The sequence below is a fragment of the Oncorhynchus keta genome, chromosome 33, assembly GCF_023373465.1.
Source record: "Oncorhynchus keta strain PuntledgeMale-10-30-2019 chromosome 33, Oket_V2, whole genome shotgun sequence".
Taxonomy (NCBI): Eukaryota; Metazoa; Chordata; class Actinopteri; order Salmoniformes; family Salmonidae; genus Oncorhynchus; species Oncorhynchus keta.
In genome coordinates, this window is record NC_068453.1 from 7,504,390 (window position 1) to 7,565,337 (window position 60,948).

General features: G+C 46.1%; 2 protein-coding genes across 10 annotated transcripts in view; one reads left to right on the forward strand and one right to left on the reverse strand.

Annotated features, from left to right (window-relative positions):
• tbc1d22a (TBC1 domain family, member 22a) overlaps positions 1-320 on the reverse strand; it is a 198,151-nt gene extending 197,831 nt beyond the window's left edge. For all 6 annotated transcript variants that reach the window (XM_035748532.2, XM_035748529.2, XM_035748530.2 and 3 more), the window contains exon 1: positions 121-320. In XM_035748532.2, the coding sequence (XP_035604425.1) occupies positions 121-182 (62 nt within the window). In that variant the 5' untranslated portion in view covers positions 183-320. The remainder of the gene's footprint in view (positions 1-120) is intronic.
• Positions 321-11,347: 11,027 nt separating this feature from the next.
• cerk (ceramide kinase) lies at positions 11,348-60,620 on the forward strand. Of its 4 annotated transcripts, none has more exons than XM_052491740.1 (12): positions 11,348-11,809; positions 31,787-31,909; positions 32,068-32,190; positions 32,574-32,699; positions 33,635-33,701; positions 36,254-36,399; positions 41,826-41,900; positions 42,380-42,532; positions 42,734-42,928; positions 44,171-44,382; positions 53,745-53,948; positions 59,203-60,620. In XM_052491740.1, the coding sequence occupies exons 1-12, from the start codon at positions 11,635-11,637 to the stop codon at positions 59,260-59,262; spliced, it is 1,659 nt and encodes a 552-aa protein (XP_052347700.1). In that variant the 5' UTR covers positions 11,348-11,634; the 3' UTR covers positions 59,263-60,620. The 4 variants fall into 4 exon arrangements, with proteins under 4 accessions (XP_052347700.1, XP_052347699.1, XP_052347698.1 ...); XM_052491739.1 differs by having other exon boundaries at positions 11,349-11,809; positions 41,859-41,900; positions 53,745-53,953; XM_052491738.1 differs by having other exon boundaries at positions 11,351-11,809; positions 53,745-53,953.
• The last annotated feature ends 328 nt before the right edge of the window (positions 60,621-60,948 follow it).

Below are 60,948 nucleotides of genomic sequence, written 5' to 3' on the forward strand. Positions count from 1 at the left end.
AACTAAATGTCTCAACGTTACAGTCAGTGTGACCTGTAATTTCGAATGTAATAGTGCAACGGAGCTAGCTAACAAGCAGTGAGCAAATGTAGCTACCAAGAAGGAACACGTCACTTATACCTGCCAGGGACCTTAGCTGTATTTCTTTTCCAGAATTGTTTCTTGTTTCCGTCAGTTGACATTTTCTTTCCCTGGTACAATATGTCACAAACACAAAAATGCGAGTGTTGTTACCGAAAGTTTTTTTTAAAGTCTAAAGCGTGTTTATTTACGCCCAGTTCCCTCCTCCAAAACTCAGAACGCCGCCATGTTGGAGCTGCGTTAGTCTGAGCAAGCGCTGTAGGGATTGGTCAGTTTCACAATGCCTAGCCATCGACCAATCACAAGTACAATTTACTGTATGTGAGTTGAGACGCGGTTGACGTCATCTTCAAATGTGTCAGTTGCTGCATTCATGTGCTCGTCGAAACTAGAAACTCTGAATTGACCGACTGGCTATAGTTATCTACGTGCCACGTTCAACGTACCAGGAAGACAGAAATGTCCAAGTTTCATTGTTCCGACTAGCTTTGTGAACGCAGTAAACGTCGCTGAGGTCCAATACCGCGTTCAAGTCCTAGTCGGAAATAGGAAACGCAGCACGTGATTAACAACAACCATTGAGCAAGTCGGACATTTCCAAGTTTCCTTGTGTAGACTAGTACTTGAACGAGGTATAATATAAACGGTCAGTGTGGATGGCAGATGAGCTGGCAGGTAGGATTTAGTTTCTCCCTGTCTCTGGCCCACACTCCAGTACAGAATGTGGAGGATATCAAATCAATCAAATTGGCTCCTGAGTGGCACAGCGGTCTAAGGCACTGCATCTCAGTGCTAGAGGCGTCACTTCAGACCCTGGTTTGATTATAGGCTGTATCACAACCGGCCGTGATTGGGAGTCCCATAGGCCGGAGCACAATTTGTCCAGGTTTGGCGGCGTTAAGCTGTCATTGTAAATAATAATTTGTTCTTAACTGACTTGTCTAGATAAAGGTTAAATAAAAAATAAATCAAACTGTAGACCTTACTGTGAAATGCTTACGTACCATACCTTAACCAACAGTGCAGTTCAAGAAGAGTTAAGAAAATATTTAGCGACTAAACCAAAAAAATATTAAGTAAAGAAATACTATGTACACACCCCTGAAGGGCCCCAGTGTTGAGGATCAGCGTGTCAGATGTGTTGTTACCTATCCTTACCACCTGGGGGCGGCCTGTCAGGAAGTGCAGGATCCAGTTGCAGAGGGAGATGTTTAGTCCCAGGGTTCTTTGCTTAGTGATGAGCTTTGAGGGCACTATGGTGTTAAATGCTGAACTGTACTCAATGAACAGCATTCTCACATAGGTGTTCCTTTTGTCCAGGTGGGAAAGTGCAGTGTGGAGTGCGATTGAGATTGCGTCATCTGTGGATCTGTTTGGACGGAGGCGAATTGGAGTGGGTCTAGAATATCCGGGGGGATGCTGTTGATGTTAGCCATGACCAGTCTTTCAAGCACTTCATGGCTACCGACGTGAGTGCTACGGGGCGGTAGTCATTTAGGCAGGACACCTTCGCTTCCTTGGGCACAGGGACTATGGTGGACTGCTTGAAACATGTAGGCATTACAGACTCCGTCAGGGAGATGTTGAAAATGTCAGTGAAGACACTTGCCAATTGGTCCGCAGATGCTTTGAGTAAATGTCCTAGTAATGATTCTGGCCCCGTGGCTTTGTGAATGTTGACCTGTTTAAAGGTGGTCACTGTGGGGACGACATCGTCAATGCACTTATTGATGAAGCCGATGACTAAGGTGGTATACTCCTCAATGCCATTGGATTAATCCCAGAACATATTCCAGTCTGTGTTACCAAAACAGTCCTGTAGCGTTGCATCCGCGTCATCTGACCACTTCCATATTGAGCGAGTCACTGGAACTTCCTGCTTTAGTTTTTGCTTGTAAACAGGAATCAGGAGGATAGAATTATGGTCAGATTTGCCAAATGGAGGGTGGGGGAGAACTTTGTATGCATCTGTGTGTGTGGAGTAAAGATGGTCTAGATTTTTTTCCCTCTGGTTGCACATGTGACATGCTGGTAGAAATGAGGTCAAACGGATTAAAGTTTGCCTGCATTAAAGTCCGCGACCACTAGGAGCGCCACTTCAGGATGAGCATTTTATTGTTTGCTAATGACCTTATATAGTTGGTTGTGTGCGGTCTTAGTGCCAGCATCGGTTTGTGGTGGTAAATAGACGGCTATGAATAATATAGATGAGAACTCTCTTGGTAGATATTGTGGTCTACAGTTACCTCAGGTGAGCAATAACTCGCACCAGCTGTTATTGAGAAATAGACATCTTACCAGACGTAGCTTCTCTGTTCTGCCGGTGCATGGAAAATCCTGCCAGCTCTATATTATCTGTGTCGTCGTTCAGCCACTACTCGGTAAAACATAAGATAGTAATGCACCATAACGTTGGATTCCAACCGCCAATAAACCCCACCGAAGAAGAAGATGACAGATGATGATTTCCTGTACATGGTGGCAGGTAGTCTAATGGTTAAGAGCATTGGGCAAGTAACTGAAAGTTTCCTGGTTTGAACCCCAGAGCCAACTAGAGTGAAAATGTATGATGTGTTCTTGAGCAAGGCACTTAACCCTGATTGCTCTGGATAAGAGTGTCTGCTAAAGATATACAGATAAAATGATCAAAAGCAGCAACAAACAGTTAAGATCAGTACTATGCTGGTTCCAGACATAAGTGGTCAAGGCTAGGGTCCCCTTACCCCAAAAAATAAAGATAAATATCAATATATATCCAAAATTCATTTTGGATTTTGGAAAGATTTCAAATAAGTGCTGTGTTTCGTGTAGGGTTACCCTGGTGTAACATTTTGTTAACTGTATGAATCTCCCTCTCAGAAAAGGAAAGCTACATTTTGTAATTAATAAATGGGCAATTCTGTGAACTGTCTTGGGCAAATTATCTGTCTAAATGCCTGTTATCTGCAGTAGCTACAGTGCCTAACAAAAGTATTCATTCCCCTTGGGGTTTTTCCTATTTTGTTGCATTACAACCTGTAAATTAAATTGATTTTTTATTTGGATTTCATGTAATGGACATAATAGTCCAAATTGTTGAAGTGAAATTAAAACATTTAAAGTTTCAGAAGATTCTAAAAAATAAAAACCTGGAAAGTGGTGAGTGTATATTCACCCCCTTTGCTATGAATCCCCTAAATACGATTTGGTGCAACCAATTACCTTCAGAGGTCATATAATTAGTTAAATAAAGTCCACCTGGGTGCAATATAAGTGTCGCATGATCTGTCACATGATCTCATTGTATATATACACCTGTTCTGAAAGGCCCTACCACTAAGCAAGGGGCACCACCAAGCAAGTGGCAGCATGACAACCAAGGAGCTCTCCAAACAGGTCAGGGACACAGTTTTGGAGAAGTACAGATCAGATCAGGGTTGGGTTACAAAAAAATATCAGAAACGTTGAACATCCCACAGAGCACCATTAAATCCAGTCTTACAAAAATATAAAGAATATGGCACCACAACAAACCTGCCAAGAGAGGGCCACCCACCAAAACGGACCAGGCTAGAAGGGCATTGATCAGAGAGGCAACAAAGAAACCAAAGATAACCCTGAAGGAGCTGCAAAGCTCCACAGCGGAGATTGGAGCATCTGTCCATAGGACCACTTTAAGCCATACACTCCACAGAGCTGGGCTTTACGGAACAGTGGCCATAAAAAAGCAATTAATTAAAGACAAAAACAAGCAAACACGTTTGGTGTTCGCCAAAAGGCATGTGGGAGACTCCCCAAACATATGGAAGAAGGTACTCTGGTCAGATGATACTAAAATTGAGCATTTTGGCCATCAAGGAAAATGCTATGTCTGACGCAACCCAACACCTCTCATCACCCCGAAAACACCAACCCCACAGTGAAGCATGATGGTGACAGCATCATGCTATGGGGATGTTTTTCCATCAGCAGGGACTGGGTAACGGGTCTGAATTGAAGGAATGATGGATGGCGCTAAATACAGGGAAATTCTTGAGGGAAACCTGTTTCAGTCTTCCAGAGATTTGAGACTGGGACGGAGGTTCACCTTCCAGCAGGACAATGACCCTCGGCATACTGCTAAAGCAACACTGAAGTGGTTTAAGGGGAAACATTTAAATGTCTTGGAATTGCCTAGTCAAAGCCTCAATCCAATTGAGTGTCTGTGGTACGACTTCAAGATTGCTGTACACCAGCGGAACCTATCTAACTTGAAGGAGCTGGATCCGTTTTGCCTTGAAGAACTGACAAAATCCCAGTGGCTAGATGTGCCAAGCTTATAGAGACATACCCCAAGAAACATACAGCTGTAATTGCCGCAAAAGGTGGATCTACAAATATTTACTTTGGGGGGGAGGGGGTGAATAGTTAGGCATGCTCAAGTTCTGTTTTTTTTTCCTAATAAAAAATATTTTGTATCTTCAAAGTGGCAGGCATGTTGTGTAAATCAAATGATACAACCCCCCAAAAAAAAACATTTTAATTCCAGGTTGTAATGCAACAAAATAGGAAAAATGCCAAGGGGGGTGAATATTTTTGAAGCCACTGGACCTAGCTCATGGTTAGCTAAACTCAGCAAAAAAAAGAAACGTCCTCTCACTGTCAATTGGATTTATATTAAGCAAACTTCACATGTGTAAATATTTGCATGAACACAACAAGATTCAACAACTGAGACATAAACTGAACAATTTTCACATACATGTGACTAACAGAAATGGAATAATGTGTCCCTGAACAAAGGGGGGGTCAAAATCAAAAGTAACAGTGAGTATCTGGTGTGGCCAACAGCTGCATTAAGTACTGCAGTGCATCTCCTCCTCATGGACTGCACCAGATTTGCCAGTTCTTGCTGTGAGATGTTACCCTTCCACCAAGGCATCTGTAAGTTCCCGGACATTTCTGGGGGGAATGGCCCTAGCCCTCACCCCCCGATCATACAGGTCCCAGACATGCTCAATGGGACTGAGATCCGGGCTCTTCGCTGGCTATGGCAGAACAGTGACATTTGCAGGAATTCATGCACAGAACGAGCAGTATGGCTGGTGGCATTGTCATGCTGGAGGGTCATGTCAGGATGAGCCTGCAGGAAGGGTAAAACATGAGGGAGGAGGATGTTTTCCCTGTAACGCACAGCATTGAGATTGCCTGCAATGTCAACAAGCTCAGTCCGATGATGCTGTGACACACCGCCCCAGACCATGATGGACCCTCCACCTCAAAATGTATCCTACTCCAAAGTACAGGCATCAATGTAAAGCTTAGTCCTTCGACAATAAATGCGAATCCGACCATCACCCCTGGTGTGACAAAACCGTGACTTTTCAGTGAAGAGCACTTTTTGCAAGTCATGTCTGGTCCTGCGACGGTGGGTTTGTGCCCATTGGCGACGTTGTTGCCGGTGATGTCTGGTGCGAACCTGCCTTACAACAGGCTTACAAGCCCTCAGTCCAGCCTCTCTCAGCCTATTATGGACAGGATAGAGGGATTCTGCATTCCTGGTGTAACTCGGGCAGTTGTTGTTGCCATCCTGTGCCTGTCCCGCAGGTGTGATGTTCTGATGTACTGATCCTGTGCTTGTCTTGTTACAAGTGGTCTGCCACTGCGAGGACGATCTGTCCTGTCTCCCTGTAGCGCTGTCTTAGGCTTCTCACAGTACGGACATTGCAATTTATTGCCCTGGCCACATCTGCAGTCCTCATGCCTCCTTGCAGCATGCCTAAGGCATGTTCACACTGATGAGCAGGGACCCTGGGCATCTTTCTTTTGGTGTTTTCAGTCAGTAGAAAGGCCTCTTTAGTGTCCTAAGTTTTAATAACTGTGACCTTAATCTGTAAGCTGTCAGTGTCTTAACGACCATTCCACAGGTGCATGTTCATTCATTGTTTATGGTTCATTGAACAAGCATTGGAAACAGTATTTAACCCTTTACAATGAAGACCTGTGACGTTATTTGGATTTTTTTACGAATTATCTTTGAAAGACATGGTCCTGAAAAAGGGACATTTCTTTTTTTGCTGAGTTTAGTTCGCAATATTAGCCTGGCTAGATGGCCGCTTATTTGTCTAGCCATTTAAATGCATATTCAACTCTCAAGTTGAAGTTGAATTTCTTGACAGATGCCATGGCTGTGCCTGCTAAGAAGGGAGCAGCAGCGAACCACAAGACTGCAGCCAAGGCAGCACTGGTCCACACCTGACCTGAGTGTTGGGTGAGTAGTATTTATTGGTACTGTATGGGGAAGTCCCCAAATACAGGTGTGCCAAGCTTGTAGCGTCATACCAAAGAAGACCCGAGGCTGTAATCACTGCCAAATGTGCTTCAACAAAGTACACAGTAAAGGGTCTGAAAGCTTATGTAAATGTAATAGACGTATATATTTGAATACATTTGCTCAAATTTCAAATATCATTATGGTGAATTGTGTGTAAATTGATTAGGACATTTTTTAAAATCCATTTTAGAATAAGGCTGTAACAAAATGTGGAAAAGTACAGGGGTCTGAAAACTAACCTCATGCACTGTATCTGCCCCCTTTATTTATCCTATGGTTCTGACTTTGGGTACAGGGAGAATACTGTAAGAACGGCCCATATTCTGTATTCTGTCGCTGTACGTTTCAAAAGTGCTGAAGAAAGAGTTATATTGACTACGTCTGTCCTAGCTCACTCATTGATGTCTTAATCGAGATCTGTACGCCATACAGAGCCACAGTCTATTTGAGGGATGGAAATCGTGGCTGATCTCCAAACCAAAACAAGGAGCTACATCTCAACCTCCCTATTTTGCAAGCCACTACCCTAGAGCATATAAGAGTCCTCTGCCCATCAAAAAAAAACAAGTACCAAGATCTGATGACCATGCTCAACTACATGCCAGCTGCTGCACGCTCTTTTTATAAATCACTGCAGAGTGAATAATTTGTTGTTAAACCAAGCTACATAATTTACCGTTTTTTTCTGTGAGTTTATGATCCCCTGAACCTGTATAGTGTGTTGAATCTGAATACATTTCAGAAGACAGGTCACCCATATTGTAGGAAATTAAATGTATAGTAGGTGTTTTCTATGTGAATCAATTAATTTGAAGATGTTGTTCCTAGTGTAGAAAATGTTATGTACAATGTGTTCTGTTGAGAATGATTTTGTGTGTGATCATTTGAACCTTTTTTAATCTGAATGAATTCAAAACAAATAAGTCGTCACACACAGTATGTGAGTATTCATTTGATCTTGATTCCCTTTTTTTAATGAATTACAATATACAGTACGTCTCTCTGTCACCACATTTAGCATGAACTCTAAGCAGTTAATACTTATTTACTGCTGTCACCTCAGTACAGAAGGACATGTCTTGCCTTTAGCATGGGTTTAACGCAATTCAAAACTTAATTGCTGATCATAGTGTTAAACGCAAAGAGAATGGTTTTCTGAACGTTTTGTAATATTGACCTTAGGGACCTGCATATTGGCACATCACATTGATCCATATTTGATATTTACAAGTTGTGCTTGTTTTGATTGAATTCATTTAATTGTATTCTAGTTTTGTAGTTCTATGGTATGTTCACATTGAGGGCTTCATTTTAAATGAGACTAAGATTTCATGACTCAACTTTTAAGAAAAGTCATCAGTGCTAAAGTTGATCGACCACCTTTAAATGACCATCCATACAAATGAATTAACTACATATTGCATTGAAGTTATTTACATGAAGGGCATCTGTACTTGAAAGTACTTAAACATCATATCAGGTGTTAAAAAAGGACATCTTACAAGAGTCATTCAAAATGTCACATATACTGTTCTTCCACAAACTGAAATCATCACTGGAGATATACTGTTCTTCCACAAACTGAGATCATCACTGGAGATATACTGTTCTTCCACAAACTGAGATCATCACTGGAGATATACTGTTCTTCCACAAACTGAGATCATCACTGGAGATATACTGTTCTTCCACAAACTGAGATCATCACTGGAGATATACTGTTCTTCCACAAACTGAGATCATCACTGGAGACATACTGTTCTTCCACAAACTGAGATCATCACTGGAGATATACTGTTCTTCCACAAACTGAAATCATCACTGGAGATATACTGTTCTTCCACAAACTGAGATCATCACTGGAGACATACTGTTCTTCCACAAACTGAGATCATCACTGGAGATATACTGTTCTTCCACAAACTGAAATCATCACTGGAGATATACTGTTCTTCCACAAACTGAGATCATCACTGGAGATATACTGTTCTTCCACAAACTGAGATCATCACTGGAGATATACTGTTCTTCCACAAACTGAGATCATCACTGGAGATATACTGTTCTTCCACAAACTGAGATCATCACTGGAGATATACTGTTCTTCCACAAACTGAAATCATCACTGGAGATATACTGTTCTTCCACAAACTGAGATCATCACTGGAGATATACTGTCTTCCATATACTGTTCTTCCACAAACTGAGATCATCACTGGAGATATACTGTTCTTCCACAAACTGAGATCATCACTGGAGATATACTGTTCTTCCACAAACTGAAATCATCACTGGAGATATACTGTTCTTCCACAAACTGAAATCATCACTGGAGATATACTGTTCTTCCATAAACTGAAATCATCACTGGAGATATACTGTTCTTCCACAAACTGAAATCATCACTGGAGACATACTGTTCTTCCACAAACTGAAATCAGCACTGGAGATATACTGTTCTTCCACAAACTGAGATCATCACTGGAGATATACTGTTCTTCCACAAACTGAAATCATCACTGGAGATATACTGTTCTTCCACAAACTGAAATCATCACTGGAGATATACTGTTCTTCCACAAACTGAAATCATCACTGGAGATATACTGTTCTTCCACAAACTGAAATCATCACTGGAGATATACTGTTCTTCCACAAACTGAGATCATCACTGGAGATATACTGTTCTTCCACAAACTGAAATCATCACTGGAGATATACTGTACTTCCACAAACTGAAATCATCACTGGAGATATACTGTACTTCCACATTCTAAAAATGTAAACGGCAATAAAAAAAAGTACTTTTTGAAATAACAAAAAAATATCAATTGTTGTTGGAAGATATGGGTATGGTGAATTATTTGTCAACCATAAAACACCTAATGTGGTACACACAATTAATTAATATCAAAATGACTGATTATCTTCAAATTGAAAAATTGTCACATATATGGTTCTTGGTCTGTAGGATTCAATTGTCAGCCATATCAGCTATGTTTTCTTTTAAAAATGCAGTAAATGAGACTGAATGAACTGTTTCGCTGCCAGACAAGGCTCCGCAGATAGCCAGGTGTAGCAGTGGTAAGGTGTCAATCCATGGTGCTGAAAAGAAAGCTCTGCTGTTGAGAAAGCTTTATGTAGGCCCAAACAGTTTGTGGTACCTTTAAAATCAAATTGTATTGGTCACATACACATATTTAGCAGATGCTATTGCGGGTGTAGGGAAATGCTTGTGTTCCTAGCTCCAACAGTGCAGTAATATCTAACAATTCACAACAATACACACAAATCTAAAAGTAAAAGAACGGAATTAAGAGATATATACATATTAGATTGAGCAATGTCGGAGTGGCATTGACTAAAATACAGTAGATTATAATACAGTCTATACATATGAGACGACTGAAGCAGTATGTAAACATTATTTAAACATTATTAAAGCGACTCGTGTTCCATTTTGAAAGTGGCAAGTGATTCCAAGTATATGTATATAGGGAGGCATTTCACCTTTGTCGCTGTTATAATGTAATGAATGAAAAGTAGTGTGGTGTCGTGGCTTTGCTGGCATGCATCTGAACAAAAATATGTTACAAACAGTGGACTAAGTTTTGTAGATTTTACCCTTCACAAAGGTAAAAAAAAAAAAAAAAAAAAAAAAAAATAAGAGTTGTTTTGGGGGCAAAGGTGAATTTTGTTATTGCACACCAGCACTTCACAGTAGGCGTTTCCTAACGGATATATGCAAATACATGGTAGAACGCACCCAATAGGATCTCGCAAGCTCTGCCCAGCTCCTTGTTCTGCCCACTTTTACTTATTTGCAGTGGTGTAAAGTACTTAATTAAAAACACTGTAAAATACTACTTAAGTTGTTTTTTGGGGGTATATGTACTTTACTGTTTATATTTTTTTGACAAGTTTTACTTAATGACATTCCTAAAAAAAGAAAGATACATTTTACTCCATACATTTTCCCTGACACCCAAAAGTACTGGTTACATTTTGAATGCTTAGCCTTAGCAGGACAGGAAAAGGTTCCATTTATGCATTTATCAAGAAAAACAATCCCAGGTCATCACTACTGCCTCTGACCTGGCGGACTCACTAAACACACATGCTTCATTTGTAAATTACGTCTGAGTGTTGGCTATCCGTAAATTAAAAAAAAAAAAAAAGAACATAGTGCTGTCTAGTTAATTTAAGGAAATTTGAATTATTTGTACTTTCACTTTTGACACATAAGTATATTTAAAACCAAATACGTTTTTTTAAACTTTTACTCAAGTACTATTTTACTTAATGTCTCACTTTTACTTGAGTGATTAAGGTATCTTTACTTTTACTCAAATATGACAATAAGGTACTTTTTCCAACACTACAAATGTGTTCCCAATGAAAACGACAGGCTCGGGACTATCTTGGGTTAATTTTAGTTGTAGAAATCTTTGGCTATAGTATTTGACATTGGGCGCGTTCGACTGGATCACTTTTGTCAAGTCTTCCAAAAGGAGGGTTGCATTATGGGGATTAAACATTTCTGACTTGTGCCTACATGTCAAATGCATGGGGGCTTGAGCAATAAGGTGAAAGCAACCGATTCAAGATGAAAGTAAAGTAGTGATATCAGGGGAGGTGTATCTGCCACAGCCAAAAGTCAGACACTGTGGTGGTTTTCCAACAGTAAGGCTCAGATCAACATAGCATTGTCAACATAATATAAATACGTTTGTCTGTAAAATGTCAAAATAAACTTTACTATTCACTCATGTCACATACTCAACCTGGAAACATAACGTGTGTATAATTAATTGGTTCGAGAGAGGTTTCAAATCACTTTTCATGTGTATCCCCTGTAGCGTTGAAATGTTGCTTCCTGTTTCAGTCATGTATTTTCCCACACTCACATGGGCCACACAAAAACACCCAAATTATTGATAAATAGTGCCTCCCACAATGGAGGTGGTGGCTGCATGGTGCAGTTGGTGAAAAGCAACTATATAAAAAAACTGCATGACCTTAATCACAATTTTTATCATTTACGCAGTCGACATGTAATTGCAAGTCAAACAATTTGTACAACCATAACACAACACACTTTGAACGAAGGTATCCAACAGTGCTCAATGGCTAGACAAAAAAAATGATCTGCTCGAACGCGCCCGCTCTCTCATTTTGCCTGTCAGCAAAACATTGTTGAGCGATTGAGTTTATGCAACGTGTTTACCTCGGCGTGCTGTGAAACACTACACATTGTAACAATGCTCATAAGTGAATTCTTCATTATGGTAAATCAACCAACATTAATGTCAACGCAACTTTTTTACAAGAACAGGGTTGTAGAAGTGACTCTGAACCGCGTTATGTTGGGATTTTGGAAGGAGATTGAGACGAGGAGAAAACGCTCTGCGAGCTTCAATTGTATTTCTAAAGATGGTAAGCACATGAAATGCTATTATTATAAGGTCTAGTTTTTAGACAGACCATCCGTTTCATTGACCAGTGCTAATTTGGATAGCCGTAGTAACAGCCAAGTTGTTATTTTTGCTATTACAAATTCAGTTTCGGAAAAAGTACCCAATTGTCATACTTGAGTTAAAGTAAAGATCCCTTAATACAGGGGTGTCAACCTCATTCACTTGGAGGGTCTAGTGTCTGCAGGTTTTTCTTTTCAATTAAGCCTTAGACAAGCAGTGTGGGGAGTTCCTTATTAATTAGTGACTACAATGAAATAAGCGAAAACCCGCAAACACTTGTCGCTCGATGGAATGAGTTTGACAGCTGTGCCTTAATAGAAAATAGTAGAGGTCAGTCATTAAAATACTTTTTGAGTAAAAGTAAAAAAGTATGTGGTTTTAAATAAACTTAAGTATCTAAAGTATATGTAATCGCTCAAATATACCAAAAGTAAAAAATAATTTCAAATTCCTTATATTAAGCAAACCAGATGGCACCATTTTCTTGTTATAATTTACTGATAGCCAGCAGTGCACTCCAATACTCAGACATCATTTGCCAATGAAGCATTTCTCTTTCGTGAGTCTGCCAGGTCAGCGGCAGTAGGGATGACCTGGGATGTTCTGTTGATAAGTGCCTGAATTGGGCAATTTTCCTGTCCTGATAAGCATTCAAAATTAATGGAGTACTTTTAGGTGTCAGGGAATATACATGGTGTAAAAAGTACATGATTTTCTTTAGGAATGTAGTGAAGTGAAAGTTGTCAATATAAATAATGAAGTACATATACACCAAAAAACGACATAAGTTGTAGTGTTACTTAAGTACTTTATGCCACTGTACAAGTTAAATTGTGGGGTATTTACAATAAACAGGAACATATCTGAAATACTGAACAAAAATTACACATGTAAAGTGTTGGTTCCATGTTTCATGAGCCGAAATAAAAGATCCCATAAATGTTCCATACGCACACAAGAAGCTTATTTCTCTCAGATTTTGTGCACAAATTTGTTTACATCCCTGTTATAATGAGTATTTCTCATTTGCCATGATAATCCATCCATCTGAGAGGTGTGCCAAATCAAGAAGATGATTAAACAGCATGATCATTACAAAGGTGCACCTTGTGCTGGGGACAAAAGGCCACTCAAATGTGCAGTTTTGTCATGCAACACAATGCTAAGTTTTGAGGGAGCTAGCAATGTGCATGCTGACTGCAGGAATGTCCACCAGAGATGTTGCCAGATAGTTAAATGTTAATTTCTCTACCATAAGCTGCCTCCAACGTTGTTTTAGAGAATTTGGCAGTACGTCCAACCGGTCTCACAACCGCAGACCACATCAGTCCAGGACCTCCACATCCAGTTTCTTCGCCTGCGAGATCGTCTAAGACAAGCCACCCGGAGAGCTGATGAATGTGGGTTTGCACAACCAAAGAATTTCTGCACAAACTGTCTCAGGGAAGCTCATCTGCTTGCTTGTCGTCCTCACCAGGGTCTTGACCTGACTGCAGTTTGGTGTCGTAACTGACTTCATTGGGCAGATTCACACCTTCGATGGTCACTGGAATGCTGGAGAAGTGTCCTCTTCACAGATTATCCCAGTTTCAACTGTACCGGGCATAAGCTACAGACAACGAAGAAAAACACATTTTATTGATAGTAATTTGAATGCACAGAGATACTGTGACAAGATCCTGAGGCCCATTGTCTTGCCATTCATCAGCTGCCATCACCTCATGTTTCAGCATGCTAATGCACAGCCCCATGTTGCAAAGATCTGTATACAATTCCCGGAAGCAGAAAATGTCCCAATTCTTCCATGGCCTGCATACTCACCAGACGTCCCCCGTCGAGTATGTTTAGTATGCTCTGGATCGATGTGTACAACAGCGTGTTCCAGTTCCCGCCAATATCCAGCAGCGTTGTACAGCCATTGAAGAGGAGTGGGACAACATTCCACAGGCCACAATCAACAGCCTGATCAACTCTATGCGAAGGAGAAGTCGCGCTCCATGAGGCAAATGGTGGTCACACCAGATACTGACTGGTTTTCTGATCCACGTCCCTAACTTTTTTAAAGGTATCTGTGAACAACAGATGCATATCTATATTCCCAGACATGTGAAATGCATAGATTAGGTCCTACTGTATTCATTTCAATTGACTGATATGCTTATATGAACTTTAACCTAGTAAAAATAAAAATAAATGTAAAAAAAACATTTTTCAGTGTATTTACTCTATGATATCCATGGTTTTACACCAACCTGTGGCAGTGAATGAAAAAGTATGACTTTAAAGAATATATATTGAATAGTTACCTTCACCATATATGGCCTTTTATCAAAACCATGCAGGGGAGGGGGTATCTGAAGTGTTTGTTTGTATGTCAGTCTCGTGTAGCAAGGGTCTGGCTGCATTCAACAACATGTAAAAATTCTTCCTACCAAATGCAACTGCAACAGTTGAAGTCGGAGGTTTACATACAACTTAGCCAAATATATTTAAACTCAGTTTTTCACAGTTCCTGACATTTAATCCTAGTATAAATTCCCCGTTTTACATCCGTTAGGATCACCTCTTTATTTCAATAATGTGAAATGTCAGACTAATAGTAGAGGGATTTATTTCAGCTTTTATTTCTTCCATCACATTCCTAGTGGGTCAGACGTTTACATACACTCAATTAGTATTTGGCAGTATTGCCTTTAAATTGTTTTACTTGCGTCAAATGTTCCGGGAAGCCTTCCACAATCTTCCCACAATAAGTTGGGTGAATTTTGGCCCATTGCTCCTGACAGAGCTGGTGTAACTGAGTCAGGTGTGTAGGCCTCCTTGCTCGTATATGCTTTTTCAGTTCTGCCCACAAATGTTCTATGGGATTGAGGTTAGGGCTTTGTGATGGCCACTCCAATACCTTGACTTTGTTGTCCTTAAGCCATTTTGCCACAACTTTTGAAGTATGCTTGGGTTCATTGTCCATTTGGAAGACCCAGTAGCGACCAAGCTTCGTGACTGATGTCTTGAGATGTTGCTTCAATATATCCACATTTTCATTCCTATTTTGTGAAGTGCACCAGTCCCTCCTGCAGCAAAGCACCCCCACAACATGATGCTGCCAGCCCCGTGCTTCAAGGTTGGGATGGTGTTCTTCGGCTTGCAAGCCTCCCCCTTTGTCCTCCAAACATAACAATGGTCATTGTGACATTTAATCCTAGTAAAAATGCCCTCTATTTATGAAATGTCATATCTAAAGAAAAACTTAAAGCACTAATATCTAACATGTAAATAGGTGTTATTCAATCTGCCAATGTTTTCTGCCTCCCTGGCTTTGTTTTTCAAGTGAATGAGGTCCTTACCATTGTCATGACGTTGGCCTCTTTGGGTATAGCAAGCCCATCCACCTCTCCCTGCCTCCCCCTTTCCTCCTTCAACTAGGTTGCTGTGGTCAGAGAGACGTCATAAATTCCTGAGAATCTCCTCATGGACACACAGTATAGAGAGAGTAGATTTTCATGGAGAACAAAGGAAATCCTTCCACCTCACAGAACTTGAGGTACGAACAAATTTCATGTTCCTGAGAAAGTATAAAAGATCGGTGAAGAATCTAGCTATGAACTGGTCCATTTGTCACAACTTGGGGAAGCTCATGGGAGACGGTGTGACCACATTACCATAACGCTGTTTATATAATAGCCTCCGATATGAGGTTTACATCTAATTGTTGTATAAGATGAATGAGTGAGTATGATACTGTTTGTATAATTATGTAATATGGTTTTGGACTGTTTAATTAAGAAAATACAATTCCCTTTTGATTTGAACTAAATCAGAGGACCGCCCCTGAGCCCAGTTAGGGTCAGGCCTCCTAGGACAGTCCCTTTTCTGCCATTCTGAATAAAACCCAACTTTGAGGAATGATCAGCAGACCAAGCTTACCTCAATTCCGAGATGGCTAAAGGTTGCAGACCATGGTTTCCTCCATTAGGAGGACAAAGGTTGTAGACCATTGCTGAATCTTTTAACCATACCACGTGGTTAAACTCTTAGACTATCGATACAGACAGAATAAGAACAAGTCTTTGATATTAATTACTAGTCTGCAGCTAGGAATTCGGGAATATTGAACGCGAAGAATGACAACCGCCGAAACAACCATTCTATAACGAATGTCACTCTGAACAATCCTCTCTAACCACAACCCGAGAGAGGGAAAGAGACGCACAATTCTACAAAAGAAATGAACTTTTCAACTCACATCAAGACGACACACTGGGCATAAATATATATATGTTGATTGCAATTGTTCCTGAATGAGTGAGCGTTCATGTGCAAAGGATTAGCATTTCAATTGTTATAATTATCACTCTGTAGTGACTTCTTAGTCGACCCCCACCTCCCCTTTTGTCTAACAAGCCGACATGCCGGTTTAGTGGGCACATTCTCCTATCATTTCATGTAACCACATTTACCTTGTTTGTTTATGCATTTCTGTGAATTACTTAGTTAGTAATAAATAAATGATTTAAGACAATTGATGTATGGATGACTCATAGTGAAGACTGGGTTCGTGGAGATAACCAACAATTTACGACGTTTGGAATGAGACTAACATGAGGTCAAGTAAATAATTAATTAATTTGAAGACTAATTGATCAGATAAAATATCTGAAAAGTTATTTTAGGAAATGATAACTTTAATCTGAATATTTTTCCTTGGTGCCCCGACCTCCTAGTTAATTAGTTACGTGATTAATCAGTTGATCACGTAATAACTAATTACAGGGAGTCTTTGATAAGAACTATCAGTCTTCAGTTAATGATAGTAAAGACACGACACCATCCTATTACACCAGTAAATACAGTGATTATCATCACTTAACATTGCGCACTGCCATTGGCCTTTCTCTAAGTCGAAAGCTCTCAGGTCAATGTTCACCCATGGCAGCAATATCAAACGTACACACACACACCCTCGACGAGCACACTGACAACAAGGGTCACTGTCCTTATCTGTAAACTAAAAAAGGGGCGGGGGAGTCAGGGTGTTAACCTGGCTAATAACTCATTAGGGCATTTCCTTCGAAAAGGACCCATGAGCACCAACATGTGAGCACCAAAAGGGGCTTATAAAATTGTGTGTCATATGAATGCTAAGAGTCTGTATTTTTACTGTATTTGTTGGTTTTAGGTATAATACTTTCAAATAGCTCTTTGTTGACTGTTGCTGGGTGCTATGGTCCTCCATTAACACCGGCCTGTACCCTACCTGCCCTAAGCTCTCTCCTGGCCCCTTACACCAACTCTGAATTAGTCCTGCTAGGTGACCTAAAGTGGGACATGCTTAAACCACCTGACCAAGCAATGGGACTCCCTAAATCTTTCTCAGATTATTACCAACACCACAAGGTATGACTCCCAAACACCCAGAAAAGGCTACTCTCCTCTGTTATCCTCACAAATAATCCTGATCGGTATCAGTCTGGTGTTTCCTTTAATGACCTTAGTGATCACAGTTTTACAGCCTGTGTTTGTAATGGCTGCTCAGTGATATGACCTGTCCTGATTTGTCATAGAGACTTGCTAAAAAACTTCAACTTCCTTAATGAACTGGCCTCCTGTAAAATAGTATAGAATCAGCTTGATCCCCTCTGTCGAAGACGCTTGGACCTTCTTTTTGATATTTTCAGTGGTATTGTTAACAAACACGCCCCCATAAAGAAAATGAGAATTAAAAACAGGTTCAGCCCCTGGTTCGACAGTGATCTTGCAGAGTTACTCCACCTCAAGAATTGCATTTGGCTAAAGGCTCGGCACACGTATACTCAGGCTGACTGGCTTTCGTTGAGGCAAATTAGAAATAAGTGTACTCAGGCTGTCCGGAAGGCCAAAGTTAGTTACTTTAAGGAGCAGTTCTCTCTCTGTGGGCCGAACCCCAAGAAGTTCTGGAAAACGGGTAAAGACCTGGAGAATAAACCCTTCTCCTCACAGCTGACCATGTCCCTTAAAGTTTATGTGGTTGTTACTGGCAAGATACACATGGCTGAGTTCTTTAATCACCACTTCATTAAGTCAGGATCCCTATTTGATTTAGCCATGCCTCCTTGGCTGTCCAACATTTTCTCATCTCCCACCCCTTCTAATGCGACTATCCCTAATGCTTCTCCCTCTTTTCCCCCTGTTCCTCTACAAAGTCTCTCCCTGCAGGCAGTCACTAAGTCTGAGGTGCGAAAGGAGTTCCTTAAACTTGACCCCTCTTTAAGTTCGCTGCCCCTATCATTGCCAAGCCTCTATCTCTGACCTTTTTAACCCGTCTCTCCTTTCTGTGGAGGTTCCCATTGCTTGAAAGTCAGCCACGGTTCGTCCTTTATTTAAAGGGGAGATCAAGCTGATCCTAACTGTTACAGGCCTATTTCTATTTTGGCCTGTTTATCAAAAGTGTTGGGAAACTTGTCAATAATCAACTGACTGGCTTTCTTAATGTCTATAGTATTCTCTCGGGTTTGCAATCTGGTTTCTGCTCAGGTTATGGATGTGTCACTGCAACCTTAAAGGTCATCAATGATGTCACCACTGTCCTTGAGTCTAAGCAATATTGTGCTGCTATTTTGATCGACTTTGCCAAAGCTTTTGATAGGGTAGACCATTCCTTTCTTGTGGGCCGGTTAAGGAGTATTGGTGTCTCTGAGGGGTCTTTGGGCTGGTCTGCTAAATACCTCTCTCAAAGAGTGCAGTGTATAAAGTCATAAAATCTGCTGTCTCAGCCACTGCCTGTCTCCAAGGGAGGTACTCCAAGGCCTCAATCCTAGGCCTCACGCTCCTATCAATTTACCTCAACAACATCGCTCAGGCAGTAGGAAGCTCTCATCCATTTATATGCAGATGAAAGTCTTCTAATCAGCTGGCCCATCCCCAGATTTTGTGTTAAATGCTCTACAACACAGCTTTCTTAGTGTCCATCAAGCTTTCTCTACCCCTGACCTTGTTCTGAACACCTCCAAAACAAAGCTCATGTTGTTTGGTAAGAAGAATGCCCCTCTTCCCACAGGTGTGATTACTACCTCTGAGGGTGTAGTGCTTGAGGTAGTTACCCCATACAAGTACTTGGGTGTATGGCTAAACAGTACACTGTCCTCTCAGCACATATCAAAGCTGCAGGCTAGGCTTTGTTTCCTCTATCATAATCGCTCCTCTTTTACCCCAGCTGCCAAACTAACCCTAATTCAATGACCATCCTACCCATGCTAGATTACGGAGACATAATTTATAGATCGCAGGTGAGGGGGCTCTTGAGCAGCTTGATGTTCTTTACCATTCGGCCATCACCAATGTTCCTTATAGGACACATTACATTTACATTTAAGTCATTTAGCAGACGCTCTTATCCAGAGCGACTTACAAATTGGTGCATTCACCTTATGACATCCAGTGGAACAGCCACTTTACAATAGTGCATCTAAATCTTTTAGGGGGGGTGAGAAGGATTACTTATCCTATCCTAGGTATTCCTTAAAGAGGTGGGGTTTCAGGTGTCTCCGGAAGGTGGTGATTGACTCCGCTGTCCTGGCGTCGTGAGGAGTTTGTTCCACCATTGGGGGCCAGAGCAGCGAACAGTTTTGACTGGGCTGAGCGGGAACTGTACTTCCTCAGTGGTAGGGAGGCGAGCAGGCCAGAGGTGGATGAACGCAGTGCCCTTGTTTGGGTGTAGGGCCTGATCAGAGCCTGGAGGTACTGAGGTGCCGTTCCCCTCACAGCTCCGTAGGCAAGCACCATGGTCTTGTAGCGGATGCGAGCTTCAACTGGAAGCCAGTGGAGAGAGCGGAGGAGCGGGGTGACGTGAGAGAACTTGGGAAGGTTGAACACCAGACGGGCTGCGGCGTTCTGGATGAGTTGTAGGGGTTTAATGGCACAGGTAGGGAGCCCAGCCAACAGCGAGTTGCAGTAATCCAGACGGGAGATGACAAGTGCCTGGATTAGGACCTGCGCCGCTTCCTGTGTGAGGCAGGGTCGATGTTGTAGAGCATGAACCTACAGGAACGGGCCACCGCCTTGATGTTAGTTGAGAACGACAGGGTGTTGTCCAGGATCACGCCAAGGTTCTTAGCGCTCTGGGAGGAGGACACAATGGAGTTGTCAATCGTGATGGCGAGATCATGGAACGGGCAGTCCTTCCCCGGGAGGAAGAGCAGCTCCGTCTTGCCGAGGTTCAGCTTGAGGTGGTGATCCGTCATCCACACTGATGACAGAGAAGAATGCAGAGATGCGATTCGCCACTTGGTCATCAGAAGGGGGAAAGGAGAAGATTAATTGTGTGTCGTCTGCATAGCAATGATAGGAGAGACCATGTGAGGTTATGACAGAGCCAAGTGACTTGGTGTATAGCGAGAATAGGAGAGGGCCTAGAACAGAGCCCTGGGGGACACCAGTGGTGAGAGCGCGTGGTGAGGAGACAGATTCTCGCCACGCCACCTGGTAGGAGCGACCTGTCAGGTAGGACGCAATCCAAGCGTGGGCCGCGCCGGAGATGCCCAACTCTGAGAGGGTGGAGAGGAGGATCTGATGGTTCACAGTATCGAAGGCAGCCGATAGGTCTAGAAGGATGAGAGCAGAGGAGAGAGAGTTAGCTTTAGCAGTGCGGAGCGCCTCCGTGACACAAAGAAGAGCAGTCTCAGTTGAATGACTAGTCTTGAAACCTGACTGATTTGGATCAAGAAGGTCATTCTGAGAGAGATAGCGGGAGAGCTGGCCAAGGATGGCACGTTCAAGAGTTTTGGAGAAAAAAGAAAGAAGGGATACTGGTCTGTAGTTGTTGACATCGGAGGGATGGCGTGTAGGTTTTTTCAGAAGGGGTGCAACTCTCGCTCTCTTGAAGACGGAAGGGACGTAGGGACACATCACTGCACTCTATCCTCTTCTGTAAACTGGTCATCTCTGTATACCCGTCGCAAGACCCACGGGTTGATGCTTATTTATAAAACCCTCTTAGGCTTCAGTCCCCCCTATCTGAGATATCTACACGCATCCCTGGGTCACTCGTCTTTTCAGTTCACTGCAGCTAGCGACTGGAACGAGCTGCAAAAAACACTCAAACTGGACAGTTTTATCTCAGTCTCTTCATTCAAAGACTCAATCATGGACACTCTTAAGGACAGTTGTGGATGCTTTGCGTGATGTATTGTTGTCTCTACCTTCTTGCACTTTGCTGTTGTCTGTGCCCAGGATTATTTTTGTACCATGTTGTGTTGCTTCCATGTTGTGTTGCTGCCTTGCTATTATGTTGTTTTAGGTCTCTCTTTATGTAGTGTTCTCTCTTGTCGTGATGTGTGTTTTGTCCATTTTAGTTTTTATATATATATATATATATGAGACAGGTGCATGATAATGCTCCATTCTAAATTAAAACTAATTTCACACACACATTATTTAGTATATGTAAAGACAATATTAAATTAAGAATAGTCTGATGGGTGGTAATATTAGAAATAGCACATGCCTTTTTTTTTTTGCAACTTTTTTTCTAATCATAGTCACACACCTCATGTAGCCTAGCCCATAGGCCTATATGTTTTAATAAGGTTAGTATCACACCTCATGTAGCCTAGCCCATAGGCCTATATGTTTTAATAAGGTTAGTATCACACCTCATGTAGCCTAGCCCATAGGCCTATATGTTTTAATAAGGTTAGTATCACACCTCATGTAGCCTAGCCCATAGGCCTATATGTTTTAATAAGGTTAGTATCACACCTCATGTAGCCTAGCCCATAGGTTAGTATCACACCTCATGTAGCCTAGCCCATAGGCCTATATGTTTTAATAAGGTTTGTATCACACCTCATGCAGCCTAGCCCATAGGCCTATATGTTTTAATAAGGTTAGTATCACACCTCATGTAGCCTAGCCCATAGGCCTATATGTTTTAATAAGGTTCGTATCACACCTCATGCAGCCTAGCCCATAGGCCTATATGTTTTAATAAGGTTAGTGTCACACCTCATGTATCCTAGCCCATAGTCCTATATGTTTTAATAAGGTTAGTATCACACCTCATGTAGCCTAGCCCATAGGCCTATATGTTTTAATAAGGTTAGTATCACACCTCATGTAGCCTAGCCCATAGGCCTATATGTTTTAATAAGGTTAGTATCACACCTCATGTAGCCTAGCCCATAGGCCTATATGTTTTAATAAGGTTAGTATCACACCTCATGTAGCCTAGCCCATAGGCCTATATGTTTTAATAAGGTTAGTATCACACCTCATGTAGCCTAGCCCATAGGCCTATATGTTTTAATAAGGTTAGTATCACACCTCATGTAGCCTAGCCCATAGGCCTATATGTTTTAATAAGGTTAGTATCACACCTCATGTAGCCTAGCCCATAGGCCTATATGTTTTAATAAGGTTAGTATCACACCTCATGTTGCCTAGCCCATAGGCCTATATGTTTTAATAAGGTTAGTGTCACACCTCATGTATCCTAGCCCATAGTCCTATATGTTTTAATAAGGTTAGTATCACACCTCATGTAGCCTAGCCCATAGTCCTATATGTTTTAATAAGGTTAGTATCACACCTCATGTAGCCTAGCCCATAGGCCTATATGTTTTAATAAGGTTAGTATCACACCTCATGTAGCCTAGCCCATAGGCCTATATGTTTTAATAAGGTTAGTATCACACCTCATGTAGCCTAGCCCATAGGCCTATATGTTTTAATAAGGTTAGTATCACACCTCATGTAGCCTAGCCCATAGGCCTATATGTTTTAATAAGGTTAGTATCACACCTCATGTATCCTAGCCCATAGGCCTATATGTTTTAATAAGGTTAGTATCACACCTCATGTAGCCTAGCCCATAGGCCTATATGTTTTGATAGGGTTTGTATCACACCTCATGTAGCCTAGCCCATAGGCCTATATGTTTTAATAAGGTTAGTATCACACCTCATGTAGCCTAGCCCATAGGCCTATATGTTTTGATAGGGTTTGTATCACACCTCATGTAGCCTAGCCCATAGGCCTATATGTTTTGATAGGGTTTGTATCACACCTCATGTAGCCTAGCCCATAGGCCTATATGTTTTAATAAGGTTAGTATCACACCTCATGTAGCCTAGCCCATAGGCCTATATGTTTTAATAAGGTTAGTATCACACCTCATGTAGCCTAGCCCATAGGCCTGTATGTTTTAATAAGGTTAGTATCACACCTCATGTAGCCTAGCCCATAGGCCTATATGTTTTAATAAGGTTAGTATCACACCTCATGTAGCCTAGCCCATAGGCCTATATGTTTTAATAAGGTTAGTATCACACCTCATGTAGCCTAGCCCATAGGCCTATATGTTTTAATAAGGTTAGTATCACACCTCATGTTGCCTAGCCCATAGGCCTATATGTTTTAATAAGGTTAGTGTCACACCTCATGTATCCTAGCCCATAGTCCTATATGTTTTAATAAGGTTAGTATCACACCTCATGTAGCCTAGCCCATAGGCCTATATGTTTTAATAAGGTTAGTATCACACCTCATGTAGCCTAGCCCATAGGCCTATATGTTTTAATAAGGTTAGTATCACACCTCATGTAGCCTAGCCCATAGGCCTATATGTTTTAATAAGGTTAGTATCACACCTCATGTAGCCTAGCCCATAGGCCTATATGTTTTAATAAGGTTAGTATCACACCTCATGTAGCCTAGCCCATAGGCCTATATGTTTTAATAAGGTTAGTATCACACCTCATGTAGCCTAGCCCATAGGCCTATATGTTTTAATAAGGTTAGTATCACACCTCATGTAGCCTAGCCCATAGGCCTATATGTTTTAATAAGGTTAGTATCACACCTCATGTTGCCTAGCCCATAGGCCTATATGTTTTAATAAGGTTAGTGTCACACCTCATGTATCCTAGCCCATAGTCCTATATGTTTTAATAAGGTTAGTATCACACCTCATGTAGCCTAGCCCATAGTCCTATATGTTTTAATAAGGTTAGTATCACACCTCATGTAGCCTAGCCCATAGGCCTATATGTTTTAATAAGGTTAGTATCACACCTCATGTAGCCTAGCCCATAGGCCTATATGTTTTAATAAGGTTAGTATCACACCTCATGTAGCCTAGCCCATAGGCCTATATGTTTTAATAAGGTTAGTATCACACCTCATGTAGCCTAGCCCATAGGCCTATATGTTTTAATAAGGTTAGTATCACACCTCATGTATCCTAGCCCATAGGCCTATATGTTTTAATAAGGTTAGTATCACACCTCATGTAGCCTAGCCCATAGGCCTATATGTTTTGATAGGGTTTGTATCACACCTCATGTAGCCTAGCCCATAGGCCTATATGTTTTAATAAGGTTAGTATCACACCTCATGTAGCCTAGCCCATAGGCCTATATGTTTTGATAGGGTTTGTATCACACCTCATGTAGCCTAGCCCATAGGCCTATATGTTTTGATAGGGTTTGTATCACACCTCATGTAGCCTAGCCCATAGGCCTATATGTTTTAATAAGGTTAGTATCACACCTCATGTAGCCTAGCCCATAGGCCTATATGTTTTAATAAGGTTAGTATCACACCTCATGTAGCCTAGCCCATAGGCCTATATGTTTTAATAAGGTTAGTATCACACCTCATGTAGCCTAGCCCATAGGCCTATATGTTTTGATAGGGTTTGTATCACACCTCATGTAGCCTAGCCCATAGGCCTATATGTTTTGATAGGGTTTGTATCACACCTCATGTAGCCTAGCCCATAGGCCTATATGTTTTGATAGGGTTTGTATCACACCTCATGTAGCCTAGCCCATAGGCCTATATGTTTTGATAGGGTTTGTATCACACCTCATGTAGCCTAGCCCATAGGCCTATATGTTTTGATAGGGTTAGTATCACACCTCATGTAGCCTAGCCCATAGGCCTATATGTTTTGATAGGGTTTGTATCACACCTCATGTAGCCTAGCCCATAGGCCTATATGTTTTGATAGGGTTTGTATCACACCTCATGTAGCCTAGCCCATAGGCCTATATGTTTTGATAGGGTTTGTATCACACCTCACACCTAAAAATTCACCTCTATAATAAACCATTACATGCGTAACTGTGGTCACTTTTGAGAACAGTGTTTTCCCGCTAATTTATTTCATTTTGAAGCATTTGCCCTTTAACCTGTGTTTATTGTTGCACTTAAAAATGTGAAGAAATAGTTTGTCAAATGGTTTATCAACATTTTAAGCGAAATTATCTGTTCCATCAGCGTTATTGCTTTTAATCATTTTATTTATTTATTTGTTTTTGGTGGGGGGGGGAATCTATCGCATCCCACAACTGTCCCAGAGTATGCTAGGAATAATTTATTTCTTGCACAGAAGGACATGTTGACCAATATAATAGGTAAACTTTTTTGCTATGGAGGATAGTAGATTGACATAGGCTAGTGCTTTTGCTGTTCGTTAGGCCTACTCATCTTGTTGGCTGACAAGAAAGTAGGCTAAATGTGGACAGTTTTTATGTCATCTTCAATATGCACCTTGGAATTCGATAAGAGGGATATGCGCAATTGCGTCCCCGATGTGTCTGTCCGATGTGCCTACTTCTTACCTGAGATGCTTGTGAGAAGGACCCGATCAAGTAATGGCATTGGCTAATAAGAATTGAGATCTGAGAGAGCCGTGTGAGTGAGAGGTGCTTTGGAGCACGGGAGAAGGGAATTATAAATATTATATTCAGCTCAAGGGCACAGATTTTTTTTAGGAGGCATTACAGCCACACATACCGATACCGCCGGGAAATTCGATGCCTGGTGAGAATATTATCTTGTGAGAGAATGTGCGCAGCCTGCACAAGAAACAAATTAGATCTCATGCCTTTCATGACACTTTTTTCAAATCATCATTAGTCAAATCATGTTGCCTTTGAATGGTATTCAAAATCAAATTTAGCTGACTTTAACTCTATATTAAGGATATAGGAAGAGCTGTTTTTTTGTTAACTGCTCAACACAGAATATGGGCATTTGCACACTTCCTTAGAAATCGTTAGGAGAAAATATAATTTAATTTATCTATGTTCAGTTGTATTCTTTATACTTTAAAAAATGGTTTTCCAAAACCTTTTTATAGTCCCGAACCCCTTCAAACATTCAACCTCCAGCTGCGTACCCCCTCTAGCACCAGGGTCAGCGCACTCTCAAATGTTGTTTTTTGCCATCATTGTAATCCTGCCACACACGCACTATACGATACATTTATTAAATATAAGAATCAGTGTTGAGTTTTTGTCACAACCCGGCTTGTGGGAAGGGACAAAGAGCTCTTATAGGACCAGGGCACAAATAATAATATAATCAATCATTTTGTTCTTTATTTAGCCATCTTGCATAGGTATGTGGTTGCCAAAGGCATCAGTGTCTTAACAGAGCGATTTGCCAAGGCAGGATAATCTGAGAGCGGCCCTATCCAGAAATCTGGCAGTGGCTTCTGATTTGGTGCATTTTCGATGAGTCTCGTTCAGATATCGGTAAGTGGACTGTAGGCAGGGCATGAAAGGGATAATGAATCCAGTTGGTTGTGTCGTCCGTTTTGGGAAAGTACCTGTGTAATTGCGCACCCAACTCACTCAGGTGCTTCGCTATATCACATTTGACATTGTCCGTTAAGCTTGTTTAAGCTCTCAATTAAAAAAAAAAAAAACGTGTCAATACTTTGCCCCTTGATAACCAGCGCACTTCTGTATGTTGTAAAAGCTTTACATGGTCGCTGCCCATATCATTGCATAGTGCAGAAAATACACGAGAGTTCAGGGGCCTTGCTTTAACAAAGTTAACCATTTTCACTGTTGTGTCCAAAACATGTTTCAAGCTGTCAGGCGTTCCCTTGGCAGCAAGAGCCTCTCGGTGGAGGTTGCAGTGAACCCAAGTAGCTTCAGGAGCAACTGCTTGCACATGCGTTAGCACTCCACTATGTCTCCCTGTCATGGCTTTTGCACCATCAGTACAGATACCAACACATCTTGACCACCAAAGTCCATTTAATGTCACAAAGCTGTCCAGTACTTTCAAAATATCCTTTCCTGTTGTCCTGGTTTCCAGTGGTTTGCAGAAGAGGATGTCTTCCTTAATTGACCCCCGATAAACGTATCAGACACATACCAGCAGCTGTGCCAGGCCTGCCACCTCTGTTAACTCATCCATCCTCATTTTAAACATCTCCTGCCATGTCACTGATGCGTCGTGAAAGTGTTTTATGAAGTCATTGTCTCTATAGTTTTTTGGGGCCTTTTCCCCCAGCATTGGTCCGAGCCATATCCGCTGTAGCAGGAAGAATTAAGTCCTCCACAATAGTATGGGGCTTGCCTGTACTAGCCACTCGGTAGCTCACCATTTAAGACGCTTCTAGCCCCTTCTTATTAATGGTATCTGTTGCTTTTATACATGTTGTACTACTCGAAAGTCATATTAATTTTCGCTCTAACTCCCGTGTCTTATTTTTCAAGTTGGCATGCTTCTAAATGTCTGAACAAGAGTGAAGGTTTCATCGAGTTGTGAGATAGTACTTTTGCACATATAAACACAATGTGGCTGAGGAAAGGCACTACTCCCAATATAAGTGAACCCCAAATCAATGTAGTTCTCATCATATTTGCGCCTCTTTGATGGTCCAACGTCCCTGTCTGTTGTTCGGCGCTTTCCCGTGTGAGGGGGCAGTAGCTGTTCGGCTGCATCAGATTCACAACTGTCAGTGTCCATGCTAGCTGGGCTAACAACAAATGTAGAATTACTGATGCTAGCATTGGATGTGATCGTGGAAGCAGAACAACTTGTCATTGACAAGTGCAGGTAAAGTACTACCAGTAGAGCTGGTATGTGTCTCTAAGGACGCGGACCTTACTTTTTGTAACAATTCATCCATTTTCGAGCAAACGGAATGAGCAGCAGCTACTTTTGGCTACATACGGACCATTAGTGGAATTCCAGCTTAGAGAGTAATGGTTAATGTGATTGGATGTTAATTATTTGACTAGGCTACCTGTATTTTACATTGTGTTGTTAAATTCCCTGAACACTAGATGGTTACATTTTATTTGGGGCAGTGAAACGAGTCTACTCCAGCGAGGAAAAAAACATCACCCAAATGTATAGCACCGTTGGCAAATCTAAATGGACTATTTGAAAATGTGGCGTATCCCCTGCGACATTACGCATACCCCTGGGGCTAGGTGCCCCAGTTTGGGAATAGCCGGCTATATTAAATTAATTTGATCAACTTTTTAAAAATGTAGATGTTCCAAAGGTTTGCATCAGTGGCTTGAAGGCTACGAGTGGAAGCCAAGAGATGAATTCATCTTAATGGTCATTAACGGTCAATTACCGTGAGAAAGGCAGTTATTTGCGTAATTTCATGACCACCACAACCATAATTTACATGACATTTCATTCATTTAGCAGACACTCTTCTCCAGAGCGACTTACAGTCAGTGCATTCATCTTAAAATAGCTAGGTGAGACAACAACACATCCCAATTGTATCGTGCATTTCCACTCAACAAGGTGTTTATCAGCAAAGTCAATGCAAGTGGGAAAAAAGAAGTGCATTTTTTTGGGAGGGGTGGCTGGGGGCACCGTGAAGGTTGTTTTAAAGATTCTTTATTTAACTAGGCAGGTCAGTTAAGAACAAGTTCTTAGTTTCAATGACGGCCTAGGAACAGTGGGTTAACTGCCTTTGAAGACTCTTCAAAGATGTAGGCTTTCAGGCTTTAAGTTTTAGGCTTTAAGTTTTCAAAAGATGGGCAGGGACCCCGCTGTCCTGACTTTAGGAGGAAGCTTGCCTTATTCCACTATTGGGGTGCCAGGACAGAGGGCCAAGGGACCAAAGGTGGAGTTCTCGAATTGGAATGTCGGGTTTGAGCATAGCCTGAAGGTAAGGAGGTGTAGTTCCCGTTGCTGCTCTGTAGGCAAGCACCAGGGTCTTGAAGATGATTCATGGTTTGACTGGGAGTGTGTGGAGGAGCGAGGTGACATGGGGGAACTTGAGGAATGTTATCATTTAGAAATTGTACTATTCCGTTATCAGGCCAAGTAGCAATGGGTTTGAGGTTTAAAAACCGCTGAGTAAGTACTTTATAAAAATCCCATGCTTTGCTTTACGCAGCTCACCTGCTAATTCCCCATTTTGGGGCGTTTTGTATTAGCCAGACATTATGAGATCATATGCACACTTCTTCCCTTGGTTATATCTGACTGTACACATTAGGACTGAGTTGTTTTTCCTGACCATATGACCTGACTATAAAAACTCTTGGGTCACAGTTAGGTCATGTTGTCAATACAATCTCAAAGCACTGTGCATTCTACACACAGTAGTTGTTAGATACCTTTTCTTGGTTATAGCTGTGCCAGACCAGTGAACAGTGTGTGGCAAAAGCGCCTGTGTTTTTCTAACCTGCGTCACACAGCCAGGTCAGGTCACATACTGTCCAGCAACAGTAATTGGTTTGTGTTTTCAGCGTGGTAGGGGAGTCCGCTGTGCAAGCCAGTGATTCAAGGCAGTGCTTCGAGAGCCACCGGCTTAAGAGGCTTTACGCAAATTGGGTCTGCTCTATAATCATCAGCTCCTTATACTGGCGTTTCTTGAAGAGGAAGACCCAGTCACAGATGACTGAGGCCCAGCAATGTACACATGACACTGTAGTTCACTTGTTCTCACGTTGACAGTTTCTTGCTGACCAGTTTTCTTTTTCCTCCACAATTTGTTTGTTCTTAGGCGTTATGCTCTGAAATAAAGGCAGAGCATCTTTGGAATGTCAGTCGTTGTGCCAGTGAACTTCCACTTACCCAGTGTTTCATCAATGTATTTCATATTTTTATTGGACTGTTTGGTTTATTCCATCATGTCATACGCCCATAGCGTCACAGTGATAAAACCGATTTAAGCCCTTATGATTATGACGGGTGTAAACCTGGAGTCGCCCGTCCCCCATCGCTCTGCTATCACTAATCAGACAGAGTCCACATGTGACTAAAGAATAACCCCTCCTGTGGATATACTGTCGCTAATATACTGGGGAATGTACAAGGAATACCGCCTTTGTCATTGTTTAGCATTTCCAGTCCTGGAATGTTTCCAAAGCTCCATTATGTTGACAATAATATGTGATAATATGACTAAATATAGAACCAATGGTTATGCTTGACCGAGTGGGTGTAAGTTGGCTGACTGTCCATGTCACAACACTAAAAGCTACAACACACACACACATGCCTATTGGGCAGGGCTCATCAACTAGAATCTTGAGAGGATGGTCAGGGGGCCGGAACATATTTCCAAATAATTTGAAACTGCAAATTGAATCCCAAACAGATATAACATTTGACTAAAACAATTATTTCAAAACTTGCTTACATTTCTACAGTATATGATCACATATATCACTCTGTTATGCATGGGATTTCTTTGAATAAATTAAACACTGGGGGATTTTTTTTGTGTGTGTGGGGGGTCAGAACTTGGGGGGCCAAATAAAATCACATGCGAGCCAAATTCGGCCCGAGGGCCACCAGTTGGGGTACCCTGCTGCAGTGTGTATGAGCAGCAGCTCATATTATGAGTGATAATTCTTCAAGTGTTGTTCTTGCTGCCCTCTATCATTTTCATTATCAAAAAGTGGCTTTCATCATGACGCAGGTTAGGCTGTAGACCTAGATGTTTATGACAGTACCAGTCAAAAGTTTGGACACCCACTCATTCAAGGGTTCTTCTTTATTTTTACTTTGTTCTACAATGTAGAATAATATTGAAGACATAAAAACTATGAAATATCACAAATCAAAATATATTTTATTTTAGATTCTTCAAAGTAGCCACCTTTTACCTTGATGACATCTTTGCACACTCTTGGCATTCTCTCAACCAGCTTCACCTGGAATGCTTTTCCAACAGTCTTGAAGGAGTTCCCACATATGCTGAGCACTTGTTGGCTGCTTTTTCTTCACTCTGTGGTCAAACTCATCCCAAACCATCTCAATTGGGTTGAGGTGGGGTGATTGTAGAGGCCAGGTCATCTGATGCAGCACTCTCCTTCTTGGTCAAACAGCCCTTACACAGCCTGGAGGTGTATTGTGTCCTTGTCCTGTTAAAAAACAAATGATAGTCCCACTAAGCGCAAACCAGATGGGATGGCGTATCGCTGCAGAATGCTGTGGTAGCCATGCTGGTTAAGTGTGCCTTGAATTCTAAATAAATCACTGAGTGTCACCAGCAAAGCACCATCACACCACCACCTCCATGCTTCACGTTGGGAACCACACATGCAGAAATCATCCGCTCACCTGCTCTGCGTCTCACAAAGACACAGCGGTTGGAACTAAAAATCTCAAATTTGGACTCATCAGACCAAAGGACAGATTTTCACCGGTCGAATGTCCATTGCTCGTGTTTCTCGGCCCAAGCAACTCGCTTCTTCTTGTTGTTGTCTTTGAGTAGTGGTTTCTTTGCAGAAATTTGACCATGGAGGCCTGATTCACACGGTCTGCTGAACACTCCACTTCCTTGAACAAAGCCATAATGACTCTGATACTGTCACCCTAATCCCAGTGTGGCATGGTCAAATGAGATGTTTACTGGCATATGTTGATGCAAGATGTAGTGCCCACAGCCTGTTAATAGGAAAGTCAACTAAACGGGAAGGCTCATTCCAAGCATTCACATGATCCCAGGACAAATAATGTTCCTTGATTTCATTCATGCAAGCACTGGGGAATATGACCCTAAAAAGACATCCATTCAAGTAAATGGAACCCTAGGTTATCTTTGGCTTTTTGATATCGAATCTCTATTGTTGAATTCTAAATCCTGACCGCATGTCAATTTGTCCTTTGTGTAATTGCTGTGTTATTATGGGGTACTTAACTTTTTTTCTGTGTTGTTTCTTAATGTTTACAGCAGACCACCATTTTCTCCTGGTGTCTGAGATAGTTGGTGCCAGAGAGACCAAAGAAGAAGACCAAACAAACAAAGATGGTGGAAGGAAGCATAGAGTTCTGTTGTATCCGTATGCATTTACAGGTAGGGGAGGGATACATAATCTGGCATGGGATGGTTTGTGGAGGCAGACATCTTTGTTTTGTTTAATCGACCCGAACAAGCCATGAATTTGTTGGAATGATAGTATCCCTCTTGACTTTTCAGTTTTCCATTCTGTCTTTCTCTCTTTTTCGAAATAGTGTCCTACACGGAGAGGACCAAACATCACTGCTGGCGGTGTAAAGACATCATCTTCCATTGCTCAGACGAGGCACAGCGTCAACAGTGGGTCCAGACAATCAACTACCAGCTCTCACTACTCAGTATGTCCTTTTCAATGCAGACTGTTTTACGTTAAACACACACCAACTTTAAAGGCTGTCGATTTGTGAAACATCTATGTTGTGTTGTCTGTGTAAAGTGGGACCATTTTTACCAACCATTAATACACCATTTAGCATCTTACCAAGAAGTACCTTTCCAATGCTTTTTGCTCATCTAGCCTTCAATATCCCAACAATTTATTCTGGAGAACATTAAGAGAATCAGTCCGAGGATGTCAGTTTGATAACGGAGCATTTCTGTAAAGTTTTGTTGGTTAATGAAACTTCATGAAGTTGTCAGAGAGTCACACTCTACCGTCCGTTAAACTAAATGTTGAGTCCTCCATTTTTAATGACCAAACAGGCTCTCCTTCACTTTGCAGGCATCCGACCGAAACGCTTGCTAGTGTACATCAATCCCTACAGTGGGAAACAACGCGGGAAGTGGATTTACGAGCAGAGAGTAGCCCCACTCTTCTCTCGAGCCTCCATCTCCACCGACGTGATCGGTGAGTTCCTGTCAGAGGGCCTCCATTAACATTTAAATAAAAAATGAGCTTTTATGGCCCGGCAAATATTTATTTGTTGACTTGGCAAACAGCCTATACCCGCCAACCACTCCCAAGAATATGGTTTTATTTATAGCACCATCCATCAATGGAACACTGTAATGGAAGCTGTGATAGTCGATAAACATGAGAATCCATTCCAACACACATCTATGATTCATGGGATGCTTTGGGAAGACCATGGATCGTCTGGGGCAGGGGTACTCGACTCTTACCCTACGAGGTCCAGAGCCTGTTGGTTTTCTGTTCTACCTGATAGTTAATTGCACCCACTTGGGGTGCCAGGTCTAAATTGGAACCCTGATTAGAGGGGACAAATGAAAACGAGCACTGGAGTTGGCTTCAAGGTCCAGAGTTGAGTTTGAGGGGTCTAGGGTATTGGCAGGGGGAGGCATCACATAGCTTGGGAAGTTCATGAATTGTCTAGGGCAGGGATGGGCAACTCCAGTCCTCGGGGGCCGGGAATGCTGTTTCCCTTTTTCCCCCTCGCTAGCAAACGCAGCTGATTTAAAACTTATTGCATTCTAAACTGAAGGTCCTGATTAGTCGATTATTGGAGTCAGGTGTGTTAGCTGGTGCTGGAGCAAAGGTGTGAGACCAACCATGTCCCCGAGGACTGGAGTTGCCGATCCCTAGTCTAGGGATTAAGGCTGAACCCAGACCCATAGCTTGAGGTGTTTTTAATTGGTGTTGGCCTTTCACCATTTATGGTCAAAAACATATATTTTCTTTCCTTTTTCGACGATGGGAAGCCAATACTGGATGCAGGATTCTTGGCTTAACCATTTTTTTGTAATGTGTGTGCAACGTCTTGACAAGCTTGTGAGATGTTCATCATGGGTTTTTAATAGTGACGATGTAACTTGTTTCCATAGTTACGGAGAGTGCCAATCATGCCAGGGATCACTTGAAGACGGAGGTAGATCTGAAGCAATGTGACGGGTGCGTTTTAGACACAGCAGGAAAACACTTCAATCACCTGGCATAAACTTTATTATCTCAGTCAGAAATGACTTTGTTGGTGCAAAAGACTAAGTGAAGATTTCAGTACAAAACAGTTCATGTTCAACCACAATGCATTCATGTCTGAGGGGGAAAAGACTGCTGAGAGCAAAATGGACATTAATAGCAGTATCAATACAACAACTGGAGGATGCATTGTAAACATGGCGCCCCAAGGATGCATTTGCCAGGTCAAAATGACCCGATAATGTAATATCTGTTTTATTTATATGGGTCACAAATATGATCCTTTTTGTGGAATATAATTATTTTGAGTGATGATTGGGACATTTTCAATAATTATTTTATTATTAGAAATGTTTTTTTTTTGTCGCTTTTCAACAGCTCCATTTCAATGATGACAATTTATGAAATTCCTTAATGGCTATTGAAAATATTGGCATCTTTTTCTTACAATAAATCTTTACAGTCAAAGTTTCACATTCAACCTTTTTAGTGTGAAGAACCAAATAAAGCCACCTTAATAAGCTAATTGAAATCTTATAAAACATTTTTTTTTTTAAATCCAAAGTTCATCAATATAACCGACCACACTAACAATTTTGAATATAGAAAGCATGAACACTAAAAGGAACAACGTGTGCATGTGTGTGTGTGATGCTTACTTGTGCTGTCTTCGTCCCTGCATTTGTTACAAACCACAAGCGTGACTGTGCTCTTTGCAGATGGATGTTTTGCACTGAGAACACCAGCAGCTGACTTCTATCCTTGGCACCTGGGTAGAGCTGGCACCTCTTCCTCTTCTGGCCCTGGGTGCTCTGAGTGGTGGGTAGAGCTGGCACCTCTTCCTCTTCTGGCCCTGGCTGTTCTGAGTGGTGGGCAGAGCTGGCACCTCTTCCTCTTCTGGCCCTGGCTGCTCTGAGTGGTAGTGGCATGGCTCTTTCATCACCCCACATCTTTCCATTGTCTCAGTTCTTCTGTTTAGATGGTTGTCCTTCTGGAAGGTTCTCCCATCTCTGCAGCACTCCAACAATCAGGCCTTTATGGTAGAGTGGCCAGACGGAAGCCACTCCTCAGTAAAAGGCACATGACAGCCCGCTTGGAGTTTGCCAAAAAGACACCTAAAGGACTCCCAGACCATGATAAACAGGATTCTCTGGTCTGATGAAACCAAGATTGAACTCTTTGGATGGAATGCTAAGCGTCACGTCTGGAGGAAAGCTGCTCATCCATTGTGACGCAGTCGCCGGGGATGAACCTTCTACAGTTTTGCTTTGAAAAGGTCCCTCACATACTGGAAGGCTGCCAGGTGATCCGTTGCCTCTCTGAACACACTGGTCCTCTTGTCATCAAGCCTCAGGTAGCGCCAGATATCTTCCGACCGACATGGTGGCCTTATACATTGGATTCTGCAGTGGATCCAAAAATAGCTCCCGTGTGGAGACATCCCACCTTTCCTCCTTGCCGGCGAGGAGGGTTCAACCAATTAAGGCCTTTTTGTTCCTCCTTGTTGACCTCTCTCCACTCTGTCCCTTTTCCTGTCGCTCTTCTCCGTCCTTCTAAATTTGTACACTTTAGGACCTCCTCCTCAACGATGTTATCACTAATGAACAGCTCCCAGGCAACTTTTGGTGACACAACTGATTTCCCCGGCACAGGCCCTGGGCAGCTCCTCAGGATGTTATGGCTTCTGGTCCTGACTTTAGTGGGAGGGCAGGGGTGTTCACTCCACTCCAGTAAGACCCCTTTTTTACTCATTTCTCCCCAGAGGAATCCTCCCCATCTGTAGAATCATCTAGGACAGCTGGACTACCAGGTGCATCCACAACTCCAACCTGACCCACAGGCACGTAGTCTGTGTCACCTGAATTGGATACCTCAGATTCTGAGTCGGAGGCACCAATGGCTTCCTCATCCAGCATCTGTAAAACCATTTTGGTTGTATATCTGGCCACATTCTTATGAGCCTCCTTATGAAACTCCTTTTACTCAAAGAGTTCAAAAGGATATACATGGAAAAGGTGATTAATGAACATTTAAAAACAAGATATTTAATAAATGTTATTAATTACTTAGATGTTATTGTTGTAGCAAAAAGAAAGGTTAGTTTGACGAGTGCAATGCAGTGAATTCTATAGGAAATACATACAGGTCATATTTGACCCACGTATGAAAACTTGAGGTAGTGATGCAAAAACTCTTCCTTAAAAGATAAGAAATAAAAAACAAAACTAGGATGTTAGAACATTAATATATATTATTTCAGGAATTCCTGGAATATTAGATGATGAGATTTTTGGGGGAGATCAGTACAGCAAAAAAAACATTAGCTTGGTCATTTTGACCCGACATATGAATCCTAAGATGAATCAATTATGGTCACTGATTTAGTTAGGAAATTCCCTCAGCTGGTTGTCTAGGTCTTAATTGGACACAAATTGAAAGGAAAGCAAAAACCAGCAGACCCTAAGGCTGGTCTCAATGGAGTGTTTTCATGCATCGTGTGTGTGTGTGTGTGTGTCCCTGTTCAGGGTGGTGTGCGTGGGAGGGGACGGGATGTTCAGCGAGGTTGTCCACGGCCTGGTCTCTAGGACCCAGAGTGATTCCAGAGTGGACCAGAACCAACCGAACCAGGACCTAGTTCCATGTGCGCTCCGCATCGGAATCATCCCTGCAGGTATGAGGGGAGGAGACAAGCAGAGGAGAGGAAGGAATGGGAGAAGTTAAGTTATGGTGAGGTAAAGGCCAGTTCTAGCCCATAGAATAGGACTGTGTTATACCTCTGTTAGTGGCCATGGCTATGATTGACTCCCACGGTGGCTAACCTTAATCCCCATGTTCTGTTTTCTGGCTGTTGCTGAGTTACGAGTTGGAATCCCTATAGCAACAGGGCTTGGGGTCCCACAGGGGGTTCTGAAGAGTCCATCACTCAAAACTCAATTAGAGGGGGCCTGTTGTGCTGTGTGACCAGTTTAACAAATAAATAAAGAATCATCATACATTTCACCACCGTGAAATCCATTACTTCACAATACCTAAGGTTGAAGATGGAAGAGGAGAATCAAATCACAGCTGGTTTGGCCTATAGCTTCAGTGATTCTGTCGGTTAATGCTTCTACTTAGCATTGAGTGCCTGCTGCTGCTGGGGTCCAGAATTACAGTCTTTTTCCAGTCAGTCAGATGAAGATGAAATTATTACTATAAGCCAGTTAACACTATATCGAGAGAAAAGGACTCACGGTATTACAGTTTTTGTTTGTGCCCCACTGACAGGTCTCATGAGGTCAAGTGTGGCCTTTTTTGCCTCCACTGCTTATCCTGTACAAACATTTTAAATATTGTTACCTATCAATCAATCGAAACATAATTTTGAGGCTGATAAGGGATAGTGATAACCAACTGTCACGGTGTAGTGCGGTTCCGTATACCAGGAGAAATAATAACCGGAAGTAATAATGATATTAATCAGACGTGGTAAGAGAGCGAACAAAACCTCTCTGTATCAAATAGACTTTCACTGAAAAAGTATGAGTGTTTACAAAGTCAACCCAGCACACACACAGCCTTGGTTAGAGTACCCAAAGTCCACGGTTTTATCAGGTAACCCACCTAGAAACCTAGTGGCTGTGTGTAGTTCAACACATTCACATTGTCTTATCACATATTTTCAAGGTACTATGTTTAGGTTCATGACTCAACCTTGACTGTTATTCCATTAGGTAGGCAGACAAGACAGAGATAGTGAGAGAGGCTTAGGAATGAGGAAGTGAGTCAAAACTGCGGGATATATCTCCCAGATAAAAAAAATCTGGAAATTCAGAGGGAGCTGAGAGAGTAGCTAGTTTCCTCTCTTCTGTGAATATTTTTGACTGGGTGTTAAGGTTTGTTGTTTGAAAAGGACTGCGTTGAAACAATGACTGGTAGATGATCCGAGACCCAGCTCAATTAAGCCCGACCATTGTGACAATGAGTCGTCATAATGCCGAATCAAATGTACATGATCTTAGGGGCATTGGCAAACGCAATGTAAGTAATTTAATTGATGTACCCCTAATTGCACCGAATATATCTGCTTATCCTACAGCTTATTGTAAGCAGTAATCATGAGCCTATAAACCAGAGTTACTGTTAGCGCTGAGGCAGTGTGTAATAGTAGGAAGATAACTTTATGCAGCTCACCCTGCACTATCAGCTTCAATGTAAATAACATGAGTAAGTCTACCTCTGACAAGCTTCCCAGTAAAGCATTAAAAACAATCAAGCAACCCAGAAAAGTGCTAAAAATAGCCTATATTAAGATATGCAGCCTGAGAAACAAGGTCCATGAAGTCAATAACTTGCTTGTAACAGATGACATTCATATTCTGACTATCTCTGGAACTCACTTAGATAATACCTTTGATGATACAGTGGCAGCAATACATGGTTATAACATCTACAGAAAAGACAGAAATGCCAACGGAGGCGGTGTTGTGGTCTATATTCAGAACCACATTCCTGTAAAGCTTAGAGACGATCTAATGTTAAATACTGTTGAAGTAATATGCCTACCGGTTCACCTGCCTATCCTAAAACCCATTCTTTTGGGAAGCTGCTATAGACCACCAAGTGCTAACAGTCCGTATCTGGATAATATGTGTGAAATGCTTGATAATGTATGTGATCTCAACGGAGAAGTATATTTCCTGGGTGATTTTTAAATATTGACTGGCATTCATCAAGCTGCCCACTCAGGAAAAAACTTCAAACTGTAACCAGTGCCTGCAACCTGAATCAGGTTGTCAGTCAAACTACCAGGGTAGTTACAAACAGCACAGGAATTAAAATGACTGTAACATCTGTTAAATCCCCTTGGATTGATGAGGAATTGTATGGTTGAGATGGATGAGGCACAAGGTATGGAAATTAAGTCTGGCAGCCCAACTGATTGGCAAACGTACTGCAAATTAAGAAATCATGTGACTAAACTAAATAAAAATAAAAATGAACTACACCTTGAAACAAATATAAATTCTATAAAGAATGATAGTGAAAAGCTTTGGGGCACCTTAAATAACATTTTGGGGGAAAAGGCCAACTCGGCTCCTTCATTCATTGAATCACAAAGCCCACTGATATTGCAAACTACTTTAATTACTTTTTCATTGGCAAGATCAGCAAACTTAGGGATGACATGCCAGCAACAAACGCTGACACTACACATCCAAGTATATCGGACCATTATGAAAGACAATAATTGTAATTTTGAATTCCCTAAAGTCAGTGTGGAAGAGGTGAAAAAATTATTGTTGTCTATCAACAATGACAAGCCACCAGGGTCTGACAATCTGGATGGAAAATTACTGTGGATAATAGCAGATGATATTGTCATTCCTATTTGCCACATCTTCAATTTAAGCCCAATGGAGAGAGTGTGCCCTCAGGCCTGGATGTAAGTTAGTCATTCCGCTACCAAAGAATAGTAAAGCCCCCTTTACAGGCTCAAATAGCTGACCAATCAGCCTGTTACCAACCCGTAGTAAACTTCTGGATTTGATTTTGGACCAGATACAATGCTATTTCACAGGAAACAAATTGACAACAGAATTTCAGCCTGCATATAGGGAAGGACACTCAACAAGCACAGCACTTACACCCAACGGCTGAGAGAAATTAATGATAAAAAGATTGGGGGGGCTGATTTTTAGACTTCAGTTCAGCTTTTGACATTGATCATAGTCTGCTGCTGGGAAAACGTATGTGTTATTGCAATAATGTGGCTAAAGAGTTACTTGTCTAACAGAACACAGATGGTGTTCTTTAATGGAAGCCTCTCAAATATAATACAGTTAGAATCAGGAATTCCCCAGGGTAGCCGATTAGGCCCCTTTTTATTTTTTAAATTTTTACTAACGACATGCCACTGACTTTGAGTAAAGCCAGAATGTCGATGTATGCGGATGACTCAACACTATACATGTCTATCTACTACAGCAACTGAAATGACTGCAACACTCAACAAAGAGCTGCAGTTAGTTTCAGAGTGGGTGGCAAGGAATAAGTTAGCCCTAAATATTTCTAAAACTAAAAGCATTGTATTTGAAACAAAACACTCACTAAACCCTAAACCTCAACCAAATCTTGTAATAAATCTTGTGGAAATTGAGATGACTTAACTGTTTGGACTAACACTAGATTGAAAACTGTCATGGTCAAAACATATTGATGCAGTAGTAGCTAAGATGAGGAGAAGTATTGTCTATAATAAAGCAATGCTCTGCCTTAACAACACTATCAACAAGGCAGGTCCTACAGGCCCTAGTTTTGTCGCACCTAGACTACTGTTCAATCGTGTGGTCAGATGCCACAAAAAAAGGACTTGACTCAGAGCAATTGGCTCAGAACAGGGCAGCACGGCTGGCCCTTGGATGTACACAGAGAGCTAATATTAATAATATGCATGTCAATCTCTCGTGGCTGAAAGTGGAGGAGAGATTGACTTCATCACTAGTTTTATTTATGAGAGGTATTGGCATGTTGAATGCACCGAGCTGTCGGTCTAAACTACTGGCACACAGCTCGGACACCCATGCATACCCCACAAGACATGCCCAAGAGGTCTCTTCACAGTCCCCAAGTCCAGAACAGACTATGGGAGGCACACAGTACTACATAAAACCATGACTACATGGAACTCTATTCTACATCAAGTAACTGAAGCAAGCTGTAAAATTAGATTTTAAAAACGGATAATAAAAAAAACACCTTATGGAACAGCGGGGACTGTGAAGCAACACAATGTGTCACAGGCATATGCACACACACACACACACACACACACACACACACATACGCAGTATACATACACATGGATTTAGTACTGTAGATATGTGGTGGTGTAAGGGTCTGAGGGCACACAGTGTGTTGTGAAATGTATTGTAATGTTTTTAAACTTTTGCTGGATCCCAGGAAGAGTAGGGCAAACTAATGGGGATCCATAATAAATACATGCTCTGCTCACACAGTCACACACCCAAGACAGCCAGGCTTCCTTCACACGCACACATCTTCAATCTTCACTTGATGAAGAAATATGGTAGTGTAAACCAGTCTGTAGCACTACAGTTAGTTTTCATTTCAATTCAATAACTTTTCAAAAAGTATTGGAGAAGCAAACCAGTCAGCCCATGTCACCCTTTTACTCTCTGCTGTGTCATTGTCAGATTCTTGATAAGAGCAATCTGAAAAGAGAGGAGTGTGATTACTAAGCAATGAGTCCATCTGTAAACGGCAGGGCTGATTTCCCAGGCTCTCTGTTCTGTCACGGTTCCCTGAGTCAGCTGAAAACATCTAGCTTTCATCCCAAATAGCACCCTATTCCCTATATAGTGCAATACTTTTGATCAGAGCCTATTAGGGAATAGGGTGCCATTTGGGAAGCATCCCTAGCATCAGTCTGCAGTCTAGCTGTAGAGATGGGAATAGGAAATAAGTCTGTCTCCTCACCGGTCTGTCTTGGTGTCGTTGGTTCGTCTCAACAGATCGTAAATTATCTAACTGTGACAGATATGCCTGAAATGACTGTCCCCCAGCTGAACGGTAGCGCACGGTCGATAGAGACCTATTACCATAATATCAAATCGGAGATTTCGAAGTCAAACGGAACATTTCTCTCAAGTGCCAGGAAGGGTTTGCGTCTCGCTTTCCCCTCATTTACTATGTAGTGAGTGCTGATTGCCCAGATCCAGACAGACCCATTGGCTATGATATCTTTCTTTGGCCCTGGTACATATAATCTCTTTTCTGCCTAATAAAACTACTTAAACTCTTGTTCTAACTCCATCTCAAAACTCTAATCATAAAACACTTTTATGGCCATTGATGATTCAATAAAAACCATATTTAAACACTTAAACAATAACTCCTGGATACAGACAAACGCCTAGTCCTGGGGTAAAATGCCATTTCATTAGAGATTTTACATTGGACGTGCCTTTTAGTCCAGGACTAGGGCTAATCTGTTTCTGGCGAAAACGGCCCCCAAAATTGGTGGTTTGGGATTAGTCTTGAGATTCAAAATACTATTACGTGACTGACGAGGCCTGTATCTCTCCTATCCAACAGGTTTGACTGACTGTATCTGCTATTCTACCACAGGCACCAACGATCCAGTGACTTCAGCCCTGCACATCATCATGGGTAAGTAACCATACACACACACACACACACACACACACACACAAACAGGTCTATCGGTCTCCTACCTGTCCACGTCAAGATTTAATAATAGACTGTCTTATATCTCGGCGACAATGCTCACAATTAGCTGCATCTCTCAATAGTACAAGCATTCTATGTCTGGGTACAGTACGGCCTCCTACGTCCTGCAGGTACAGTTGTGTTGTCCCATGCGCACAGTCTGGAGTGTGGTTTAAAGAGATAACATTGCACTCTACTAGAGTCCTGTCCAGGGGGGTTTGGGTCAATTCAGGAAGGACACTGGTTATTCCAGTTCTCTTCCATGCTTTTCAATGAGGACCCGTTTGAATTTGGTTCACTTTCTGAATGGACTGATATTGAAATGGCATTGACCCGGACGCCAAGACTATTCTACAGGGAGTGTTCCGTGACGACATTCCAACCGGTTGAATAAGGCCCCCTTTCTGTCTGTTTTCCAGGTGACTCCCAGCCCATGGATGTGTGTTCTGTCCATCACAACAACACCTTCCTCAGGTACTCCGTCTCGCTGCTCGGATACGGTTTCTACGGCGACGTGCTGACAGACAGCGAGAGGAAGCGCTGGATGGGGCCTTCCAGATACGACTTCTCGGGTAAATAATGGAGTTATAAGTGTTATTACAATTGCAGTCCAACGATTAGTTACTACGTCATGTAGTTAAAATAAAATAAAAAAAATCTCCATTTCCGAATATGACCTACAGGGAAAGGGAGGAATAAGTGGAGAAACTAGACATTTCACACAATGTCAACATCAGGATTTTCAAAGACACACACTGCTTCACACATTGCAGGCCTAAAGACGTTCCTGACCCATCAGTATTATGAAGGGACCGTCGCTTTCCTGCCCGCTGAGGACAACCTGGGGAACCCTAGAGACAAGATCAAGTGCATGACTGGGTGCCATATCTGTGAGCAGGGTGCAAACAATGGGCAGCTCCTCTCATTGGATCATGTCGACAAGATGGCTGAAGAGAACTCTGACAAGGGTAAGAGGTTATAGTCCTCTGTAAGTGTGTGCAGTGTGTAGTCTTTTCCCTGTTGCCATGTCTGTTGATAAAGCCGATTTCCCTCCTGTCCCCATGTCTGTTCCCTCGTCTGTCTCTCTCTCTCTCTCTCTCTCTCTCTCTCTCTCTCACTGCCATGACGCCCGACAGACAGTCATAGTATACCGTATGGTGTTGAACACACACACTCCTCACAGCCCACTCTTCTCATCCCAGACCCTTATCTACCCCACAACACACATACACTACAGTCCCCACTTTTGGGAAATGGGAAACTCTTCTAAGCCGGCATTTATTTATTCTGAGCAGCAGATAGGATAAATAGAGTTTACTGAGAGCCACAGAGATCCCCTTTCTCATCTCCCGGGACTCTAATTGGTGTTAATTTCCGGCTTCTCTGTTGTGGCTGGCTGGAGCGCTGGCTGAGGCGACAGGTCCCTGTGGTGCTGGGACACACACACACACACAGACACACAGACACACAGAGAGAGAGAGTCAGAACCCCACTAATCAGGGAGATAGTTGGTCTGGCTGCCAGAGTTGGCGGCAGACTAGCTGCACACGTGTTGGCGATCAAATCTCCAACAACTGCTTAAGCAATGGGGCAAGACGCCGGCTCGGTGCCACGTCGCAAACGAGCCTCCCGAAATGTTTAATGTGTGCGGGACACTTGAGAGGTTCCCGAGCTAAGACTATGCCAAGACCTACAGTAAAGTTTGTAAATGTCTAATCACAATCCCATTGGTAGTTTTTAAAGACGTCTAATCATTTACTTTCCAAGTAAATTAATTTAGTTTTTTAATCCCGGTGGACTTGTTAATGTTGGTTCAGGTTATCGTTCCTGTGAGTTTGTTTTACGAGGGGACTAGAATAATTAAGCGTTTTATGGACTCGGATCACATAATATTCCCCATGCGATCAGGGATATTATCGTAAAACACTCAGACATTTTGGAGTTACTGTACATCCCCCATTAAACCACTCAACCAGTCATTTAATGGCTGAAGACTTTGATTCACCTAACAGTTACCGAGTGGCGTCACATGAGTGTAATAACACATCATATTCTGTCCAGCCCCGCTCCTGATTTTAGAGCACCCAGAGAGTCAACAAGAGTGTTTTTATATTTTACTAGCAATAATACAGACGCAGCACTGTCGGAAGAATTTTCCCCAAAAGGGATGACACTTTTTTTTGATCGATCATCTCCTCTTGTGTTTAAAGAGACCAGTGGTGATGGTGTATGGCGGGTGATCCGGGGGAAGTTCCTAGCAATCAACGCTGCCAGTATGAGCTGTGCCTGTCCTCGCAGCCCTAGAGGCTTGTCGCCCTATGCCCACCTGGCCGACGGCACCACAGACCTCATCCTGGTACGCAAGGCCTCCCGCCTCGACTTCCTCCGACACCTCATGCGACACACCAACAAGGACGACCAGGTGGGGAACTCTGAGTTGTCATTGAGAGAAACATTTAGCTATTTGTTTATTTATTTTCACATTGGCAAGCGTAAAAGATCATTAGATGTAAGATGACTCAATCAGAGGTGGATATCACCCCTGACAAAAAGTGATAAGATTTAGCAAAGTTATTTGCTAAGTAAGTACGGATTATTTTCAAACCATATTCATCTCTGGCAATGTACTGGCTTGATCCACAATACAACTTTTGAAAGTCACAAGGGGTTCGGGGGGAGATGGAGAATTCCTCCGTCACTTGCTCAGTCACTCATCTCTCTCACGTACTGCATGTCACGGGTGAGAGATGGAGATTGAGTGGGAAAGAGTTTCCCTGTACTTTGCTTGCAGACCTCATGGTTTAGTTGGCTGACACAGCTCTTTCCAAGTCAGGGTATACCTCAGTTCAGACACTCTCTTGCGTCCCACTCCGCCCTCTCTCACTTTTCGTAAATATCCCAATTCTACAAAGTGATATCCCAATTCTACAAAGCGCTCTGGATAACTTGCATCATCCTCCTGCGCATACTGCCACACCCACAGGTGGGACGGAAGGATTTTCATTGCTTTATACCTCTTTAATATCTGCATAGCCCATCCTCCACTGAGCGAAACACGGAGTGAGAGGCCAGTAAGTGTATTCATAGTTTTGTCGAAAGCTTTTTAGGGGACACTTGGTATGAATACTAACCAGGCCCAGTCATAAAGTGAGTGTGATGGAGAATAAATCGCTCTGACACCCTCCTCTCAGACAATCTGTGGAGTAGAACTGAGTAGTGATGGGGGGGATAAAGGGAGGTTGTTTTCTGGGGCAGTGAAAGATTCAGACCTTTGACTGACCCCTTCTTTTCTGCCTCTTTTCCTGACTTTCTACCCATCCCCTCTTGTCTTTACTCCCTTCTCCTTATTCCTACCTCTGTCTGTCCGTCCCTCCCTCCCTCTCCCTCCCTCCCTCTCCGTCCCTCCCTCCCTCCCTCCCCTCCCTCCCTCTCCGTCCGTCCCTCCCTCCCTCTCCGTCCCTCCCTCCCTCTCCGTCCGTCCCTCCCTCCCTCTCCGTCCGTCCCTCCCTCCCTCTCCGTCCGTCCCTCCCTCCCTCTCCGTCCGTCCCTCCCTCCCTCTCCGTCCGTCCCTCCCTCCCTCTCCGTCCGTCCCTCCCTCCCTCCGTCCCTCCCTCCCTCCCTCTCCGTCCGTCCCTCCCTCCCTCCCTCTCCGTCCCTCCCTCCCTCTCCGTCCGTCCCTCCCTCCCTCTCCGTCCGTCCCTCCCTCCCTCCGTCCGTCCCTCCTCCCTCTCCGTCCGTCCCTCCTCCCTCTCCGTCCGTCCCTCCCTCTCTCTCCGTCCGTCCCTCACTCCCTCTCCGTCCGTCCCTCACTCCCTCTCCGTCCGTCCCTCACTCCCTCTCCGTCCGTCCCTCACTCCCTCTCCATCCGTCCGTCCCTCACTCCCTCTCCGTCCGTCCGTCCCTCACTCCCTCTCCGTCCGTCCCTCACTCCCTCTCTGTCGTCCCTCACTCCCCTCTCCGTCGTCCCTCCCTCCCTCTCCGTCGTCCCTCCCTCCCTCTCCGTGCGTCCCTCCCTCCCTCTCCCGTCGTCCCTCCCTCCCTCTCCGTCGTCCCTCCCTCCCTCTCCGTCGTCCCTCCCTCCCTCTCCGTCGTCCCTCCCTCCCTCTCCGTCCGTCCCTCCCTCCCTCTCCGTCGTCCCTCCCTCCCTCTCCGTCGTCCCTCCCTCCTCTCCGTCGTCCCTCTCCGTCCCTCCCTCTCCGTCCCTCCCTCTCCCCTCCCTCCCTCTCCGTCCCTCCCTCTCCGTCCCTCCCTCTCTCCGTCCCTCCCTCTCCCTCCCTCACTCCCTCTCCGTCCCTCACTCCCTCTCCGTCCGTCCCTCACTCCCTCTCCCGTCAGTCCCTCCTCCCTCTCCGTCCGTCCCTCACTCCCTCTCCGTCCGTCCCTCACTCCCTCTCCGTCCGTCCCTCACTCCCTCTCCGTCCGTCCCTCACTCCCTCTCCAGTCCCTCCCTCCTCCCTCTCCGTCCCTCCCTCCTCCCTCTCCGTCCCTCCCTCACTCCCTCTCCGTCCCTCCCTCCCTCCCTCTCCGTCCCTCCCTCCCTCTCCGTCCCTCCCTCCCTCTCCCTCCCTCCCTCCCTCTCCCTCCCTCCCTCCCTCGCCCTCCCTCCCTCCCTCCCTCCCTCTCCGTCCCTCCCTCCCTCCCTCCGTCGTCCCTCCCTCCCTCTCCGTACGTCCCTCCCTCCCTCTCCGTCCCTCCCTCTCCGTCCCTCCCTCCCTCCGTCCCTCTCCGTCCCTCCCTCCCTCTCCGTCCCTCCCTCCCTCCCTCTCTCTCCGTCCCTCCCTCTCTCTCCGTCCCTCCCTCCCTCTCCGTCCCTCCCTCCCTCTCCGTCCGTCCCTCCCTGCCTCTCTCTCCGTCCCTCCCTCCCTCTCCGTCCGTCCCTCCCTCCCTCTCTCTCCGTCCCTCCTCCCTCTCCGTCCGTCCCTCCCTCCCTCTGTCCGTCCCTCCCTCTCTCTCCGTCCGTCCCTCCCTCTCTCTCTGTCCGTCCCTCACTCCCTCTCCGTCAGGTCCCTCACTCCCTCTCCGTCCGTCCCTCACTCCCTCTCCGTCAGGTCCCTCACTCCCTCTCCGTCCGTCCCTCACTCCCTCTCCGTCCCCCTCCACTCCCTCTCCGTCCCTCACTCCCTCTCCGTCCGTCCCTCACTCCCTCTCCGTCCGTCCCTCACTCCCTCTCCGTCCGTCCCTCACTCCCTCTCCGTCGTCCCTCACTCCCTCTCCGTCGTCCCTCCCTCCCTCTCCGTCGTCCCTCCCTCCCTCTCCTCTCGTCCCTCCCTCCCTCTCCCGTCGTCCCTCCCTCCCTCTCCGTCGTCCCTCCCTCCCTCTCCGTGCGTCCCTCCCTCCCTCTCCGTCGTCCCTCCCTCCTCTCTGTCCGTCCCTCCCTCTCTCTCCGTCCGTCCCTCACTCCCTCTCCGTCAGTCCCTCACTCCCTCTCCGTCCGTCCGTCCCTCACTCCCTCTCCGTCCGTCCGTCCCTCACTCCCTCTCCGTCCGTCCCTCACTCCCTCTCCGTCGTCCCTCCCTCCCTCTCCGTCGTCCCTCCCTCCCTCTCCGTCCCTCCCTCTCCAGTCCCTCCCTCTCCGTCCCTCCCTCTCCGTCCCTCCCTCCCTCCCTCTCCGTCCCTCCGTCCCTCTCCGTCCCTCCCTCCCTCTCCGTCCCTCCCTCCCTCCCTCTCCGTCCGTCCCTCCCTCCCTCCCTCTCCGTCCGTCCGTCCCTCCCTCTCCGTCAGGTCCGTCCCTCCCTCTCCGTCCCTCACTCCCTCTCCGTCCGTCCCTCCCTCCCTCTCCGTCCGTCCCTCACTCCCTCTCCGTCCGTCCCTCACTCCTCTCCGTCCGTCCCTCACTCCCTCTCCGTCCGTCCCTCACTCCCTCCCTCTCAGTCCCTCACTCCCTCTCAGTCAGTCCCTCACTCCCTCTCCAGTCCGTCCCTCACTCCCTCTCCGTCCAGTCCCTCACTCCCTCTCCGTCCCTCCCTCCTCCTCTCCGTCCCTCCCTCACTCCCTCTCCGTCCCTCCCTCCCTCACTCCCTCTCGTCCCTCCCTCCTCCCTCTCAGTCCCTCCCTCCTCCCTCTCCGTCCCTCCCTCACTCCCTCTCCGTCCCTCCCTCACTCCCTCTCGTCCCTCCCTCCCTCCCTCTCCCTCCCTCTCCGTCCCTCCCTCCCTCTCCCTCCCTCTCCGTCCCTCCCTCCCTCCCTCTCCGTCCCTCCCTCCCTCCCTCTCCGTCCCTCCCTCCGTCCCTCCCTCCCTCCCTCCTCCAGTCCCTCCCTCCCTCCCTCTCATCCCTCCCTCCCTCTCAGTCCCTCCCTCCCTCTCCGTCCATCCCTCCCTCCCTCCCTCCCTCTCCGTCCTCCCTCTCCGTCTGTCCCTCCCTCTCCGTCCGTCCCTCCCTCTCCGTCCGTCCCTCCCTCTCCGTCCGTCCCTCCCTCTCCAGTCCGTCCCTCCCTCTCCGTCCCTCCCTCCCTCTCCAATCCCTCCCTCCCTCCCTCTCCGTCCGTCCCTCCCTCCCTCTCCGTCCGTCCCTCCCTCTCCGTCCCTCCGTCCGTCCCTCCCTCCCTCCCTCTCGTCCCTCCGTCCGTCCCTCTCCGTCCGTCCCCTCCCCCTCTCCCGTCCGTCCCTCACTCCTCTCCAGTCCAGTCCCTCACTCCCTCCCTCATATAGCGTCCCTCACTCCCTCTCCGTCAGGTCCCTCACTCCCTCTCCGTCCGTCCCTCCACTCCCTCTCCGTCCGTCCCTCACTCCCTCTCCAACATCCCTCCCTCACTCCCCTCTCCGTCCCTCACTCCCTCCCTCCCTCTCCGTAGAGATCGTCCCTCCCCCTCCCTCTCCGTCAGTCCCTCCCTCTCCCTCCCTCCCTCCCTCCCTCTCCGTCCCTCCCTCCCTCCCTCCGTGCGTCCCTCCCTCCCTCTCCGTGGTCCCTCCCTCCCTCCCTCTCCGTCCCTCCCTCTCATGTCCCTCCCTCCCTCCCTCTCTCTCCGTCCCTCCCTCCCTCTCCACCTCCCTCCCTCCCTCTCTCTCATGATGGTCCTCCCTCCCTCTCCATCAGTCCGTCCCTCCCTCCCTCTCTCTCCCTCCCTCCCTCCCTCTCCGTCCCTCCCTCCCTCTCCGTCCGTCCCTCCCTCCCTCTCTGTCAACATCCCTCCCTCTCTCTCCAGTCATGATGTCCCCTCCCCCTCTCCGTCCGTCCCTCACTCCCTCTCCGTCAGTCCCTCACTCCCTCTCCGTCCCTCCCTCACTCCCTCTCCCAGTCCCTCACTCCCTCTCCGTCCACCCCTCCCTCTCCGTCAGGTCCCTCCTCCCTCTCCGTCGTCCCTCACTCCCCTCTCCACGTAGAGTCCCTCCTCCCCTCTCCACCACCACAACATCCCTCCTCTCCCTCTCCGTCCCTCCCTCCCTCTCCCTCGTCCTCCCTCCTCTCCGTCACTCCCTCCCTCCCCTCTCCGTGCGTCCCTCCCTCCCTCTCCGTCCCCTCCCTCCCTCTCTGTCCGTCCCTCCCTCTCTCTCCCTCCCCTCCACCACTCCCTCTCCGTCCGTCCCTCACTCCCTCTCCGTCACAACATCCTCACTCCCTCTCCGCATCAGTCCCTCCCACCCCCTCTCCGTCCCCTCATATCCCTCTCCGTCCCTCCCTCCCTCTCACAACGTCCCTCCCTCCCTCTCCGTCCCTCCCTCCCTCCCTCCCTCTCCGTCCCTCCCTCTCCGTCCTCCCTCCCTCCCTCTCACAACCTCCGTCCCTCCCTCCCTCTCCGTCCCTCCCTCCCTCCCTCTCCGTCCGTCCCTCCCTCCCTCCCTCTCCGTCCGTCCGTCCCTCCCTCTCCGTCCGTCCCTCACTCCCTCTCCGTCAGTCCCTCACTCCCTCTCCGTCCGTCCCTCCTCCCTCTCCGTCCGTCCCTCCCTCCCCACTCACAACATCAGTAGTCCCTCACTCCCTCTCCGTCCGTCCCTCCTCCCTCTCCGTCCCTCCCTCACTCCCTCTCCGTCCCTCCCCTCCACTCCCTCTCCGTCCCTCCCTCACTCCTCTCCGTCCCTCCCTCAACTCCCTCTCCATGATGGTCCTCCCTCCACCACCCCTCTCCGTCCCTCCCTCACTCCCTCTCCCTCCCTCCCAGTCCCTCTTTATATAGCAGTCCCTCCCTCCTCCCTCTCCGTCCCTCCCTCCTCCCTCTCCGTCCCTCCCTCCCTCTCCCTCCCTCTCCGTCCCTCCCTCCCTCTCAGTCCCTCCCTCTCCCTCCCTCCCTCCCTCCCTCCCTCCCTCCCTCCCTCTCCGTCCCTCCCTCCCTCCCTCTCCGTCCCTCCCTCATGTCCCTCCCTCCCTCCCTCTCCGTCCCTCCCTCCCTCTCCCCATCCCTCCCTCCCTCTCCGTCTGTCCCTCCCTCTCCGTCTGTCCCTCCCCTCTCCGTCTGTCCCTCCCTCTCCGTCTGTCCCTCCCTCTCCGTCCAGTCCCTCCCTCTCCTCTCCCTCCCTCTCCACAACATCAGTCCAGTCCCTCCCTCTCCAGTCCAGTCCCTCCCTCTCCCGTCCGGTCCCTCCCTCCCTCTCCACAACATCCGTCCCTCCCTCTCTGTCCCTCCGTCCGGCTCCCTCCCTCCCTCTCAGTCCCTCCGTCCGTCCCTCTCCCTCCACCACCCCTCATCCCTCTCCGTCAGATCCCTCACTCCCTCTCATCAGTCTTTAGTCCCTCATCCCTCTCCACAACATCCGTCCCTCACTCCCTCTCCGTCCGTCCCTCACTCCCTCTCCGTCCGTCCCTCATAGCTCCCTCTCCGTCCAGTCCCTCACTCCTCTCCGTCCGTCCCTCACTCCCTCTCCGTCCATGATGGTCCCTCACTCCCTCTCCGTCCGTCCCTCACTCCCTCCAGTCCGTCCCTCACTCCCTCTCCGTCACCCTCACTCCCTCTCCGTCCGTCCCTCACTCCCTCTCCAGTCCCTCCCTCCTCCCTCTCCGTCCCTCCCTCCTCCCTCCCTCTCCGTCCCTCCCTCCAACATCCCTCCCTCTCCGTCCCTCCCTCACTCCCTCCCTCTCCGTCCCTCCCTCACTCCCTCCCTCTCCGTCCCTCCCTCAGTAGAGATCCCTCTCCGTCCTCCCTCCCTCCCTCCCTCTCCGTCCCTCCCTCCACTCCCCTCCAGTCCGTCCCTCACTCCCTCTCCGTCCCTCACTCCCTCTCAGTAGTCCTCATCCCTCCCTCCCTCTCCCTCGTCCCTCACCCCTCCCTCTCCGTCAGTCCCTCCCTCTCCGTCAGTCCCTCCCTCCCTCTCCGTCGTCCCTCCCTCCCTCTCCATCCCTCCCTCCCCCCACAACATCCCTCCCTCCCTCCCTCTCCGTCGTCCCTCCCTCCCTCTCCACAACATCAGTGATGGTCCTCCCTCCCTCCCTCTCCGTAGAGTCCCTCCCTCCCCTCCCTCCCTCCCTCCCTCTCCGTCGTCCCTCCCTCCCTCTCCGTCGTCCCTCCCTCCCTCTCCGTGGTCCCTCCCTCCCTCTCCGTCGTCCCTCCCTCCCTCTCCGTGGTCCCTCCCTCCCTCTCTGTCCGTCCCTCCCTCTCTCTCCGTCAGTCCCTCACTCCCTCTCAGTCAGTCCCTCACTCCCTCTCCGTCCGTCCCTCCACTCCCTCTCCGTCCGTCCCTCACTCCCTCTCCATGTCAGGTCCCTCACTCCCTCTCCAGTAGAGTCCCTCCCTCCCTCTCTCGTCCCTCCCTCCCCACAACTCCGTCCGTCCCTCTCTGTCCGTCCCTCTCCCGTCCCTCCCTCTCCGTCCCTCCCTCTCCAGGGTCCCTCCCTCTCCGTCCCTCCCTCTCCGTCCCTCCGTCCTCCCTCCCTCTCCGTCCCTCCCTCCCTCCCTCTCCGATGTCCCTCCCTCCCTCCACAACTCAGTAGTCATATAGCATGTCCCTCACCCCTCAGTCCAGATCATGATGGTCCCTCACTCCCTCTCCGTCCGTCCCTCTCCCTCTCCAGTCCGGTCCCTCCTCCCCTCCATCAGTAGTCCCTCATAGCCCCTCTGATGGTGGCTCCCTCACTCCTCTCCAACATCAGTCCCTCACTCCCTCTCCGTCCCCCTCACTCCCTCTCCGTCCGTCCCTCACTCCCTCTCCGTCCCTCCCCTCACTCCTCTCCAGTCCCTCCCTCATCTCCCTCTCATGTCCCTCCCTCACCACCCCTCTCAGTCCCTCCCCCACTCCCTCTCCCGTCCCTCCCTCAGCCCTCTCCGTCCCTCCCTCACTCCCTCTCCGTCCCTCCCTCCTCCCTCTCCGTCCCTCCCTCAGTCCCTCTCCGTCCCTCCCTCCTCCCCACTCAGTCCCTCCCTCATCTCCGTCCCTCACTCCCTCTCCGTCCCCCTCCCCCTCCCCACCACAACATCTAGAGATCCCTCCATGATGGTCCCTCTCCCTCCCTCCCTCCCTCTCCCTCCCTCTCCGTCCCTCCCTCCCTCCCTCTCCGTCCCTCCCTCCCTCTCCAACATCCCTCCCTCCGTCCTCCCTCCCTCCCTCTCAGTAGAGATCTTCCCTCCCTCCGTAGCTCCCTCTCCGACCTCCCTCTCCGTCTGTCCCTCCCTCTCCGTCCGTCCCTCCCACCTCCGTCCGTCCCTCCCTCTCATGATCCAGTCCCTCCCTCTCCGTCAGTAGTCCTCCCTCTCCGTCCGTCCCTCCCCTCTCCGTCCCTCCAGGAGATCCGTCCCTCCCTCCCTCTCCACCCTCAACATCAGTCCCTCTCCGTGATGGTCCCTCACTCCCTCTCCGTCCGTCCCTCATCCCTCTCCGTCTCCCTCCCTCACTCCCTCTCAGCATCATGTCCCTCACTCCCTCTCCGTCCGTCCCTCACTCCCTCCACAGTCCGTCCCTCACTCCCTCTCCGTCCTCCCTCACTCCCTCTCCGTCCGTCCCTCACTCCCTCTCAGTCCGTCCCTCACTCCCTCTCCGTCATGTCCCTCACTCCCTCTCCGTCATATAGGTCCCTCACTCCCCACTCACCAGTCAGTCCCTCACTCCCTCTCCGTCCGTCCCTCATCCCTCTCCGTCCCTCCCTCCTCCCTCTCAGTCCCTCCCTCCTCCCTCTCCGTCCCTCCCTCACTCCCTCCCTCTCCCCTCCCTCACTCCCTCCCTCTCCGGTCCCTCCTCCACCACTCCCTCCCTCTCCGTCCCTCCCTCTCCCTCCCTCCCTCTCCGTCCCTCCCTCCTCCCTCCCCTCCGTCCCTCCCTCACTCCCTCCCTCCTCCCTCCCTCCCTCCCTCTCCGTCCCTCCCTCCACCACTCCCTCTCCGTCCGTCCCTCATCCCTCTCCGTCCCTCACTCCCTCTCCGATCACTCCCCTCCCTCCCTCTCCAGTCTTTATATAGCATGTCCCTCACTCCCTCCCTCTCAGTCAGTCCCTCCCTCTCCGGTGTCCCTCCCTCCCTCTCCGTCGTCCCTCCCTCCCCTCTCCATTCCCTCTCCGTGCGTCCCTCCCTCCCTCTCCGTAGAGTCCCTCCCTCCCTCTCCGTGATGGTCCCTCCCTCCCCCCTCCCTCCCTCCCTCCCTCTCCGTAGAGTCCCTCCCTCCCTCTCATGATGTCCCTCCCTCCCTCTCCGTCCGTCCCTCACTCCCTCCGTCCGTCCCTCCTCCCTCTCTGTCCCTCCGTCCCTCCCTCCCTCCCTCTCCGTCCCTCCCTCCCTCCCTCTCCGTCCGTCCCTCACTCCCTCTCCGTCCGTCCCTCACTCCCTCTCCGTCCCTCCCTCCCTCTCCGTCCCTCCCTCTCCCTCCCTCTCTGTCCCTCCCTCCCTCTCCGTCCCTCCCCTGACTTCCATCCCTCTCTGCCTCCACAGTTTGACATGTCCTTTGTGGAGGTGCACCGTGTGCGGCGGTTCCATTTTGTTCCAAAGCAAAGCAACGGGATCTTAGAGGTGGACCTGAGTGAGACCAGTGGGAAGAAGATCTGTAACCAGGTCTGTACGGCCCATCCCAACAACGACACGGGCCATAGCAACTGGAACTGTGATGGGGAGATCTTGCCTCATGCGGATATACAAGTGAGGTATGCTATTCAGAATTGTAATATGTTGGTTTTGTTAAGAGATTTAAAAAGTTTGAGGTTTACCCACGTGCGCACGCACACACACACACACAGGGGTCCCACTTCCACCTCAACATCAGTAGAGATCTTTATATAGCATGATGGTGGCTCTCCCTCCCACCACCACAACATCAGTAGAGATCTTTATATAGCATGATGGTGGCTCTCCCTCCACCACCACAACATCAGTAGAGATCTTTATATAGCATGATGGTGGCTCTCCCTCCCACCACCACAACATCAGTAGAGATCTTTATATAGCATGATGGTGGCTCTCCCTCCACCACCACAACATCAGTAGAGATCTTTATATAGCATGATGGTGGCTCTCCCTCCACCACCACAACATCAGTAGAGATCTTTATATAGCATGATGGTGGCTCTCCCTCCCACCACCACAACATCAGTAGAGATCTTTATATAGCATGATGGTGGCTCTCCCTCCACCACCACAACATCAGTAGAGATCTTTATATAGCATGATGGTGGCTCTCCCTCCACCACCACAACATCAGTAGAGATCTTTATATAGCATAATGGTGGCTCTCCCTCCACCACCACAACATCAGTAGAGATCTTTATATAGCATGATGGTGGCTCTCCCTCCACCACCACAACATCAGTAGAGATCTTTATATAGCATGATGGTGGCTCTCCCTCCACCACCACAACATCAGTAGAGATCTTTATATAGCATGATGGTGGCTCTCCCTCCACCACCACAACATCAGTAGAGATCTTTATATAGCATGATGGTGGCTCTCCCTCCACCACCACAACATCAGTAGAGATCTTTATATAGCATGATGGTGGCTCTCCCTCCACCACCACAACATCAGTAGAGATCTTTATATAGCATGATGGTGGCTCTCCCTCCACCACCACAACATCAGTAGAGATCTTTATATAGCATGATGGTGGCTCTCCCTCCACCACCACAACATCAGTAGAGATCTTTATATAGCATGATGGTGGCTCTCCCTCCACCACCACAACATCAGTAGAGATCTTTATATAGCATGATGGTGGCTCTCCCTCCACCACCACAACATCAGTAGAGATCTTTATATAGCATGATGGTGGCTCTCCCTCCACCACCACAACATCAGTAGAGATCTTTATATAGCATGATGGTGGCTCTCCCTCCACCACCACAACATCAGTAGAGATCTTTATATAGCATGATGGTGGCTCTCCCTCCACCACCACAACATCAGTAGAGATCTTTATATAGCATGATGGTGGCTCTCCCTCCACCACCACAACATCAGTAGAGATCTTTATATAGCATGATGGTGGCTCTCCCTCCACCACCACAACATCAGTAGAGATCTTTATATAGCATGATGGTGGCTCTCCCTCCACCACCACAACATCAGTAGAGATCTTTATATAGCATGATGGTGGCTCTCCCTCCACCACCACAACATCAGTAGAGATCTTTATATAGCATGATGGTGGCTCTCCCTCCACCACCACAACATCAGTAGAGATCTTTATATAGCATGATGGTGGCTCTCCCTCCACCACCACAACATCAGTAGAGATCTTTATATAGCATGATGGTGGCTCTCCCTCCACCACCACAACATCAGTAGAGATCTTTATATAGCATGATGGTGGCTCTCCCTCCCACCACCACAACATCAGTAGAGATCTTTATATAGCATGATGGTGGCTCTCCCTCCACCACCACAACATCAGTAGAGATCTTTATATAGCATGATGGTGGCTCTCCCTCCCACCACCACAACATCAGTAGAGATCTTTATATAGCATGATGGTGGCTCTCCCTCCACCACCACAACATCAGTAGAGATCTTTATATAGCATGATGGTGGCTCTCCCTCCCACCACCACAACATCAGTAGAGATCTTTATATAGCATGATGGTGGCTCTCCCTCCACCACCACAACATCAGTAGAGATCTTTATATAGCATGATGGTGGCTCTCCCTCCACCACCACAACATCAGTAGAGATCTTTATATAGCATGATGGTGGCTCTCCCTCCACCACCACAACATCAGTAGAGATCTTTATATAGCATGATGGTGGCTCTCCCTCCACCACCACAACATCAGTAGAGATCTTTATATAGCATGATGGTGGCTCTCCCTCCACCACCACAACATCAGTAGAGATCTTTATATAGCATGATGGTGGCTCTCCCTCCACCACCACAACATCAGTAGAGATCTTTATATAGCATGATGGTGGCTCTCCCTCCCACCACCACAACATCAGTAGAGATCTTTATATAGCATGATGGTGGCTCTCCCTCCACCACCACAACATCAGTAGAGATCTTTATATAGCATGATGGTGGCTCTCCCTCCACCACCACAACATCAGTAGAGATCTTTATATAGCATGATGGTGGCTCTCCCTCCACCACCACAACATCAGTAGAGATCTTTATATAGCATGATGGTGGCTCTCCCTCCACCACCACAACATCAGTAGAGATCTTTATATAGCATGATGGTGGCTCTCCCTCCACCACCACAACATCAGTAGAGATCTTTATATAGCATGATGGTGGCTCTCCCTCCACCACCACAACATCAGTAGAGATCTTTATATAGCATGATGGTGGCTCTCCTCCACCACCACAACATCAGTAGAGATCTTTATATAGCATGATGGTGGCTCTCCCTCCACCACCACAACATCAGTAGAGATCTTTATATAGCATGATGGTGGCTCTCCCTCCACCACCACAACATCAGTAGAGATCTTTATATAGCATGATGGTGGCTCTCCCTCCACCACCACAACATCAGTAGAGATCTTTATATAGCATGATGGTGGCTCTCCCTCCCACCACCACAACATCAGTAGAGATCTTTATATAGCATGATGGTGGCTCTCCCTCCACCACCACAACATCAGTAGAGATCTTTATATAGCATGATGGTGGCTCTCCCTCCACCACCACAACATCAGTAGAGATCTTTATATAGCATGATGGTGGCTCTCCCTCCACCACCACAACATCAGTAGAGATCTTTATATAGCATGATGGTGGCTCTCCCTCCACCACCACAACATCAGTAGAGATCTTTATATAGCATGATGGTGGCTCTCCCTCCACCACCACAACATCAGTAGAGATCTTTATATAGCATGATGGTGGCTCTCCCTCCACCACCACAACATCAGTAGAGATCTTTATATAGCATGATGGTGGCTCTCCCTCCACCACCACAACATCAGTAGAGATCTTTATATAGCATGATGGTGGCTCTCCCTCCACCACCACAACATCAGTAGAGATCTTTATATAGCATGATGGTGGCTCTCCCTCCACCACCACAACATCAGTAGAGATCTTTATATAGCATGATGGTGGCTCTCCCTCCACCACCACAACATCAGTAGAGATCTTTATATAGCATGATGGTGGCTCTCCCTCCACCACCACAACATCAGTAGAGATCTTTATATAGCATGATGGTGGCTCTCCCACCACCACCACAACATCAGTAGAGATCTTTATATAGCATGATGGTGGCTCTCCCTCCACCACCACAACATCAGTAGAGATCTTTATATAGCATGATGGTGGCTCTCCCTCCACCACCACAACATCAGTAGAGATCTTTATATAGCATGATGGTGGCTCTCCCTCCACCACCACAACATCAGTAGAGATCTTTATATAGCATGATGGTGGCTCTCCCTCCACCACCACAACATCAGTAGAGATCTTTATATAGCATGATGGTGGCTCTCCCTCCACCACCACAACATCAGTAGAGATCTTTATATAGCATGATGGTGGCTCTCCCTCCACCACCACAACATCAGTAGAGATCTTTATATAGCATGATGGTGGCTCTCCCTCCCCCCCACCACAACATCAGTAGAGATCTTTATATAGCATGATGGTGGCTCTCCCTCCCACCACCACAACATCAGTAGAGATCTTTATATAGCATGATGGTGGCTCTCCCTCCACCACCACAACATCAGTAGAGATCTTTATATAGCATGATGGTGGCTCTCCCTCCACCACCACAACATCAGTAGAGATCTTTATATAGCATGATGGTGGCTCTCCCTCCCACCACCACAACATCAGTAGAGATCTTTATATAGCATGATGGTGGCTCTCCCTCCCACCACCACAACATCAGTAGAGATCTTTATATAGCATGATGGTGGCTCTCCCTCCACCACCACAACATCAGTAGAGATCTTTATATAGCATGATGGTGGCTCTCCCTCCACCACCACAACATCAGTAGAGATCTTTATATAGCATGATGGTGGCTCTCCCTCCACCACCACAACATCAGTAGAGATCTTTATATAGCATGATGGTGGCTCTCCCTCCACCACCACAACATCAGTAGAGATCTTTATATAGCATGATGGTGGCTCTCCCTCCACCACCACAACATCAGTAGAGATCTTTATATAGCATGATGGTGGCTCTCCCTCCACCACCACAACATCAGTAGAGATCTTTATATAGCATGATGGTGGCTCTCCCTCCACCACCACAACATCAGTAGAGATCTTTATATAGCACAACAGTGGCTTTCTTCCTGAACACATAATTTACTTTATGCTCCATTATACTTTGCCAATGAGGCATGGCTGTGTAATCCTAGTTTATCTAATTCAATATCCCGTCCACTGTTAAGAGCCTTTTAGTCCGTTCATTTATTGCTTTTTTCCTCTCCAGTAATTGTTCTTGGAATGAGTCCGCGAATGAGTGGCTGAGATAATGAATGGCGATAACCCTGATCGCCAGAAAAGAAAAGAAATAGGCTGCTTTCTTTCACTGCTAGACACACATACTATTTGAACCACCAGTGTGACTGACTGGAAAATGAAATCTGAGTTGAACTCTTATTAAAGTCAGGGTCTCTCTAATGCATTAACCTCCACACTACTACTGGACCATTCCAAGTCTCATCACAGTGTTTCTGTAACCAGGCCACCTGAACGCTAAATAACAATCTCGGTTTTTACTCTACAGTCTGTGTCAGACTGAAAACGAACACTCATTATGTTAATACATGTGTAACTGTTTTCTCTCTCTGTGTGTGTGTGTGTGTGTGTGTGTGTGTGTGTGTGTGTGTGTGTGTGTGTGTGTGTGTGTGTGTGTGTGTGTGTGTGTGTGTGTGTGTGTGTGTGTGTGTGTGTGTGTGTGTGTGTGTGTGTGTGTGTGTGTGTGTGTCTCTCTCTCTCTACAGTGTTCACTGCCAGCTGATCAGACTATTTGCCCGAGGTGTCGAGGGGAGGACCACGTTTGACACTTACACATGGTCTGTAATAGAGGGATCAAGTCTCTCGTGGCAAGCTTAAGGGGACCAACTGTCCCCAATTGTGCTAGAAAGTCCTGCATTTGGACCCTTTATCCCTCCATCCTGCAACCACACATGCAAGTCCTGCATTTTTTTTTTTGAAGTCAGTTGGTCAGTTGGTCACGTATTTCAAACTTCCCATTTATTCGAGGAGAACTGCCATCAGCTTGCGCTTTTGAAAAGACATATAGGCTGTCATATGGCGCTTTCCCTTCCCAGTCAAGTATCTTTCCTGATGCATCTCCCCACCGGAGCTTAAGCGAGTATCTGCCGCAATTACACCAGATTGCAGTACAGGTTTCTGAGAATATGGAGACCCACATAATGAGATGAACGAAAAGGAGGAATCTGTTCTATGTACCTCCAATCAAAGTATGTGACTGATGTTCTGTGTGGGCATCCAAAGACAATGCGATGGAAAGTAGAAATCACCAGGCTAGACTGTCGGTAATGCCTCACTGCTTCTGCGTATCGCTGTGATACAATGTGAGGGCAGAGAAACTTCAGGGCAATCAGAGGTCCCTCAGTGATTTTGCTTTCCCAGGAAGTTTCGCACCTGTGGCACAGAGCTACAGTTTGTCTATTTTGAAGTTATTTAGTTAAGACTAGTAGCCCCTCTCACTAGGGGGGCTGCCAGTGGGTTGTCCTCTGTGTGTAGGGTAATGTCTTTGTGAGAGTGCCATCATAATGAGTTAGCGCCGTTACAATTATACACTAGCCCGCCATCAGACAGATGCTGCTTCCTGCAGCCAAAACATCAGCCAACTCTAGGACACACACACACACACACACTCCATGCACGCACACACATCTATCATCTGCCACTGTGAAACCACACACAGACCTAAACTCTCAACACTGTGGGAGGCTCGGCCTGTTCTTTTGGAAACCTCTCCACGATCATTACTGGTTGCTGCGAAAGGCCATGATTATATTTCAACTCTGAGCTGTGAGTGAATCAGGTCGTGCTTATAATGTTCCCTGTGGGTGAACGGTCTACGCGGCTGTCCCATTCTGATGAACTGGCTGATGTTTCTTTGCTGTACAATGGATATATCTGTGTGGAACCAAACGGTGTCAGCCCCACGCTGACTCGCTAAGCCAGCTGACGTGGGGGAACGTTTTGACAAACACATGAGTTCTGCTGAAGGCTTTATAATGACCGAAATATTTATGTAAACCATTCATCTTGCGGGTCTCAAGGTGACATGACACACTGTGTGTAACTAACCTGTGATGTGGATTATGATTTGATAAGAATTGAATATGTATGAATGTTTGGATACAGATTAATTAAAGTGCTTTTAAACTAATAAGTGTGTGAAAAATGTGTATTTTTCTAGAAATGGTCGGAGGGCATTTTGAAGGTTGTGACTTTGGTGTCAAGTGCAAATTGTTTTTTTTGTTTTTTTTTTACAGTAGGCTTTGAGGCTTTTAATAATACTTAAAGCCTTCATCAACCCTGTGCAGGTTTTGTAGTGGGTCTATATGTCCTTGTTCATGTCTTCTCCGTGTCTCTTCTCTTGTTATTCCTTAAACAGGAAGGACATTTGCCTACACACAAAAGCACAGACTGAAAAACGGGCCCCAGACGCAGCACTGTCGGTGGCTGGCATCCCTGTCCTCTCTTGGCAT

Excerpts from the sequence above, each read along its gene's own strand:
- cerk (XM_052491738.1), top strand. The coding sequence starts at position 11,635 with ATGCTCATAAGTGAATTCTTCATTATGGTAAATCAACCAACATTAATG. Across the intron at positions 32,191-32,573 it reads CTACCAGCTCTCACTACTCA|GCATCCGACCGAAACGCTTG; the intron begins GTATGTCCTTTT and ends TTCACTTTGCAG. Across the intron at positions 44,383-53,744 it reads ACACCAACAAGGACGACCAG|TTTGACATGTCCTTTGTGGA; the intron begins GTGGGGAACTCT and ends CTGCCTCCACAG.